The sequence below is a fragment of the Eucyclogobius newberryi genome, unplaced genomic scaffold (genome assembly GCF_026437365.1).
Source record: "Eucyclogobius newberryi isolate DKJ021-1_F unplaced genomic scaffold, fEucNew1.0.hap1 SCAF_11, whole genome shotgun sequence".
Classification (NCBI taxonomy): domain Eukaryota; kingdom Metazoa; phylum Chordata; class Actinopteri; order Gobiiformes; family Gobiidae; genus Eucyclogobius; species Eucyclogobius newberryi.
Genome location: NW_027315735.1, coordinates 412,502 through 484,590, shown reverse-complemented (window position 1 = coordinate 484,590; position 72,089 = coordinate 412,502). Strand labels below are relative to the sequence as shown.

Genomic DNA, 72,089 nt, shown 5'->3' with positions numbered 1-72,089 from the left:
AAATGTTCCACAGTCCGGCATTTATTTGAATGATCTTACATTTATAAGTTTAAGTACACATTACATTACAATCAACTTAAGCTCATTAAAATGCATGAGATGGTTTCCTAAATTTCCAAACTGAGTTGATACAAACTGTGAAAAAATAATGATGTAATGTGAAGATTACAAGCACAATTTAGCTCGATTGAGGTTGACACAGTTGATGATATAAGCTAAAGCTGCTTTTTCAAGTTTCACAGAACATGATTAAAGTCTACAGATGATTTCAGGCTGAGTGGAAGTTGATTCACTTTGATTGTAATTTGATTGAGCAGTTTCTTTTAGCTTGCTCTAAAAATAACGGGCTCAACACACAAGAACCTTCTCCGTTCATTCCCGATGGAACCACACAAAAATCGCCAGTTTCCTTCAAGTCAGAGAAAAGTTAACCTAGTGTTCATGAAAACCTGGCGCTCGTGCATATTGACTGGCTCCAGAAGTGATCCTGAAAGTTGCTTTCACCCACACAACAGCCAATCAGAGAGAGTTTCCTTGACAGGGCGACGAGCTGACAGTCAGTTTTCTTGTCAGTTTTCAAATTGACCAAACTACTATTGGGCTATGCCTTTGATTTTTGAGTGCGTATCTTATTCTTCTTCTGCCGTTCTTTCCCCATTGTGAGACGATGGCTCTCTTATCTGTTTTCAGCCTATTGTGCGTGCTGTTTGTGGTTTTGACCCACAGGAAACCCATCCAAACACCGATAGAACATACAAACTTCATTTAGGCCTCACGGGACTCAAACTATGGGACTTTCTAGCTAATGTTTTTATGTCAAACGCTAGACATACAAAGATGGTTATATCCCCATAATCCCGCCATGTGACCCCTCCTACCTGGCCCTCCCCTGCCTCTGTATAAGCTGTCAGACCACACACAGTTTTGTCACGTCCATGTCAGACAAAAGCAGCCGCCCGCCCTGTTCTGACCTGTCGTGTTGAAGTTCTGCTCTCCTTCTCTGAGTAAACATCTCATTAATCCTCCGGGATCTCTCCAGCTGTCCTCAGGCATTCTAATAAATCTCCCAGATCACATCATTTTACTCTTTGAAAACTTAAATTGTTCTTTGAGTTCATATAAATTCATTCTGAAGCGGAGTCAGTTCGTGGAATAGGTTTAAACGCATTTGCTTGAACGCTTAATGCTATTACCTCTTTCTCTTTTTTTACTTGACTTTGTTTTATTTAGTTTATATGGTCAAGATTGTTTTTGCAAAATCTGTCAGGTTAACTATATTTTATCATTTTATTTGGTGATTTGTCATTATTCTGGTTGCGTTCACACTTCAAAATTATATATCTTTAGGGATTATACCAGAACTAGAATAGGATCAAACCAAGTCTACATCAGCACTAAATGTGGAACAGTTTTGGAACAGTTTTGATTCCTAAAGTAGATTTGGTTTGGTCCTCTTCTAGTCCTGGTTTAGTTTTGGGTTTAGATCCAGTTTAGTCCCAGTTTTGATGATTGTGTAAGTGTGAACAAACACTTAGTTTGCAATAAAACCAAAACACATCATTGAAACCAATCACATAGAAAGAAGAAAAGTCTAAGGAAACAAACTCAATATTTTTTACTTTATTTGACCAAAATTAAGTTAAAGTGTTCTTCACATTATTGTAACAGAATAAGTTGGGTGTAATGATTAATTTTGATAAATGTACCTGCTTCAGCCCTAAAATATATCTAATGTTCTGAATACTTTTCATTTGAACTCATCTAGAGCAGTATTTTAGCGGTGTAAGTTTGGTGCTGGGCCGCCTCACAGACTGGAGCATTTCCATTCCAAACACTGGAGCGTGTGTTGAGTGACCACACCGTTAACTGTAGCCTGCTCCTAATGAGTGACCACACCGTTAACTGTAGCCTGCTCCTAATGAGTGACCACACCGTTAACTGTATCCTGTTCCTAATGAGTGACCACACCGTTAACTGTAGCCTGCTCCTTATGAGTGACCACACCGTTAACTGTAGCCTGCTCCTAATGAGTGACCACACCGTTAACTGTAGCCTGCTCCTAATGAGTGACCACACCGTTAACTGTAGCCTGCTCCTTATGAGTGACCACACCGTTAACTGTAACCTGCTCCTTATGAGTGACCACACCGTTAACTGTAGCCTGCTCCTAATGAGTGACCACACCGTTAACTGTAGCCTGCTCCTAATGAGTGACCACACCGTTAACTGTAGCCTGCTCCTAATGAGTGACCACACCGTTAACTGTATCCTGCTCCTAATGAGTGACCACACCGTTAACTGTTGCCTGCTCCTAATGAGTGACCACACCGTTAACTGTAGCCTGCTCCTAATGAGTGACCACACCGTTAACTGTAGCCTGCTCCTAATGAATGACCACACCGTTAACTGTAGCCTGCTCCTAATGAGTGACCACACCGTTAACTGTAGCCTGCTCCTAATGAGTGACCACACCGTTAACTGTAGCCTGCTCCTAATGAGTGACCACACCGTTAACTGTAGCCTGCTCCTAATGAGTGACCACACCGTTAACTGTAACCTGCTCCTCATGAGTGACCACACCGTTAACTGTTGCCTGCTCCTAATGAGTGACCACACCGTTAACTGTAGCCTGCTCCTAATGAGTGACCACACCGTTAACAGTAGCCTGCTCCTCATGAGTGACCCCACCGTTAACTGTTGCCTGCTCCTAATGAGTGACCACACCGTTAACTGTAGCCTGCTCCTAATGAGTGACCACACCGTTAACTGTAGCCTGCTCCTAATGAGTGACCACACCGTTAACTGTAGCCTGCTCCTCATGAGTGACCACACCGTTAACTGTAACCTGCTCCTAATGAGTGACCACACCGTTAACTGTAGCCTGCTCCTAATGAGTGACCACACCGTTAACTGTAGCCTGCTCCTAATGAGTGACCACACCGTTAACTGTAGCCTGCTCCTAATGAGTGACCACACCGTTAACTGTAACCTGCTCCTAATGAGTGACCACACCGTTAACTGTAGCCTGCTCCTAATGAGTGACCACACCGTTAACTGTAGCCTGCTCCTAATGAGTGACCACACCGTTAACTGTAGCCTGCTCCTAATGAGTGACCACACCGTTAACTGTAGCCTGCTCCTAATGAGTGACCACACCGTTAACTGTAGCCTGCTCCTAATGAGTGACCACACCGTTAACTGTTGCCTGCTCCTAATGAGTGACCACACCGTTAACTGTAACCTGCTCCTAATGAGTGACCACACCGTTAACTGTAGCCTGCTCCTAATGAGTGACCACACCGTTAACTGTAACCTGCTCCTAATGAGTGACCATACCGTTAACTGTAACCTGCTCCTAATGAGTGACCACACCGTTAACTGTAGCCTGCTCCTAATGAGTGACCACACCGTTAACTGTAGCCTGCTCCTAATGAGTGACCACACCGTTAACTGTAGCCTGTTCCTAATGAGTGACCACACCGTTAACTGTTGCCTGCTCCTAATGAGTGACCACACCGTTAAGTGTTGCCTGCTCCTAATGAGTGACCACACCGTTAACTGTAGCCTGCTCCTAATGAGTGACCACACCGTTAACTGTAGCCTGCTCCTAATGAGTGACCACACCGTTAACTGTTGCCTGCTCTTAATGAGTGACCACACCGTTAACTGTATCCTGCTCCTAATGAGTGACCACACCGTTATCTGTTGCCTGCTCCTAATGAGTGACCACACCGTTAACTGTAGCCTGCTCCTAATGAGTGACCACACCGTTAACTGTAGCCTGCTCCTAATGAGTGACCACACCGTTAACTGTAGCCTGCTCCTAATGAGTGACCACACCGTTAACTGTAGCCTGCTCCTAATGAGTGACCACACCGTTAACTGTAGCCTGCTCCTAATGAGTTACCACACCGTTAACTGTAGCCTGCTCCTAATGAGTGACCACACCGTTAACTGTTGCCTGCTCCTAATGAGTGACCACACCGTTAACTGTAACCTGCTCCTAATGAGTGACCACACCGTTAACTGTAGCCTGCTCCTAATGAGTGACCATACCGTTAACTGTAACCTGCTCCTAATGAGTGACCACACCGTTAACTGTAGCCTGCTCCTAATGAGTGACCACACCGTTAACTGTTGCCTGCTCCTAATGAGTGACCACACCGTTAACTGTAACCTGCTCCTAATGAGTGACCACACCGTTAACTGTTGCCTGCCCTTAATGAGTGACCACACCGTTAACTGTAGCCTGCTCCTAATGAGTGACCACACCGTTAACTGTTGCCTGCTCTTAATGAGTGACCACACCGTTAACTGTAGCCTGCTCCTAATGAGTGACCACACCGTTATCTGTTGCCTGCTCCTAATGAGTGACCACACCGTTAACTGTAGCCTGCTCCTAATGAGTGACCACACCGTTAACTGTTGCCTGCTCCTAATGAGTGACCACACCGTTAACTGTAGCCTGCTCCTAATGAGTGACCACACCGTTAACTGTAGCCTGCTCCTAATGAGTTACCACACCGTTAAGTGTAGCCTGCTCCTAATGAGTAACCACACCGTTAACTGTAGCCTGCTCCTCATGAGTGACCACACCGTTAACTGTAGCCTGCTCCTAATGAGTGACCACACCGTTAACTGTAGCCTGCTCCTAATGAGTAACCACACCGTTAACTGTAGCCTGCTCCTAATGAGTGACCACACCGTTAACTGTAGCCTGCTCCTAATGAGTGACCACACCGTTAACTGTTGCCTGCTCCTTATGAGTGACCACACCGTTAACTGTAGCCTGCTCCTAATGAGTGACCACACCGTTAACTGTTGCCTGCTCCTAATGAGTGACCACACCGTTAACTGTAGCCTGCTCCTAATGAGTGACCACACCGTTAAGTGTAGCCTGCTCCTAATGAGTAACCACACCGTTAACTGTAGCCTGCTCCTCATGAGTGACCACACCGTTAACTGTAGCCTGCTCCTAATGAGTGACCACACCGTTAACTGTAGCCTGCTCCTAATGAGTGACCACACCGTTAACTGTAGCCTGCTCCTAATGAGTGACCACACCGTTAACTGTAGCCTGCTCCTAATGAGTGACCACACCGTTAACTGTTGCCTGCTCCTAATGAGTGACCACACCGTTAAGTGTAGCCTGCTCCTAATGAGTGACCACACCGTTAAGTGTAGCCTGCTCCTAATGAGTAACCACACCGTTAACTGTAGCCTGTTCCTAATGAGTGACCACACCGTTAACTGTAGCCTGCTCCTAATGAGTGACCACACCGTTAACTGTAGCCTGCTACTAATGAGTGACCACACCGTTAACTGTAGCCTGCTTCTAATGAGTGACCACACCGTTAACTGTAGCCTGCTCCTAATGAGTGACCACACCGTTAACTGTAGCCTGTTCCTAATGAGTGACCACACCGTTAACTGTTGCCTGCTCCTAATGAGTGACCACACCGTTAACTGTAGCCTGCTCCTAATGAGTGACCACACCGTTAACTGTTGCCTGCTCCTAATGAGTGACCACACCGTTAACTGTTGCCTGCTCCTAATGAGTGACCACACCGTTAACTGTAACCTGCTCCTAATGAGTGACCACACGTTATCTGTTGCCTGCTCCTAATGAGTGACCACACCGTTAACTGTTGCCTGCTCCTAATGAGTGACCACACCGTTAACTGTAACCTGCTCCTAATGAGTGACCACACCGTTAACTGTAACCTGCTCCTAATGAGTGACCACACCGTTAACTGTAACCTGCTCCTAATGAGTGACCACACCGTTAACTGTAACCTGCTCCTAATGAGTGACCACACCGTTAACTGTAGCCTGCTCCTAATGAGTGACCACACCGTTAACTGTAACCTGCTCCTAATGAGTGACCACACCGTTAACTGTAACCTGCTCCTAATGAGTTACCACACCGTTAAGTGTAGCCTGCTCCTAATGAGTAACCACACCGTTAACTGTAGCCTGCTCCTCATGAGTGACCACACCGTTAACTGTAGCCTGCTCCTAATGAGTGACCACACCGTTAACTGTAGCCTGCTCCTAATGAGTAACCACACCGTTAACTGTAGCCTGCTCCTAATGAGTGACCACACCGTTAACTGTAGCCTGCTCCTAATGAGTGACCACACCGTTAACTGTTGCCTGCTCCTTATGAGTGACCACACCGTTAACTGTAGCCTGCTCCTAATGAGTGACCACACCGTTAACTGTTGCCTGCTCCTAATGAGTGACCACACCGTTAACTGTAGCCTGCTCCTAATGAGTGACCACACCGTTAAGTGTAGCCTGCTCCTAATGAGTAACCACACCGTTAACTGTAGCCTGCTCCTCATGAGTGACCACACCGTTAACTGTAGCCTGCTCCTAATGAGTGACCACACCGTTAACTGTAGCCTGCTCCTAATGAGTGACCACACCGTTAACTGTAGCCTGCTCCTAATGAGTGACCACACCGTTAACTGTAGCCTGCTCCTAATGAGTGACCACACCGTTAACTGTTGCCTGCTCCTAATGAGTGACCACACCGTTAAGTGTAGCCTGCTCCTAATGAGTGACCACACCGTTAAGTGTAGCCTGCTCCTAATGAGTAACCACACCGTTAACTGTAGCCTGTTCCTAATGAGTGACCACACCGTTAACTGTAGCCTGCTCCTAATGAGTGACCACACCGTTAACTGTAGCCTGCTACTAATGAGTGACCACACCGTTAACTGTAGCCTGCTTCTAATGAGTGACCACACCGTTAACTGTAGCCTGCTCCTAATGAGTGACCACACCGTTAACTATAGCCTGTTCCTAATGAGTGACCACACCGTTAACTGTTGCCTGCTCCTAATGAGTGACCACACCGTTAACTGTAGCCTGCTCCTAATGAGTGACCACACCGTTAACTGTTGCCTGCTCCTAATGAGTGACCACACCGTTAACTGTTGCCTGCTCCTAATGAGTGACCACACCGTTAACTGTAACCTGCTCCTAATGAGTGACCACACGTTATCTGTTGCCTGCTCCTAATGAGTGACCACACCGTTAACTGTTGCCTGCTCCTAATGAGTGACCACACCGTTAACTGTAACCTGCTCCTAATGAGTGACCACACCGTTAACTGTAACCTGCTCCTAATGAGTGACCACACCGTTAACTGTAACCTGCTCCTAATGAGTGACCACACCGTTAACTGTAACCTGCTCCTAATGAGTGACCACACCGTTAACTGTAGCCTGCTCCTAATGAGTGACCACACCGTTAACTGTAACCTGCTCCTAATGAGTGACCACACCGTTAACTGTAACCTGCTCCTAATGAGTTACCACACCGTTAAGTGTAGCCTGCTCCTAATGAGTAACCACACCGTTAACTGTAGCCTGCTCCTCATGAGTGACCACACCGTTAACTGTAGCCTGCTCCTAATGAGTGACCACACCGTTAACTGTAGCCTGCTCCTAATGAGTAACCACACCGTTAACTGTAGCCTGCTCCTAATGAGTGACCACACCGTTAACTGTAGCCTGCTCCTAATGAGTGACCACACCGTTAACTGTTGCCTGCTCCTTATGAGTGACCACACCGTTAACTGTAGCCTGCTCCTAATGAGTGACCACACCGTTAACTGTTGCCTGCTCCTAATGAGTGACCACACCGTTAACTGTAGCCTGCTCCTAATGAGTGACCACACCGTTAAGTGTAGCCTGCTCCTAATGAGTAACCACACCGTTAACTGTAGCCTGCTCCTCATGAGTGACCACACCGTTAACTGTAGCCTGCTCCTAATGAGTGACCACACCGTTAACTGTAGCCTGCTCCTAATGAGTGACCACACCGTTAACTGTAGCCTGCTCCTAATGAGTGACCACACCGTTAACTGTAGCCTGCTCCTAATGAGTGACCACACCGTTAACTGTTGCCTGCTCCTAATGAGTGACCACACCGTTAACTGTAGCCTGCTCCTAATGAGTGACCACACCGTTAAGTGTAGCCTGCTCCTAATGAGTAACCACACCGTTAACTGTAGCCTGTTCCTAATGAGTGACCACACCGTTAACTGTAGCCTGCTCCTAATGAGTGACCACACCGTTAACTGTAGCCTGCTCCTAATGAGTGACCACACCGTTAACTGTTGCCTGCTCCTAATGAGTGACCACACCGTTAACTGTAGCCTGCTCCTAATGAGTGACCACACCGTTAACTGTTGCCTGCTCCTAATGAGTGACCACACCGTTAACTGTTGCCTGCTCCTAATGAGTGACCACACCGTTAACTGTAACCTGCTCCTAATGAGTGACCACACGTTATCTGTTGCCTGCTCCTAATGAGTGACCACACCGTTAACTGTTGCCTGCTCCTAATGAGTGACCACACCGTTAACTGTAACCTGCTCCTAATGAGTGACCACACCGTTAACTGTAACCTGCTCCTAATGAGTGACCACACCGTTAACTGTAACCTGCTCCTAATGAGTGACCACACCGTTAACTGTAACCTGCTCCTAATGAGTGACCACACCGTTAACTGTAGCCTGCTCCTAATGAGTGACCACACCGTTAACTGTAACCTGCTCCTAATGAGTGACCACACCGTTAACTGTAACCTGCTCCTAATGAGTGACCACACCGTTAACTGTAACCTGCTCCTAATGAGTGACCACACCGTTAACTGTAGCCTGCTCCTAATGAGTGACCACACCGTTAACTGTAGCCTGCTCCTAATGAGTGACCACACCGTTAACTGTAGCCTGCTCCTAATGAGTGACCACACCGTTAACTGTAACCTGCTCCTAATGAGTGACCACACCGTTAACTGTAACCTGCTCCTAATGAGTGACCACACCGTTAACTGTAACCTGCTCCTAATGAGTGACCACACCGTTAACTGTAGCCTGCTCCTAATGAGTGACCACACCGTTAACTGTAGCCTGCTCCTAATGAGTGACCACACCGTTAACTGTAACCTGCTCCTAATGAGTGACCACACCGTTAACTGTAGCCTGCTCCTAATGAGTGACCACACCGTTAACTGTAGTCTGCTCCTAATGAGTGACCACACCGTTAACTGTAGTCTGCTCCTAATGAGTGACCACACCGTTAACTGTAGTCTGCTCCTAATGAGTGACCACACCGTTAACTGTTGCCTGCTCCTAATGTGGGCTCATTTGACTGCCTCAGAAGCTCTTTCATTTGGACTGTTCTCCCTTCATTTGCTCCACTGATGAACAAAACTGTTTTTTCCTGCTCCTTCACCAAAGGGCCCGAGACAGGAAAAGCGCTGCTATGATTGATCATGTAATTATTGCTGTAAGTGAAGTTAAATGTGAGTTGCAATGGCAACACTTTGTTTGGGGCTAAACTCTGACGACCACAATACTGCAAACTCTTACCAAAATACAGAGACTAAAGACATAAAACAGACATCTGAATATAAATATAAACATGTGTATAATTAAATTACATCCAGATATATAAGTTTATTATGAATGATTCAGGCTTAGTAATTCAATTAAGGGTTAAGGTATTAATCGGTTACTATACCTGAATCATTCTTAATACACTTATTATGAATTTAGTCTTTGTTCATGCTTTATTGAGCCCAATTAAAATGTAGTTATTATAAAATGGTAGAAAAAAAAACAAAAAACTAAAACTTGTAAACCTAGTAGACCTAGACCAGGTCTTGATTTAGGTTTTAAATGTACGATATTCTGCATCTGTCGTGTGTCATATTTTGTACATATTTGCAGCATAAATCTTGCTCCCAAAAAGGAACAGCTTTATAACTGTTCATTTAGTCTGTCTCTCTGCAGTGGTTATTTTAAGATGTTCTGGCCCACAGGCTTTATTAGTCAGGACAGCTGTATCATGAAATTGGTTGCGAGAGGGTAGAGACATTAGACAAACAATAGAGGCCGGGAAGAAGGTAGTAACAACCATGGACATTCATAGATATTCATAAACGTATCTGCCTAATAGTCAGATTGAATCACTTTGCTAGCAAATGCTAACCAGACTTACGTTCAAATCGCTCATTTACAAAGAAATGACTGGTGAAGCCAATCCCCACAATAAAAATATGACTGTCTCTAGATGATCGTAAATGAGTTCTGTTGTTACTAGATTTATAAGCAATAAGCTCACAAGATCAGAAATCTCAACTTAGCCTGTTGCTAACCAGTTTTGCCAGTTTTACACCATAATTATCATCCAAAATAAAACAGCCAAAGGTTTACACACTCAACAATGACTTTAGACAAGGCATTGACCTCACTTAAATGTGGTTGTCGCTTGATTATTCAGAACTTGCGTGTTTGTGCGTGCTAATGCTAACGGCTAAAGTGAAAACACACAAGACCGGCTCTGAAGTCCTTCAAATCTTATCAGACTAGTTGCGTTGCTAAGTAGCATGAGCATCGTGGCCACTTTTACTTCTTTATGTCTATGTTAACAACCACACATGTGCAGAACCTTAAACCACTACACCACTGGTAAGCGCGCATTATCTTTCTTTTTTTTTTAAATATGAATGTTTATATTTTGGTAACGTTGACAATTTACAAAAGTTATAAATGTTTTGTTTTATACAAACATTTATTCACAAAGATGTTTCAAAGATTTACATTTTTCTGATCGATTTATGTCAAGTTTTGTATTTATTTATAAGCTCTAAATATCAATACATTTCTCTATATATTTTATTTCGTTTTTTACCTAATCCAACACCACCTTTGCTAATTGTCCAATTCTGGTTTAGCTTAACCACTGTTTATTTCCAAAATCTATAGGTTATGTAACTTTAGACTGATATAATAATATATAATTACGATTAAAGCATGATACTTAAAATAAGGACCACTACTGTATTTTCCACATCATACGTTACTCTTCAAACATGGGGCCCCTGAAGAGAGCATCAACGTGGTTTACATTTCCATTTGACAGTTTTAACAAGTTCTTCGGGTTCAGGCGGAATCAAACGCCCCATTGAGGTGGAGATGTTTCCAGTTTGTGCTCCACACTGAGGAGGCACGAGGTGAGGAGAGCGCGGGGAGAAAAGGAAGCTCTGGCCCCTGTTCCCTTTGAAGACGAGGGCCCCGTGTTTCCTCTGCGGTCAAAGTAGCCGCTCTGCCGGAACTCTGGGCCGCGCGGGGGCCAGCACTCAGGCTTATATTTAAACAAGCAATACGGCCTCCATGACACTTCCACTCCGGGGTTATGGGGAGGAGACGAGGGCTCTGTGGTTCTGAGGAAGAGCAGGGCAAATACAACATGCTGCATTGTCTTTTCTGATCCTTTAGTGATTATTCTTTAGGAAATGTATGTTTTATTTGCTCTATCAGCGATTAAAACAACTTTAAAGGACACATATTATGCATTCATTGTATGTATTTACCAGTAAAGTAGAATGAAGTATGCAGAAGTGTTTTTATTGTTAAAATACTGTTGTAACCGTTTATGTTCTTTATTGAAATCATAAATATGTTGGTCGAATAAAAGCCTACCATTGCTATTCTCCTTTAAACATGTGCACAACCTGCCCCACATGTGCACAACCTGACTCACATGTGCACAACCTGACTCACATGTGCACAACCTTCCACACATGTGCACAACCTGCCCCACATGTGCACAACCTACCACACATGTGCACAACCTTCCACACATGTGCACAACCTGCCCCACATGAGCACAACCTGCCACACATGTGCACAACCTTCCACACATGTGCACAACCCGCCCCACATGTGCACAACCTGCCTCACATGTGCACAACCTTCCACACATGTGCACAACCTGCCCCACATATGCACAACCTTCCCCAATTGTGCACAACCTGCCCCACATGTGCACAACCTGCCCCAATTGTGCACAACCTGCCACACATGTGTACAACCTGCCCCACATGTGCACAACCTTCCACACATGTGCACAACCTTCCCCAATTGTGCACAACCTGCCCCACATATGCACAACCTTCCCCAATTGTGCACAACCTGCCCCACATGCGCACAACCTTCCAAAAATGTGCACAACCTGCCACACATGTGCACAACCTGCCCCCACATGTGCACAACCTGCCCCCACATGTGCACAACCTGCACCCACATGTAACCTTCCCCACATGTAGCCTTCCCCGCTTGTACACAACCTGCCCCCACATGTGCACAACCTGCACCCACATGTAACCTTCCCCACATGTAGCCTTCCCCGCTTGTACACAACCTGCCCCGCATGTGCACAACCTTTTTTATTTGTATTTATTCATTTTCCCATGCCATTACCATTCACGCATCACTCAGAGAACAGCAACAACAACAACAAAATTCGACAGAAAGAAAACATTCATCATCATCATCATCATCATCATCATCATCACTGGCATGTACAAAAGGAAAAGGAAGAAGATAAGTCCTGCTTCTTTCACAGATCATTAAAATGGAATAAAATAAAATGCCCCACATGTGCACAACCCTCTGTGTTCACGGCAGGAGGATGTGAGTGACAGGTGAGTATGAGCTGGGCTGAATACCTCGGAATGCCCAGGGAAAAGAAAATGTGATAGAATCTCTGTGCTTTAGAAACACAGGTATGACATCATCACATTTACAGCTTAATACTGGATGAATAATTCATCATCTTTTTCCACGTTAAAGTCAGTGTTATTTTCTACACTTATTTCCGTTTTGCCTTTTATAACATTGTTATTTCTGTAATTAATCACTGGAGATGGTGCTAAATTTTTTTATCATCAGTAATTATAATCAATTTATTATTAAATTAATTAATTAAATTAATTATAATCAGACTTTGACCTGCTTCCTGTGTGTCATTTGTCCCATTATCGATCTCACAGAGGAGTTTGTGTTGATCCTGAGCCTCACGAGTGTCTCAGCCTGGCTCACTTCATGGTCTCTTCCTGGTTTTGCTCCGCTCTCACGTTCATTTGGATTCACAATTCAGACAAATTGGGAAAGAGTTCGGACTGAGAACGTCCTCTTTAACTGGACCAGAGCTCTCTTCTTTGGTCCACATCAGAGTTCGATAGCGCGTTCACAATTACGGTACCCAGACAGGTTTCGTGAACGCACCCTGCCAAAGTTTGTTGTGGCAAGTTGTCGCTGCTTTTAAGTGTCAGTGACTCGCCGCTGTAGTTAAATATCAAAGTCCTCTTGAAGTAACAATCCTTTTCATGTTCATTTTCTGTGCTGTTTTCCATGACTATCTAACACTGGAGAGGCAACAGCATGAGGAGACGCCTTCAACATGGCAAAAACAACATATAAGTCACGTGAAACCCATTGACAGTGATGGAGACAGATGCCAGTTTAAGTGTGAACAGAGCAAACCCAGCAATGTTCTTGGACTGAACCCTGGTGTGTGAACGGGGGTCACTGCTGATTCTCCTGGCAATCTGGACACGGCAATTTACTGGGAATTATGTGTGAATGTGGCTCAATTAAGTCATATTCTGGTCACTGGTCGACCCTGGAACTCTGTTGTAACACAAATTCTGTTCTTCTCCTGCCCTTATTCAAACCAATGGGCCTGTTATTGTGAGTCAAAGCTGCTTCTTTCCTTTTCTTAGGAAGTGGTTAGTGACTGTTTAAATAAGACTCATTGTTTTGCTGCACGCTGGCTGTTTTGCTGGATGCTATTCTGGTCCTGTCTGCTCGGCACAGTCAGCTCAACCTGTCATTTGTGCTCCCAGGAATACGACTGTGGTGGAGCTGCCGTGTTCGAACAAAGAGAGCAGAGACCAGCTAATCACTGCTGAAAACTTGAAACCATTTTTACTTCTCGCCCAAAAAAACACTTTTTGAGTAGTTTGTTCCACAGAAAGAGATATATGAAAAGCATTAGTCAGTTTACCATGTTGTTCCCTCCCATATTTTATTCAACATGCTTGTTGTTGTTGCGCAAAGTCTCACAGTATTTAGTTTGTATTTTCTTGGACAGCTGCGCAGCATGTGGCACCTACACATTCTGGTGAATGGAGAGTTAAACCGGGACAACTCTCTTGAACTACTACTGGCTTGGGGGCTGCAGACACATGTGTGGTCCTTGCCCCAGTCTCATTTCCCAGAATTCAAATGGGTGTGATTGGCAGGTGGTTTAGCCAATCAGAGAAAGGCATGATCCAGCCGTTGCGACAAAAAAATATATTTTCAGTCAAAGGAATACTTGCCATTTCAACTTTGCATTTCCTCCTCCTTGGATGCAAGTTGGATATGTCAACCATAATGTAGTGTTAATGTCATGTTCTGTAAAAGAAAAATAATACTGCGCTTGCAAGTCCCATATTCTTGCAGAATTGACCTGTAGTGCATTGCATTGAGTATTTCATCAGAATCGCATTTTCCTTTTGAGTGCATAAAAATGTCTATAGTGTTTGTGTCTCGTGCTTGAATGATGTGTCTGACTCCCCCTGCTGCCGATTGTGGGAAGTGAAGCATTTTGGAAAGACACATTAGCAGCATTCCTACTGTTATTAGACTACACACTTCACTGTGATGTTGTGAACCTGAATATATTTAAGATTTTACAAACAAAATGTGCCCACTTGTGTATTCTCCAGTATAATTATACTTCCTGGCAGCAGATGTGAGGAAGGGCAATGCCACAGATTTTTTATTCGAAACCATAATCAAGTTATACTATGGGAAACATCGCAATATCGATCCGATACAGATACCAATGAATGTTGTACTAAAATACATTGAAACTTCTTGAAACTATGAACAATTTTACATTGGTCATCATTATTTTCTTTATTTCTTTATTTTCTACAATTTCTTAATTCACTTTGAAATCGATACCTTTCAATACATCTGTCAGTATATTTTGATATTTGGTATCGATCTGCCCATCACTAGTAGGCATATAGTAAACATTGGCCAAAATGGATGTAGATTACACAATAGTTATGATTTGACAATAAAGTTTACCTGCAATGAAGCCCTTCGTCCTGAAATGTTCAACTTTCATTGTTGATTCTGTCCTTACAAACTACAACTGATGCAACACTATGATAAATATGTACCACAGGACCTGCCAAACAAACATGAGAAGCTGCCATGTGCACTTTAACTTGACTCTATGTAGCACTTTCAGGTTTCAGAATGTTTGTTGTGGTGGCACGGTGGCAGAGCAGCTAGCACTTTTGCCTCACAGTGAGAAGGTTCTGGGTTCGTCTGGGCCATTTTGCGCTTGCTTAAGTTTGCTTGTTTCTCCTTGTGTCCGGGTGAGTTTCTTCCTGGCTTTCCATGTTCCTTCATCGACCCAAAACATGCATCACAGGTAAAATCCTCCAAAAAAGACCTGACCAAGACTAGTGACCGCTGCTCCTGACAGGTTTCCCCAGTGGCAATGAACGATGTGACAAAAGAAGAGAATGGGGACAATAAAATGTAGCTTAACCTTAAAAAATCCCCTCACGTCTGTGTTAATAAAAAAATATTGCTCTCCATGTGACACCTCCAGTAAATTTGATGCTGGGGGTCCATTTAATTGCAATGCTCTGTCCTTTTGAACAGAAGCTGGCAGTTGTAGTTTATGTGTCTCGGCGGGGTTTGCTTGGCTTCTCCTGCTAAAGCTAATTGAGTGTTGCGCTATCGTCCCTCACAAGCTGTTAATAGTTTTCAGTTGTGCCAAGTCTCACTAATCAGAGCCACGCTTTCTCCTGTTGTCTAAGAATATATCATTCAGCCTGCGGTGGGGAGGTAGTGCTCACGTGGTCCTTTACAAAGCCACAAGATCGGATCGGGCCTTGTTTTTGCGTCAGCTAACAGTGGAGTGTTGTTTTTCCTGCAGCCTTCAGATGCTGAATTTGTAATACCGAACACATCCATTGAATTGTTGTCAGTGGATTGTCAATTTCATGCATGTTTGCAACAGTTTCAGGTTATTTTATAGTCCTGAAAGTCCTCCACCTTTACAAATGCTTTCATAGCACTCTGGATTCGCTGTTAAAACCAATATGGCACTGATCTTGTCTTTTGCCATCAGTGAAGCTTTACTGTGTGTTCTATGCTTATCACTTTATTATAAACATCGTGATGTAGATGTAAATTTAGAGTAAAGTATGGGTGTTGGCACATTGTTGTTGTGGTGTTCTCTAATGAGTGGGAGGGTGATGAGCTTGGAATAGAGCCATTGCTCCTCTTTTTGAGGTAACTTGAGCATCTTGTTCTAATGACTCTGATAATCCTCCCTGGAGAGTCATCCAGCCTGTCCCAATTTCTTAATGAATAAAATCCTAATTGTATTTGAATTATACTCATGAGGCCGATTCCAAGTTTGAGGCGCTGTGAGACGTGACTAAACGTAAAATAAACAAGATACTTACTTCGGTTTATCCTCATCTTTTTCTTATTTTTGTTCACTTCTCTGCATCGCTCCACCACATTTCAACATGTCTTTGGGAAATGCATTGGGTTTTCCTGATGGTGGATGTAAATGCACTGGAAATATCATATTTAACATGAGTGCCGTAATATTTGCTCTCTTGTCCAATCATCTCTCTTTGATGCTTTGCATTGTGTCCTTGGGCAACACACTTCACCCACCTATGTGTGAATGTGGTGTGTGAGTGACTGGTGGGAGTCATTCCCTCAGTCCAGGGCAGATGTGAGAAGAGTGCAGATACAATCTCTTCAGGCTTACGCACAGCTAAACAGAATTGTTTTAGTTAGATTCAAACCGATTTGAGTAGAACCTGTCTCACATCATCAGGAAGACTGTTCCAGCTGCAAAAAACTGCAACGCAGATTCCCCATGTTTAGTCCTGACTCTGGCACCAGCAGGAGGCCGGTCCATGTTTAGTCCTGACTCTGGCACCAGCAGGAGGCCGGTCCATGTTTAGTCCTGACTCTGGCACCAGCAGGAGGCCGGTCCATGTTTAGTCCTGACTCTGGCACCAGCAGGAGGCCGGTCCATGTTTAGTCCTGACTTTGGCACCAGCAGGAGGCCGGTCCATGTTTAGTCTTGACTCTGGCACCAGCAGGAGGCCGGTCCATGTTTAGTCCTGACTCTGGCACCAGCAGGAGGCCGGTCCATGTTTAGTCCTGACTCTGGCACCAGCAGGAGGCCGGTCCATGTTTAGTCCTGACTCTGGCACCAGCAGGAGGCCGGTCCATGTTTAGTCCTGACTCTGGCACCAGCAGGAGGCCGGTCCATGTTTAGTCCTGACTCTGGCACCAGCAGGAGGCCGGTCCATGTTTAGTCCTGACTTTGGCACCAGCAGGAGGCCGGTCCATGTTTAGTCCTGACTCTTGCACCAGCAGGAGGCCAGTCCATGTTTAGTCCTGACACTGGGCACCAGCAGGAGGCCGGTCCATGTTTAGTCCTGACTCTGGCACCAGCAGGAGACCGGTTCATGTTTAGTCCTGACACTGGGCACCAGCAGGAGGCCGGTCCATGTTTAGTCCTGACTCTGGCACCAGCAGGAGGCCAGTCCATGTTTAGTCCTGACACTGGAGGCCGGTCCCTGAGGTCCTTAGAGTCCGAAATGGTTCATATGACACTAACATGTCCGAGGTGTACTTTGGTGCTAGGCCATGGAGAGACTTGGACACAAGCAGAGCTGCTTTAAAGTCTCTTCTCCGAGCCACAGGGAAATGTGGAGTGAATGTGTCATGGAATCAGACAATACACCAATGCTATTCCTTAACACACAGAGAACACAATTCAACTTAGAATATGAAACGACACAGAAACATCAGACTTTTGTGTAGCATGCATGGGAGAAAACGCCGGGCCGGGTCACCCGGCTGTTGTAAGCAGCCTGCGTGACCCTCCTGCGTCTCACACCGTTTTTTCTCATGCAGGTTGGTTTTATTAGATATTCTGGAATAGGCGGGTCACATTTCTCATTGGTCAGCTTCACATCAAGGCACTTGTCTTTTACAAACAGTTGGTATTTTCCGTTAGAGATAAGCCTTAGTGAATGTTTTACCCATTCTCCCCTGGGGTGTTACCCCCCTGGGGCAAACATTCGTTGGCCCATCTTTATGATACCTTCACAAACAAATGCAGTTTGTCACACATGCTGTTTTTCTCTTAGACTAATGATGCAGATAATATACAAATATAGTCATATCACTATTATGCAGATCAAATACATCACAGAAATATAATCATATATTTACATTTTATCACAGAATGACACATACTGGTTGGTAATTTTCTGTTGTCCATGGGCTTTGCCTGGATTCAGTTCTGTTAAACATAATGGATCCTCTGGCCCTGGCCTCATGTCAGAATATGCTGCATTATCTGGAAGCATGATTTACTGTTACAGCCTGCATTTCAAAAATATAAACATCTCCATGGGAATTTATCCAGAAATCTTGCAACACAAATTGAATTCAGGATGTGATTAAAATCTTACCCTGTCCTTTCCTTGACCAGTTACAAAAGGTCTTTATTCCAAATCTCATCTCTCCCTGGATTCCTCCCTGATGCTGCCTTATAAGTCATCAGAGCTAAGAAAGACATTCCTGGAGCCATTTCCCCTTCCAAACATTTCCAAAGCTTTAGAACCAGCTGCCAACCATCGTGTGTGCGTCTGTGTGTGCGTCCGTGTGTGTGTCTGTGTGCATCTGTGTGTGCGTCTGTGTGTGCGTCTGTGTGTGCGTCCGTGTGTGTGTCTGTGTGTGTGTCTGTGTGCATCTGTGTGTGCGTCTGTGTGTGCGTCTGTGTGTGCGTCTGTGAGCGTCTGTGTGTGCGTCTGTGTGTACGTCTGTGTGTGAGGACTGTGTGTGCGTCTGTGTGTGCGTCTGTGTGTGAGGACTGTGTGTGCGTCTGTGTGTGCGTCCGTGTGTGCGTCCGTGTGTGAGGACTGTGTGTGCGTCTGTGTGTGCGTCTGTGTGTGCGTCCGTGTGTGTGTCTGTGTGCATCTGTGTGTGCGTCTGTGTGTGCGTCTGTGTGTGCGTCCGTGTGTGTGTCTGTGTGTGTGTCTGTGTGCATCTGTGTGTGCGTCTGTGTGTGCGTCCGTGTGTGTGTCTGTGTGTACGTCTGTGAGCGTCTGTGTGTGCGTCTGTGTGTACGTCTGTGTGTGAGGACTGTGTGTGCGTCTGTGTGTGCGTCTGTGTGTGAGGACTGTGTGTGCGTCTGTGTGTGCGTCCGTGTGTGCGTCCGTGTGTGAGGACTGTGTGTGCGTCTGTGTGTGCGTGTGTGTGTGTCTGTGTGTGTCTGTGTGCGTCTGTGAGCGTCTGTGTGTGAAGCATTCTTTGTCCGTGTCACAATGTGGGCTTGCACCTGTCAGTCATGAGGAGATTAGAGAGGTTCAGGCCGACATGTCGGACAAACTCAGCGCCACAGAACGCTCACAGCTCCACAGGATTAAGCTCCCGCTCTGGAGGGCCAGAGCAGGTATCAAACTACAGTCAGGCTGAGGGGGGCACCACAAGACAAAATAACACACCAGGTTCAAACAGGATTTAAGTGCAATATTATAAACTTGGTTCTGGATTTTAGTGTATTTTGTGAAGGGAAATTGGAACTGAAATATATAAGATGTAAGATGTAACTTCCGCCACCTGCTTGTCTCCATGGAGATGTTTTTGTCTTCCCTGGAATGTTCTACAGAATTGCATGAAATGTGTCTCTATATTCAATGTATTCAATGGCAGCTGCTTCGATTGCTCTAAAAACCTGCATTCTTCCAGTGAGGGGGGTCATCTCTCCACAGAACTGACCTGCAATGTGGCCAAATGTCTCCATGGAGATAAGTTGAATACCATTGTACATTGTAGCAAAGCATGAAGACAAGCACGTGGCAGGCTCAGAATTGTCGTATGGTGCATTTTTACATCATAATATTGAATGACATTTTAGACGTTGTTTTGCGCTTGATAATTGGCAAGTGTCTTGTCAATATAATCAAGGTAAAACTTAGAATTTAAGCAATTTTGACATTTTGAGTTGAGTGTTTATCCACCAGAGGTTTAGTGTTAAATAGTATACTCCAGAGGGACTGTGATGTGTCATTCCAAGTGATACAGGTTTAGCAACAGGGATATGATTAGGGTCACGGAAGTCCTTAAGATTAGAGCGTTACATAGTGAGACTAAACAGCAACTGCACAAGAGGCTTTATCTGCACAGAAGACACTGGAGTTCAGGACCACAGAGCGCCGTGCATCTCCATCTTAAAGCTTCTAACCACTCGTTTGAAGACAGTGAGGTGAAGATTGTAAGCAGGAGAAGAGATGGTTTTGAAAGATGAGTTAAGGAAGCAATCTTTGTTCAAAAAATTAAAACTTTAAACCGAAATTGAGGTTTAAGATTAAATTACCAACTTCAATTTACAGCATTTTGAGGCCCTGGTCAGCCAATATGGGCCAATCAGATGCTAATCAGGTACTCATCAGTGGTGAGGGAGCTGCAGCCAACAAACATAGGGATTGCAGATTGAGAATAACTTTCGGATAAAAATCAAAACACCCTTTTCTATGATGGAACACTCCTGGGCAAATGAAGGATTACACCGACTTGTTTGCTTTCAGAGGTCAACATTTTTACCAACACTATAATGCTAATCCCTTAGAGATAAGGTGAGGAGCTCGGCCACACGGGGGGAGCTCGGAGTAGAGCCGCTGCTCCTCCAGCTGAGGTGGCTCGGGCATCTGTTCCGGGGCCTCCTGGGCGTCTCCCTCGGGAGGTGTTTCAGGCATGTCCCACCGGGAAGAGGCCCCGGGGAAGACCCAGGACACGCTGGAGAGACTATGTCTCTCGGCTGGCCTGGGAACGCCTCGGGATCCCCCCGGAGGAGTTAGAGGAAGTGTCTGGGGAGAGGGAAGTCTGGGAGTCCCTGCTCAGACTGCTGCCCCCGCGACCCGGCCCCGGATAAACCGGCAGAAGATGGATGGATGGATGGATGGATAATGCTAACAAACAGTAGCATGCTAACGTATATAATTAGATGCAGACAGCACAGTGGTCTTATTTTCATCCTAAGAGCTGCTTTTACAATATATCTGTACTAGGCTGAGCATATTTTGATACATGAACATTTTGAACAGGTTGTTGTTGTTGTTGTTGTTGTTGTTGTTGTTGTTGTTGTTGTTGTTGTTGTTGTTGGTGGTGGTGGTGGTGGTGGTGGTGTTGTTGTTGTAGTTGTGTCCCTGGGCAAGACACTTTCATAATAACTATGGGGATGGATGTTACAAGAAGAGCATTAATAAAATTGGTGTATGACTCTGTTTTTTTCTTTCTTTTAATGTTGTTTCTTCTCTTTCTTCTGTCTTAGAACAAACGTTCTTTTTCCTTTCTTTCTGTCAAAACAAGCAAAAAAAGTAAGCTTGAAGTTTCCCAACACAACAATGATGAACAATGATGAAATTTAAAAGACTCTTCATAAGAAACGGTTTGTTTTCCTCCTCAGAGCGACTCATCACCAGACTCCTCCGCTGTGGCCCCGCCCTCGCAGCAGGGCGTGGAGGATCTGACCGATGCTGTGGCAGGTCTCCGCACGGTGGAGGAGGTGCTCAAGTACCTGGAGCCGGAGCGGTGGCAGCTGGACATGGAGGAGCTCTACAGGCCCAGCTGGCACGTGCTGGGAAAGTCCTTCATCCACAACAAGAAGGCCAGAGGTGGGTCACTATCACCCGGGCAGTTACTATGAGCGGTGTGACCAAATCCACGTGGTATTATCACCAAAAATGCTATTCTTTTTTAAATAAATTAAATAAGAAATGTAAGACATATAACCTAATTTGAAAAGTTAAGTGCAGACAAAAGAGGATATTGAATAAAATGCTACTGGTATAATTTCTTATGTTAATATATTTATCATTTCCATACTTTTCGTGCTATACAGAGCTCCGGAATAAAAGCCACGGCAACTAAATTTACAAAGAAAAAATATATTGTCCATATACAGGCCGCAGGTGTTGTAACATGAGATATTTACACATAAATAAAGTGTACTATAGTGTACTATATGTACGCCAGTTGTCTTTTGAACAGGGGGTCTCAGCGCACCCCGGTCCACTGCGCAGCAGATCTAATTAGATTAATTTCTCCCTCTCTCTGTCCTTGATGACTCTGTGTGAGCTGATTTACCTGTGTCTTCACATCTGGTTCATCTGCTCCTGAGCTCGTGCTTAGTGAGTGTCACGTTATAACATGAGATATTTACACAGAAGGATTGTTCCATGGTCGTGATGCACATGTTGTCTTTGAGTCAGTTCTGGCCAAGAAAGTCTCATTTCAATGCAGCGGATTGTAAACTCCAGACCGCCGTATATTGCATGTCCGCGCTTCACGTGTGTCTTTATGTTTCGCCGTGTATAGATTCACTTCCTCAATCGACAAATTTCTCCCTGAACATGAGTCTGATTGTAATAAAACACTTAATATAATACTAAATATACGTGTCCCCTGGACAGTGACCACTTTCGTCTTCTTCTACAGTCTGTCAAACGCTTGCACCTCCTGCTAGAGTGCCCCCGGTGGCTTTTAGCTAGTCAAAATCTATAAATAAAGAAATGCACCGTTGTATTGGCCGCCGGGCTCAAAGCGTGAGTATTCATGCCATTACATTTGTGATTGACAGTTAAAAAGTAGGAGTCTGCACATTATAAAAGCCAGAAGCTTTGACATTTGAGAGAAGACTATAATGGACCAGTTCATATTTCAGAGTTTTAAACTTTATACAACACAATTTTTCTAATTTTGTAATTGTACCAACTAAAAAATCTCAATTTAGAATCAATTGCAAAATATTGTGCAGCCTTAATTAAAATAACTTATTCAAAAACATGTTTATGCTTACATTTGTGTTTTAATTGGTTCTTAAGTTGATTATCCAATCAGAAATCAGAATGTGCTCCTCAAAAGGGCTCTCTGGGACTTGTTTCCCGTGGATGACACCTGATGCCATTCCAGATTCAGTTCTTATTGTCCTGCACTTTTAAAACACGACACTACAGACAAAATAGAAAAAAAAGATTTGGTCAGTTTGCGCACTCATATGCGTTTTCACCTGGCAGCAACAAATCTGTCCAACCTGCACCTAAAGATGTTTTATAAGTTAATTTCCCCCTCTTGCATCCATAAAAGTGTAACGTTATAATTTCACAGGCAGTTTTCTCAAAATGTTTGAAAAAAATCACCTAACTTTACCATTTTGTATTTTTATGGATCGTACTGAAGTATCTGTGGGTTTTTTTTACTAAAAAAAAACATTTGACAACATTAGAAATAGATTAGAAAGAAATAAGCCCAAAGTCCCCTCTGTAACTTGTTAGTATCTAATTAGCCAAAAAATAATTAGACAACACATTTAAACATTGCTCTATGCTTTTTCCTTTATGTTCCAAATATGTGCAATTTTGGCCATAATTTTTCATATCAAAATAAGAATGTTATATGAAAAAACCTTGTAATACATTTTTCTCTTACATTTATTTGAGTAAACTACAGATACCAGCAGTGTCTCGCCTTAATTTTTTTTGGCAGAGCTGGTGAATTCCAATGAAGTTCTTAGTGTTCCCTTAATTGTTCCTGCAGGAGCTGACCTGAACCTGTTGCGGGAGGAGGTGCGTCTCTACAGCTGCACTCCCAGGAACTTCTCTGTGTCTCTGCGCGAGGAGCTGAGGAGGACCGACGTGATCTTCTGGCCCAGCTGCCTCCTGGTGAAGCGCTGCGGGGGGAACTGTGCCTGCTGCCCCCATAGAGGCTACGACTGCCAGTGTGTGCCCGCCAAGGTCACCAAGAAGTACCATGAGGTAGAGTATATCTGTTATAGTGTAGTGTGTGCCCGCCAAGGTCACCAAGAAGTACCATGAGGTAGAGTATATCTGTTATACTGTAGTGTGTGCCCGCCAAGGTCACCAAGAAGTACCACGAGGTAGAGTATATCTGTTATATTGTAGTGTGTGTCCGCCAAGGTCACCGAATCATCATTTCTCCACGGCGCCTTCTGCTTATTTTTAACCATTTTAGCCTTTATAGGGGCGATGGTGTCCAGAACATTCAAAACACTAGATGTAACAGAGTTCAACAAATCATTTACATTAGAACATGAGACATTTTCAAAGTTTATCATTTCCATAAACAGTGCACCTGTGCCATCACTTATGTGTCTCCTCTGAACAACTGCAGGACCAACCGGAGGTTGGGGAGAAACAGACAGGTCAAAGAAGACACAGAAATGATCAGACAGAGCAACATCGATCACATTAACATTTGAAATATTTACCCCCTTTGTAATTATGAGATCTAGAGTGTGTCCTTTGCTGTGGGTGGGGCCTCTCACATGCTGAGTAAGACTGAAGGTTTCAAGGACAGCATCAAGCTCTTTAGCGTTTCTGTCACAAATATTATCAACATGTACATTGAAATCACCTGTAATGACCAAACCATTAAAGTCTGTGCATATGACTGAAAGCATCTCAGTAAAATCATCAATAAAACTTTGGCAGTGCTGGAGAGGCTTGTATAAAACAATGAAGAGAATGGATGGAGACCGTTTTAGCTCCATTTTAAAGGATACATACTCAAATGATGAAAACACCCCAAAAAACAACCTGCGGGTAATTATTTCATCTCTAAAGACAGCACAGACTCCACCCCCTTTTTTGTTTTCTCGTGTTTCAGATTCAAACTTAAAGTTGGGTGGAGCAGATTCTATCAGAACTACATTTCCTGTGTTTTTGTCAAGCCATGTTTCAGTTAAAAACATAAAATCAAGATTATAAGAAGAAATAAAATTATTAATTAAGAGAGATTTGTTACATAAGGATCTGACATTTAGCACAGCAAGTTTCAGACTAGTTTCAGTGGGACTGGGCTTTATCTTTTCACAGGGAATATGAATCACATTTCTCAGATTGGGCCTGACTCGCATTTTGTTTTTCCATCTCTGTGATGATGTGACTACAGAAATAGCACTAGGGGGGGCTCTTTTTACATAGGGCCCCGGGTTGGTTTGATTTTTAATGTGACAATAAGTCCCGGCAACGCTGAGACCCAGTGCATCCTAGCTATGGGAGATACCAGGTAAAAGGCGAGGTTGGATGGGTGGTGGGGCTTTTGTAGCCAAGGAGAGTTTGGGACCAGGTGAGAGGCGAGGGGGGATGGGTGGTGGGGCTTTTGTTGGTGTAGTCGGCATAGCCCTTGCTATATTGGGCGTGAGTGGAGCCATCTTAATGCCTGATTTGATCAGACTTTCAAAATGGCTGGGAAGGCCCATGGGTGAGAGTGGAGATGAGAAGGAGAATGATGAATCTTTAGTGGGAGTATAGTAGAAAAAGCTTCAGTTGTAGTCATCTGGACTCAGTTTGAAAAAGTAGACGTTTCGACTCTCATCCAAGAGTCATTGTCAATAACAGAATTTAGGTCGAGAACTCCGATATTAATACTGTTCTGTGGTAAGACCCGCCCATTGGGAGGAGCCTTCCTGAAGTAGAAAGAGTTGTTGGTTTCAACAGAAACTCCCCCCTTGTATCTACCGAGCCTATTCAGAATCTTAATGGGCTGTTAAAACCTCTTTGTCTTAGTGAGACCCTGGCTCAACCACCCTGAGTCCCTGATTAGCATTTGAATGCCCTGGTCCTTTACCTTTCCAGGGGTTCAGTAACCCATTATAGATAACAGGAAGATTAAACCTGTTCAGGTGTCAGTTTGGTCCTTTCCTGTAGGGTGGTGTCTTCCTGCAGTCTGGTCCTCACCGCTGCTACTGCATCAGAGGTCGGGATGCAGGTGAACAGGGACACCACATCATATGAAACCATGAGGTCATCTGGGTCCAGTTGGAGATGTTTCACTTTATCCACAAAGTTGTGCGTGTTATCCACATGATGTACCGAATTCCCCACAAGCGGAGCCAATATAGTTGTTAAATGCTTGGCCACATTGTAAGTGATGGAATCTGTGCTGCACACTATGGGTCTGAGTGGAACCTCCTTTTTGTGTATTTTTGGAAGGCCATAAATGCAAGGCATGGCTTCACCAGGATACAGTCTGTAATACAGAGGCCGGTCTATCGCTTCCTCTTTGTCGATGATACTTTTGTAACAATCAAGAAACAAGAGCTGGAAACCTTCTCTGATCACATCAATGCTGTGGACCCACATATCAGGTTTACAAGAGAAGACGCTAAGGAGAATCGCTTGGCCTTTCTTGATTGTTCCACGATCAGAGGACGGGAAACTCCAAATAGAAGTATATAGGAAACCTACACACACGGACCAGTATCTGCTCTTTGGTTCCAACCACCCACTACAGCACAAGCTGGGTGTGATCAGAACCTTACAACACAGAGCTCAAGGTGTGCCCACCAGCTCAGAGGGCAAGAAGAAAGAGGAAAAACATGTCCGAAATGCCCTCTCAGCCTGTGGTTACCCCGCTTGGGCTCTCAACAGAGTGAAGAGAACCAAGAAGCAGGACAAAAGGGAAACTGAACAGAGAAGGAAGGGTGTTTCTATCCCTTATGTGTCTGGCCTGTCGGAAAAACTGCAGAGAATTTTTAGACAACACGAAGTCCCTGTTTATTTTAAACCAGGCAACACTTTAAGACAAAAACTGGTTCACCCAAAGGACAAATTGCCGACTCAAAAACAGAGCAATGTAGTTTATTCGATCCAATGCAGTGAAGAAAGCTGTAAAGAACGTTACATAGGTGAGACGAAACAGCCTCTACACAAGAGGCTTTATCAGCACAGAAGAAATACTAGTTCAGGTCCACAGAGTGCCGTACATCTCCATCTTGAAGCCTCTAATCACTCGTTTGAAGACGGTGAGGTGAAGGTTTTAAGCAGGGAGAAAAGATGGTTTGAAAGAGGAGTCAAGGAAGCTATTTTTGTTAAAAAAGAAAGACCTTCTTTAAACAGAAATGGAGGGCTTGGGTTTAATCTTCCTGTTATCTATAATGGGTTACTGAACCCCTGGAAAGGTAAAGGACCAGGGCATTCAAATGCTAATCAGGTACTCAGGGTGGTTGAGCCAGGGTCTCACTAAGACAAAGAGGTTTTAACAGCCCATTAAGATTCTGAATAGGCTAGCTCGGTAGATACAAGGGGGGAGTTTCTGTTGAAACCAACAACTCTTTCTACTTCAGGAAGGCTCCTCCCAATGGGCGGGTCTTACCACAGAACAGTATTAATATCGGAGTTCTCGACCTAAATTCTGTTGTTGACAATGACTCTTGGATGAGAGTCGAAACGTCTACTTTTTCAAACTGAGTCCAGATGACTACAACTGAAGCTTTTTCTACTATGGAACACGCCTGGACGAATGAGGGATTACACCGACATATTTAGTGGGAGTAGATGTTGCAGGGGGAACCCAGGGCTGGTGTGAAGGCAGGGGCGATGACAGGGATGTTGTTGGGCTTGTCACAGATGGGTCCAAGGCCTTTGAAGATTGTTCCTTTGCTGGAGGCGGTGGAGGTGAATGTGGAGCAGCTGGAGCTGAATCCTTTGCTGGTGGTGGTGGAGCAGCTGCTGATGAATCCTTTGGTGGAGGCTGAGGTTGTGGTGCTTTTGATGTTGAAACATTGGCTCGGTCTCTGGCTGAGGGAGCAGGAATTCTTCTCTCATTCCTCTCTTCTCTAACTATCTGCTCAGGACCCTGTCCAGGCCCAGTCCAATGCCTCAGAGCGTGGAGCAGGTTCTCTGTCAGCACCCTCACTCCACCTCTGCATAGGTGGGGGCCATTTCTCTTAAACAGGTCCTCTCGTTTCCAGAATAGATAGAAGTTCTCAATGTAGTGTAGTCCTCTAGGGGGACACTCTTTGGACAGCCATGTGTTCAGCTGAAGAAGCCGGCTAAACTTGTTTATCCTCCTGTCGATGTTTGGAAGAGGTCCACTTATGAATGTTTTGATTTCCATTTTATCAAGCACGTCGAATAACTTCAAGAAGTCTTTTTTCAAAACTTCAGTCTGTTCCCGCCGCATGTCCACTGCACCCACGTGCACAATCAGCTGTTTAGCTCCTCCATGCTTAGCCATAATATTTGGAAGGAGTGACGTTATCTCAGAAACAGTGGCGCTTGGAAAAGAATGTGTGTTTATCTTTTCATGCGTCACGTGACTTATCGCCCCGTCTCCTATCAAAACAATCCGTGTGACCTTGGCTTTTGGCACAGTTCCTCCTCGCTGTATTTTGGCCACGTCATCGTTCCTTTTTTCATTTAATTCCATCTCTGAAAGTGGTAAAAATCTGTTTGTGAGCTGTATTTTAGGTGACTTCACGTTATCTTTGTATCGTTTAGGCTTTGCTCCAAGTTTGTTCCAAGAAACAGCCTGGTCTTTCTGGTTTTTAGACAGTTTTGGAAACGACACAGAGTCACTGCGGTTTAGGTTGAAAGTAGCAGTTTTTCTTGTAAAAAGTGTGCTCTTCTTACCGTCGGTTGACACAGGAATGGTATCGTGAAGAACTTTTTCAGATTCCAAAACAAATATCCGTGTTTTCAGCTCATTCATTTCTTGTTGATATTTCCGACAGCGTTCACAGTCTTTCTCACTTCTTCTCCCGGACATGTCGCTGGCGTCAGATATGTCGTTAAAACTGGAAAAATGTTCTTAAAATCCTTGGTTTACTTGAAAAAGTCTAAAGCAAAAATGTTTGGAAGACAAAAACTGATTAAAAAGCAAAATAAATAAGGAAAGCAGCGATAGCAAGCGGAGCGAGCAAAAAAGCGTGTGCACTCTTCGGAAGCAGGTATTAGGTATTATAGTGTAGTGTGTGCCCGCCAAGGTCACCAAGAAGTACCATGAGGTAGAGTATATCTGTTGGACTGTAGTGTGTGCCCGCCAAGGTCACCAAGAAGTACCATGAGGTAGAGTATATCTGTTATACTGTAGTGTGTGCCCGCCAAGGTCACCAAGAAGTACCATGAGGTAGAGTATATCTGTTATACTGTAGTGTGTGCCCGCCAAGGTCACCAAGAAATACCATGAGGTAGAGTATATCTGTTATACTGTAGTGTGTGCCCGCCAAGGTCACCAAGAAATACCATGAGGTAGAGTATATCTGTTATACTGTAGTGTGTGCCCGCCAAGGTCACCAAGAAGTACCACGAGGTGAAGGACCTTTTCATGTTGTGATGTTGAACTATCACTATGTGAAATTAGTACAGTTGCCATAGCGATTTACAAAAGAGTACAAAGGAACACAAGGACACACAATGAGGCCAAATGTTGCTGCAATTATGATGAATGGTATTACTTTTCTGATAAACAGTATTCGGAAGAATACTTTTTTTAAGAAGTTGCATTATTATGATTATGATATTATTATAGTGTAAAAAACACGATTTAGGATTAAACCAGTGTTATGTATGACTAGAACATAGCAAACTGCAAGTAACCAAATTATTATACTAAATAGCTTCACTCCGTCCAATTTCTTTCTCAATTATTCTTTCTATTTTAAAAGATGATTTTATCAAGTAAAAAAGTCTTATAGATGTAGAGTTTCAGTAAAAGTCCAGGATTGAGCTGAAATAAAAATCAATTGGTTTTAGTGTAGCGTGACCAGCACTGGCCTTTGCTTTAATAGAGAAGCCAATTCCACACACCCCTCCAGCACTTTCAGAAACATTTAGAAACACATCATATATAATATATAACAGGAGAACAGAAAGTTTGACCACCAAGGGCAAGAATTACAGTCGAAACCTCTGTGATTATTGTCCGACAGCTTCATAGGATTATTAGTACTGTAAAGGAAACATTCGAGAAATAATGTCACAATTTCAGATGGAGGGAAGAGGCCAACAGAAAATACACACAATGTTGAACTTTACCATATGGTGCTGGACCCAGTTTATTTCAAACAGAACTAAACAACAGTCTACATTTATTTTTCACTAATACCAAATACACTCTGAGCATCCTATTATTCTCTGTGAGGAGATAAGTGCTTTCAACAATGTTCAGGGGCCAGAATACAGGTTGTTTCCATGGAGATGTAATGGTTTTACCTTGAATGTTCCACAGTTTGGAAAGTATTATTCACTGTATTGAATTTATAAACACTTTCAGAGCTAACAAATATTAGCTTGCTAACAGCTCACGTCCTGCTTTGTGGAGAATGAAATACTCGAATAAGATTAAGACAGCGCACAGCCATTTCATTTTCACAAGTTACATCAACAGCTTCTTTTACAATCATGTGCAATACACAAGACACAAAAACAAATCCTCTCAATCAGCAAAGTTTGAATAATATTACATTGTAAAATTGACAACAAAAACGATTCATTCAATCCATTTGCGCCAACAGAAATGACATCAAACTTTGTGAATTGGCCCGGTAATTTAAAACTCTGTAATTTAAAGGAGCACTATGTAGCTTTTCTGGTGAAGGGTCCGCCACCTGCTTGTGTTCATGGCGATGTAACTGCTTCACCTATGGGGGGAGGGTAAAGCCTTGTATGGAGGTAGTTTTGATTATTCACTGCGTTTAGTTCATAAGCCCTTTTCAATACTTTCAGAGCCCAGAGCAAAGCTAACAAACATTAGCATGCTAGCTTTGCATAGACTAAACACTATATATTTAGACGCAGACAACACACAGCAATCTCATTTTGACCCCGAGATCTGTATCAAAACAGATTTTACTTTACTACTTCATGGAAATAAAACGGGTACAGCGCCTTTAATATGAATGTGTCCTCTTCAGAACGCTAACCCAGCGTATTGTGTATTGATTCGTACAGAAATGTCTCAAATCCTTCCTCTTCCTCTTCCTCTTCCTCAGGTTCTCTTGCTGAAACACCGCAGTGGGGTCCGGGGTCTTCAGAAGTCCATGACAGACGTAGCGCTGGAGCATCACGAGGAGTGTGTGTGCGAGTGTACGGACGACTCGGACTGACCCCCGCCTCCTCCAGCCTCCTCCAGCCTCCTCCAGCCTCCTCCAGCCTCCCCCCGCCTCCCCCAGCCTCCTCCAGCCTCCTCCAGCCTCCTCCAGCCTCCCCCCGCCTCCCCCAGCCTCCTCCAGCCTCCTCCAGCCTCCTCCAACCTCCCCCAGCCTCCCCCAGCCTCCCCCAGCCTCCTCCAGCCTCCTCCAGCCTCCCCCAGCCTCCTCCAGCCTCCTCCAGCCTCCTCCAGCCTCCCCCCGCCTCCTCCAGCCTCCCCCAGCCTCCTCCAGCCTCCCCCAGCCTCCTCCAGCCTCCTCCAGCCTCCTCCAGCCTCCCCCCGCCTCCTCCAGCCTCCTCCAGCCTCCCCCCGCCTCCTCCAGCAGCCGGATAACAAGACTCTCCCCTCCGGCCTCTTCTCCGCTCTCTAATTGGATGAAGAAACAGAACACGGCACAATCTAATAAATCGTTGGGATTGACTTGACTGCTGTGGAATATCAATATTGAGACGAGCTGTACATAGACTTTGAATTTCACTGGAGGAGAAGTGCTCTGAGGACTGTTTTATCTGTATTGTCATGTGACCAGTGTGGGGGAATGGGACTTTTTTTTATACATTTTGTTCTGAAATGAGTTGCGTTTGGCCTTTACTCCTCTGGTATTATCTTCACAACATAAAGGTGATGTTTTTTTCCATTCAGCAGTCTTCAACAGTATCGTGGCCAGCAATCACAAGAAGATTTTTTTTTTTTTTTAAAGACTAAAAAAACATTGAAAACGAACTAACAATACAAATAACACAATACCACAAAAACAAAACTAAAATCATTTTTTTTAATACTCTTTTTTGCTTTATTTTGGCAAATTCTCAAGTGATTGGTTGATCAAATTGACAAATTGAAGTTTCAAGATGTTTTTGTTTTTTTAATCAAAAACTGATCAAAAAAATCTCAAGCCATTAGGCCAAAAGCTGAAAAAATACAAACATTACAGGAAAACAAATAGAGGTGCAAAAACAAAAAAAAAACAAATTGCACAAATTTGTTTTCTACATTTTGATTTGTGTGTGTGCTTGTCATTTTTGTGTAATTTGTTATTTTTGAGTTTGTTTTATTGCATTGTTTTATATTTATGTTATTTGTTGCACTTATATTCAGCTGCATTTTTTTTTGCCTTTGTTTTTCACAGACCGGTGAGTCGTATTGTAAAAAGTTCATTTTCTCTACTTTTCTACGTTTATTGTTACCTTTTCTACCAAAGACTCCAAGGACATTTTGACTTAAATCTCCTGAAGCCTGTCATCAAATGAACTGTTTTAGGAGTGTTAAGCTCCAAGCTCTTTGTTAGATTGCTATTGTTCATATGAATATTTATTTTGCCTAAGAAAAGTGAAACCTGGTGTTTGTTCTGTGTCATTGTACAGTAGGATTAGCTGCATTTTGTGTGTTGTAATGTCATGAGTCAAGGATGTTTCATTTTGGTAAGTTTGTACATTTCTTTTAATAAATATAAAACAACTTGTCTCCATCTGTTTTACTGTAACAAGAGCATACAATAATATAGCTACAATAATGAGCATATTTTAGAGCAAATAATAATGTCAAATTCTCTTTGTGTCTGCTTTTCTATGACAAGAGGTGGAAACATAACGTTTTCTAGCCTCAAAATTGGTTTCAACATCACATAAAGTGTAATATGAGGTTTGTAATAGGTCGCTAAAATGAAAAACTATTAAGGGATCAACATAATTTGTATTTGTCCTCGAAGACCTAAACATTTTTGATTTTGCCTTCATTCTAAATGCTACGTGTTGATCATAACCTTATATTAATTAAACAAAATATATGTAAAATTCAATAATGAATGTCTTAACCCTAACCCTAACCCTTAATTTGAAACTATCCAATTCCTACTTTGCCGTGATCATTTCTCTTTGAGATTAGTTCCTTCCTTGCTTTCCTCTAACTTGTGTCATGCACAGAAAGGTTTTTCTTTTTTAAAGAGCTAGTCTTTAGAACAGCTCTTTGAAATGAACAGATCCAAAATGCAATTACCATCACAAAACTTGCTTAATGACTGCTTTACTTCCACTGGAATAAAATGAATGTAATGTAATCCCAGAAGCTCAGTACAGAACAGGAGCGTGGACATGTAGGTTTGTGTTTGTGGAAGCTGGAGGGAGCTCACAGCCTGTGGGTTCAAGGAGAGGTCAGAACTCTGGTCTGGACAGGAGCACAGATGGAGAGCAAAGGTCAAACAGCATTATTCTCTGGCTTTAGTGTGTGTGCTATAGTATAGTCTGTTACTAATGCCCTGCTTATATTCAATGGTGAATAATCAGAGTACACTACCTTATACAATATATTGTGGGGAGTACTTATACTACTACTATGTATCATAAGGTATACCGGCACTAAAATATTACCAGTCAAAGGTTTTTGAAATGGAATGTATCCTGTCTTATAACTGTTTGCTCTTTGTTATAATGTGATAACTTAAGGCTTTTTGTTCCAGCAGAAATCTGCAGTACCAACCTTCACCTGGATGAGACCGAACGGTTCTAATTTAGTTCTAATACACTTTTTGTCTTGTCTTGTTTCTTAAATCCAGGTTTTGTCAAGTTTGTGTCTAAATTTACTTCTTTAACTTTCTTGAAATCATTTCTGGAACTTAAAAAAGCATTTTTAGTGTCAATTTTTGAATACATTTTTGGACATTAATTCTAGCGGAGTGGAGTTATTTCAAGTAGACTGGACTATTGTCATGGCCTGTTCACGGATTCCTAAGTCAGGCAGCTACAAATACTACTAAAGGCCGCAGCTAAACACCAAAACAAAAGACCGCACATTACCCCAGTAACGAATATTACACTGGCTTTCAGTCAGTTTCATTTCCAAATTATTTTATTGGTCCACAAATTGCTAAATGTTAGAGGTCCAAAGTATCTGACGGACCTTTGACTCCTCATAAGCTCTGTAGACCATCAGAAGGTACCGCTCTAGTGGGGCCGAAAGTCCAGACTACATATTGTTGCGTGGCTATGCTAATAAACGTTAGCCTACTTGCTGACAGTTTTAACGAGCCTAAATAAATATGTCACATGACTGAAACCCATGAATATTTCCACATTAAAGGCGGTATGGACGATTTTTCGGCGATTTGAGAACGCAGGCGGAAGTGCGCATGCCACTCCCCGTGTGGACCGATACAACACACACGTGCGTTTGTTTATTAGCGCAACGGATCGCATCACATCGCCCGTCTCCCGTAGATTTCTGTCCACTTCTGCGTCAGCTCCAACTGTCTTTCTCCGTCTTCATTTTGCCCCGTACACTGAGGGAACTATATTATGATAGATCCATGCGCTTAGGCACGCGGAAACGTGGGGACGAGCCTGACGCGGCTGCAGGTGAGCGACAGGTGCGTTTTATGATTGATACGTGGCAGGACAAATGATTTATCCACGCCACGAGGAAATATGATATAAAAATTGCTGAAAAAAATCGTCCATACCACCTTTAATCATACATTTAAACTTTACATTTGTGTTAATAATAATCAGTGTTTCTCAGTTCCCCTGTCACTGCTCTGCTGAGTTTATATTGATAAGAAGCCTACATCCCTAAGGGTTCGTTAAGGGTGTTTATGGCCTCCTCGCTGCACACAGTGAGCAGGAGTGGGCCATCAGGTGACCCAGGAGGAGGTCCTCATTTGTCCCTCTCACGCTGCTGTGTGGACCGTTCATTCTGGTCTGATACGTGCGCTGTCAGGTATCGACGGTGAGGCCAGATGCTCCGCCCGCTCCTGTGGAGGCTTTTTACAATATTACAGCCAGGCCCTTCTCACTCGTGCTGGGAAAGTCTTTTCAAAAGAATAGAAAAGGTCTCAGGATAATGCCAGACCTGGTTTTGTCTTTCCATTTGTTTTAAGTGTGTTGAGATGTCCAACCACAATTCAGCACCACTATGTAAAATATTATTGAAGTTAAATTAATTAAAATCACTGAAATCTACGGCCTAAATGTTTGGATATTTTTCTAGATATTTCTGATTGTAATTTTAGCTCAACTATCTATTAGGTGGACATTTCTCACCTCGCTAAGAAGTTATTCAGAAGAAAACAAAAGTGAAGCTGTGATTTTACATTATGTTCAACGCAAACTTCAATCTGAGCTAAAATGGCCGTGATATTGAAGTGGCTATGTTTGCATGCCCAAAAATATGACCATTGTCCGATTTCTGGATTTATCAGATTATAGTTATTGTGTTCCACAGTTCCATTTGATGTGAGTACTCGCATGTCTTTCTGAGTTTTCACACCTGTGCAGCTTTTGACAAATAAAAGGATGCAAAACAAATGTGACAAAGACAAAAATCAGGGAGAAAATTGAACTCATATAATGAATTCTTATGGTTCTAAACTCACTTTTGGCCACCATGGAAGTGGTATTTCATGTTTTTCCAACTTAAAATAATGTCTACATTTGGAAAACACACTTTACAAACTACTGCTACAAACTAGTTAGGTGTTGGAGCGCCCCCTGCTGTCATGTGTGAGGCTCAGAGAAGACAACCTTGTAAACAGAACAAATGTGTGTGAATGAAACAAAACACAACTTAATCAGAGTATATAACAATTTAACATGGTTGAACGAAAGGAAAGGGAGTTTGAATTTTCCAAAAGAACCAGCGAAAGGACAAAACTGTGGACGAAGATGGGTGATAGGTGCAATTAGGAATTTTCAAGCCTCCGATTTAAGATCATATAGGATTAGCCAAACACACATCAATACAACTGTGTAAACTACTATTTAAGAGGAAACCCATGAGAAGGTAAATGTTCCCCCGGTACGGTTCCTCTCACCGGATGTACTGTGCAGCTCATTGGCTTCACTGTTAGGAAATAAAGTTGAGACTAGACCTCTACATGTTTTTGCTATTAAGATATGATTAATTTACAGTGTGGAAACACATTCTTACAGACTGCCAAGTAGTCTACAGAACAAGCTAGAATAATAGGTTATGAAAGCTTAGATGTTGAGGTTTGTTGGATTTGGTGAACATAGGTGTCAGTGAGATCCAAATTGCAGGTTTGCAAATATTTTATGCATAATAATCACTTTGCATATACAGTATATATATGTCAGAAAATATGCTTACAAATGTGCTGCCAACAAGAGGCATTATTCCGTGTTATTATTCCGTGTTATGTTATGTCAAACTACCAAAAACAGGAAATACTTGACATTATAGTAGTTATAAATGAGGAAGAAGAAGTGTCTGGGGAGAGGGAAGAACAGTGATTTCAGCTTGCCTGGATTTAGAACAACAATGGGTGGATCAGCAGTGTTTATATACAGATATTTGAAAACAGATCTGTTTTTAAAGGGTTTTATGCAAGTGATTTTTCAAACTTTTTTGTAAAATCACAGAATATTTGGTTGTTGGTTTTTTTTGGCCCAGCCTCAAATACCAACCAACCATGTTCCTGCTGATGACAGAAACAACAGCCTTCATCTTGTGCTCAGGGATTTCTCACAGAACTTGTCAATGATGTGGATGGAAATGAACTTTGGCCAACTTGGTTAAATGTAGATTATTGTCTAATCTTTTAATGGATTTAAAGACTTTTCTTCCACAAAGTGCCCCTTAAATATCATGGCAAACTCACAAGTCCAGCTCAATCCTCCCTCATCATTTGTCCCCTAGAGGGATCCATACAAAGACTCTCCGTATTTAATACATTATTATTAGTATACCACGATATCATCGATTCCACTGCTGCTGATCTCGGCCTTTTCTTTTGCAACTCTGATGTCCCTTTTATTGGACAATGGGAGTTTCTTGTCTTTTATATTTTACAGATTTGTTTAAATTTGAATTTTGACCAGGTGCTGTGACAAAAATAGGCATCACAATTTTCTTTTTCCTTATATTGAACGATCCTAATTTCCAACCCAATTTTATTTGGTCTTATAAATATCAAATAAAAATGACTTTTAAAGGTGGTATGGACGATTTTTTTCAGCAAATTTTGTATCTGTCATGGAATGAGACATTACACCGATGCTATTCCGAAACACATCGAGAACACAATTCAACTTAGAATATGAAACACAGAAATATCAGACATTTGTGTGGCAAGCTTGGGAGAAAACGCGGGGCTGCGTCAGCCAGGCCGTTGTAAGCAGCCTGCGTGATCCTCCTGCGTCTCACACCGTTTTTTCCCATGCTGGTTGGTTTTATTAGATATTCTGGAATAGGCGGGTCACATTTCTCATTGGTCAGCTTCACATCAAGGCACTTGTTTTACAGCTGGTATTTTTCCTAGAGATCAAGCCTTGGGTAAACATTACCCAAACTCCTCTGGGCTGTCACCCCCCCTCCTGGGGCAACATTCTTTGGCCCATCTTTATGATACCTTCACAAATGCAGTTTGTCACACACCCATTCTTCTCTTAGACTAATGATGCAGATAAAATATCACTATTATGCAGATAAAATACATCCCAGAAATATAATCATATATTCACATTTTATCACATTTACCTCCTGTTTATCAAAGCATTAGTCTACTGTCTTATATGCCAAACATATTACGCTTTTCAGTTTTCAACATGTCTTTCATATAGGTGTTAAAATGACACTTTTACACACAAAAAGTTTATGCACAGTTCTCAACATTGAACACACTCCTTTTCTCTCGGCCCACAACATGTCTACATGTCTATATTACTGTCCTAAATTTTGAGTCAGATTGGTCAATCTCTGTAATTTGACAAACAGACAATTTATTCAGTCCATAATTTTGTGCAGTGTGATGGGAAATATAGAAGTACAAGCGGAAAGCCCTTAAAACCCACTGCTCTCTGGTCAGTCAGTTTGACTCGTCAGGGACCTCTGAACACCCCAATAGAATCAAATACGTAGTATCAGGTGCTACTGGGATCAGATTGTCCACTAACCTCTCGACCTTGACCCTGCGGTATGGTTCTGGGTGATGTTGGTCACAAAAGAGATACATAGGCACAACGTCCTAGTCCCTTTGTTTCCAAGCCCTCAGCACTATGTCCCCACACCACCATACGTCCTTGCGCTTGGTTCCTTAAGAGACCTTCTTCCGCTGCTCGCTTCGGTCACACCTATGACACATATGAACTGGTACATTTCCCATCTCAATTCATAATCACATTGACATTGCATGAAGTTATGTTGTAGCAGATAAAAAAAACTCTCTTAGTTAGTGTAAACAACAGTGGCAACAATATGCCATTGCGTTTCTTCAGCTACTGTCATGTATACATTATACATTTCACATTACACATTTCATAACCTTTCATGTTGATCACTTATTTTCTTCCCTCTATTTCCATGTCTGTGTATGTTTCATTTACCGGTATACACAGTTGTGTATGTTGATCAATTGTCCCGATTGTCCCGATTGCATAATACAGGTGTTCAGCACCCATATTACCGTCATCGCTGTGATGATGATAACTCGTTGATTCTTTTACTCTGCGCACCGTAGCCTCTGGCTCTCGTTCATCGTAGCAGAGTATAGCACTTTACGCACTGTGGTCTCTGTGTCCGTTCATCGTAGCAGAGTATCGTACTCTACCGTAGACTCTGGACAAAACTCATTCAAACGAAGTCCTGCGTCTTGTAGATTGCTTATGGATCTGGTGCTGTGTTGTCCGCTGCACCCATGATCTTGTCCTCCCCTGATGAGGACGACACGGTGTGGCTCCGTCCACTTTGCTCGTCCACTTGGCTCGTCTCTGTAAACACCACATCTCCAACACATTCTTGCTGCGGTGATAAACAAAGTATTTTCGACAGTTCAGTGTATTTCAAACAGTTTTCTTGTTTACAATTTTTTTTTAGTAATTATTGATTCGGAATATTTGTTTACTAGTCCATATCCCTCCATTCGATAAATTGCCCATTTCTCAAACTTCTACATTTAAACAAAATTCAATAATCCAGATAGTTTACAACATTCACTAATCCAGGATGTAATCAAGGAAGAGATGGAATTGCGTCTGTCACTCCAACTCCGCAATGTCACCTCTTGACCTTTCACACTTCAGTGCTCACATCCCTGGCTGAACCCCCCTCAAAAGGCGCCGGGCCCATGTGTCTGTGTCTGTAATCTTACACTGCCAAACCTATCTGTTTTACCACCATTTGTCTGGTGTCCGTGTGTGTGTGTGTGTGTGTGTGTGATTCAAATACATCAAAAAATAATAATTATCTCAATAATTCCCCCATTGAGCTGGCCATAAGGGTCAGTTCACAACTTAGAATTCTTCACATAATTAACAATTTCACATCTCCTCTGTGGGTGTGGCCTGAATAAAGTCACACATCTAATGTAATATGTGCTAATCTTTTATATGTGCTTCAGGTGAGTTTCAAACTCAATCTCTCACACCTGCTCATGTGGTGCTTTACAAACATTGTGTATTAGTTTGTTCTAACAAGTCTATATGTGTATTAAAAATCAAAATGATTCTAAACCTTCCCCTTGGTTATAAGGTACGTCTCTTTATCAACCTGTTTTCCCTTTGTTCCCTAATTTCTTGTCTTTTCTTTGTAACATCACATCTTCCTCTCTGTCTTCCCCTCTGTTTCCCTCTGTCTTCCTCTCTGTCTTGATCTCTGTCTTCCTCTCGTAACGGAGGAAACACCCATTTCCAAATTTCTAAACCTGCTCTTTCTTTCTCTCTTTTCACTTACTCTTTACCTTCACTTGTAACCTGCTTTTACTTTCTCATTGCTGCTGATATAACTATCAGACGCTGCATCCCCTGGGATTCCACTGTTCTTCACTCCTCCTGTTTAGTTCCCGTTATCACTGGTTTCATAACTTCTATAACGTCTAAATTTAGATGATATTGTCTTATTTAAATCTATTCAATTCTTGATTGAATCTCAACAATCCTTCAGGTATTTACTTTAGAATGTCAAATTCTTTCCCTGTTAATGTTAACTTCTTCCTATTACTCATCAGTCAACCCCCCCTGAGGTGTTGCCGTTGGTGTCCCTGTGATCCGTAAAGATAACAACATCTGCTCCATCCTGAGTCCTCTCCCCAAATTATTTCCCAGTCAATAGCCCCTGTTATCTCTGAGTATCTTTTATGACTTGGTGTCCTGTTGTCACCCTGTTAGTTAATAAACACAAGTATGTCCCATGTCCCCCCACTTCTGCGTCAATTGCCCTAGTTAATGACACACAGTCATGTCTTGGGACGGCATTAGCACATCACTATTTAACTTATTCCCTCACTTACGTCTACATCGCAATACGAGGTTTCCTCATGATAATACAAATAAATAAGTTACTGATATAACTTTTACTATCACTTTACTTACTGCCCGTTCTACTCCTATGTCCAAAAACTTCAGTAATCAGTCATTTCCCCATATTATCACTTCCAGGCCTGTGCCTGTATTTGATTCTAAATTTAAAAACACTTCTGTCTTTTTGTCCTGTACTTTCATCTAGTCATGCATTAAAGGCGGTATGGACGATTTTTCGGCTATTTGAGAACTCAGGTGGAAGTGCTCATGCCACTCCCCCGTGCGGACTGATACAACACACGCGTGCGTTTGTTTATTAGCGCAACGGAGCGCATCGCATCGCTCGTCTCCCGTAGATTTCTGTCCACTTCTGCGTCAGCTCGAACTGTCTTTCTCCGTCTTCATTTTGCCCCGTACACTGAGGGAACTATATTATGATAGATCCATGCGCTTAGACATGCGGAAACGTGGGGACGAGCCTGACGCGGCTGCAGGTGAGCGATAGGTGCGTTTTATGATTGATACGTGGCAGGACAAATGATTTATCCACGCCACGAGGAAATATGCTAAAAAAAATTGCTGAAAAAAATCGTCCATACCACATTTAAGTCCAAAAAGATAATTTTCGTCAAGTCCAAAAATAAAACAAAACAAAACAAAACATAGCTTTGTTCTGTGCACTCAAAAAACACGATACCGTAAAAACACAACTTTTGTCTTCTATGTCGGGGACAGGAAGTGTCCTGTCTCGTGATCACATTCCCCAAAAAAATTGCCATCTATAAAAATTTGAATTAATCTTCATCTCTTATCAAGTTTATTAAATCTTTATAATTGATTGTTGTCAATCAAAACAAAACCCTTAAAATGTGTTCTACAGAGCTCTCAATACCAAAATTTAAAACCAGCTGGGTTTAGTTCCTAATTCATTCCTTCAGAGCGTCCTCTGAACTGCTTTCTCCCATTCTCCTGCCTTGTTGACCCCCCTTATCTCCCCCTCTCTGCCACGTCATCTGAGCACGCTGGAAGTCTCCCTCCAAAATCCTCTTATGACTTTTCCTTTGTCTTTTTACAGTTTGGGGTGATAATTCTGGCATTATGTGGTATCGGTCGTCTGAGAGAAATGCTACTTGCTTTACAGACAAATTCACCCTCGTCTGCAAATTTTAGATCTCTCAGAATAACGCCTTGTGACCCTTGTATGATTAATTGTGATTCTCACACTCGTTAGTGAATCACTTATTAATCCTCATTCACACATTCACACTTCTCTCTTACTTACTTCGCTTGTGCACAGCGCTTACATTCACTCATCTTTATGTCAGTAACAACTCGTACATAAGGCCTCATTACTTTCTTTTGGTGAGAAACTTAACTCGTGGTGAGCAATTTAACTCCTTTATGTGAGAAACTTATCTACATAAAGCCAACCAATATTTTTCAGAAATATTAAACTAATTGCTTAAAGCCAACCAATATTTTTCAGAAATATTAAACTAACGCTCAAAAGCTAACAATATTTTTCAGAAATATCAAAAACTGATGCTCCAACGCCAACAATATTTTTCAGAAATATCAAAAACTAATGCTCCAAAGCCAATAATATTTTTCAGTAATTTCAAAAACTAATGCTCCAATGCTAACAATATTTTTCAGAAATATCAAAAACTGATGCTCAAAAGCTAACAATATTTTTCAGAAATATCAAACTAATGCATAAAACGTTTTATGGCTAACTCTTTTTCACACACAATGTTTTTGTCTGACCTTCTTTGTCGCCTGTGTTCCCCTGCTGCTTCGAAACGACGCGCTCTCCTCGCGGAGAATGAGGTGCGATGGGCGGCCACGGGAAAAGTGGACTTCTTTCTGCTGTGCACAGACTTTCACCGATTCACCCATCAATCTCCGCGAAGGGCAGCTGGTCGTCCGGCTCAATAGGACCAGAAAATGTCATGGAATGAGACATTACACCGATGCTATTCCGTAACACATCGAGAACACAATTCAACTTAGAATATGAAACGACACAGAAATATCAGACATTTGTATGGCAAGCTTGGGAGAAAACGCGGGCCTGCGTCAGCCAGGCTGTTGTAAGCAGCCTGGCTGACCCTTCTGCGTCTCACCCCGTTTTTTCCCATGCTGGTTGGTTTTATTAGATATTCTGGAATAGGCGGTTCACATTTCTCATTGGTCAGCTTCACATCAAGGCACTTGTTTTACAGCTGGTATTTTTCCTAGTGATCAAGCCTTGGGTAAACATTACCCAAACTCCTCTGGGCTGTCACACCCCCTCCTGGGGCAACATTCTTTGGCCCATCTTTACGACCCCTTCACAAATGCAGTTTGTCACACACCCGTTCTTCTCTTAGACTAATGATGCAGATAAAATATCACTATTATGCAGATAAAGTACATCACAGAAATATAATCATATACTCACATTTGATCACATTATCATATTTCCTCGTGGCGTGGATAAATCATTAGTCCTGCCACGTATCAATCATAAAATGCACCTACCGCTCACCTGCAGCCGCGTCAGGCTCGTCCCCACGTTTCCGCGTGCCTAAGCGCATGGATCTATCATAATATAGTTCCCTCAGTGTACGGGGCAAAATGAAGACGGAGAAAGACAGTTCGAGCTGACGCAGAAGTGGACAGAAATCTACGGGAGACGAGCGATGCGATGCGATGCGCTCCGTTGCGCTAATAAACAAACGCACGTGTGTGTTGTATCAGTCCGCACGGGGGAGGGCGCATGCGCACTTCCGCCTGCGTTCTCAAATCGCCGAAAAATCGCCCATACCGCCTTTAATATAATAATGAATAATTACTATTTAACTTGACTTAGATTGGAAGTAGAACTCTCGATTTAAATTTGATTAACGTATTTTCCGGACTATACGTTTCACTGAGTATAAGTCGCATTTTTGGGGGGAAATGTATTTGATAAAATCCCAGACCAAGAACAGACATTTCATCTTGAAATGCAATTTAAAATAATAACAGATGAGAGAACATGGTTTACGTATGCTAACGCTAACACCTTCAGCTACATGACGTATGCTAACGCTAACACCTTCAGCTACATGACGCACAGACAGAACTGTCGTAAGTGTCTGGTATGTTAACGTAACATATTAACAGTTATTCAGATAACTACAGCATAAAGAACATGCTAACAAGCTAACATGCTAACAAGTTTACCAAAGCATCAGTTTTACCCCAAATCACTAAATCCACTGAATTCTTCTTCCTCTGTGTCACTTCTAAACAACTCCACAACCTCCGGAGGAAGAGGAAGAGCAGATTCTTCTTCTGCGTCGCTTAGAGCCTAGAGCGCCCTCTTGTGGTTGTCAGTGTGCAAATAATCAACATGTAAAATGCGGTCGCCAGTGTGAAAACAATGAATAATATCACATATAAGTCGAACCCCGGCCAAAACGATGAAAAAACGGTAATTGCACAGCCTTTTCTTTAAATTGATCGCGTCACTCCTGAAAAGGCAGGCAGTCTTTTCAGTCTTTTCTGTCTGTGAATAAACTTCCTCTACATGCTGTGAACGATGGGAAAGCAGCCGTGCACCCGTCCCGCTGACATGCTGTTGTGTTTGGGTAATGACAGAGTAGCATGGGGCCAGTTCTGGTGGGGCCACTGTTGCTCTTTGGCTGCAGCATTCATCACGGTTGAGGAAACGTCCCGGAACCTCGGCGGATCCCTGTAAGTACACTGAAGACTTAAACGCTCTGACAGATGTGTCCCATTTCCACCGTACAGCCTCGGCTACCACCGCTGCTCTCGTCCCCTCGTTACGTCCGACACAGACCGCCGCAGCAGACCGCACCAGGCCGCAGCGACATGAAAGGGCCCGTCTGCTGCCTCCTGGTATGAATCACACGCTGTACGGTACATATACAACAGGGACAAGCTGGACGTTTAGGCCTGAGAAAACATTGGCCGCTACCAGGGGTTTTTTGAGTCCTCAGAAGTGGGTGGGTTCATTGCACAAGGAAGCGGGACGTGGATTTGAGTCTGCGCATGTCTCCAGTGTGTGTCCTCAAAAGAACAGGCAAGAACAGGTCCAACACTGCAGTCTAAAATCGCCATGACTCTTATTTGGATTTAGAGTAGTATTTTTCATCCTTGTTTGATTGACAGCACACTTTTTGTTGTCGAAAATATGCCATGGCAAGCTATAAACGAAGGGGCTGTACTGTTACTTCAGAAATTCCCCATAAAAGCACACGAATTACAGCTAACGCAAGACGGGTTCGGCGCATATGTTGTGAGGGTTAAATGCAGACGGCCTGTTCCACAAACTCATTTACTGTTACATTGACTTCTTATGCATGCTCCTTACGCTCCTTAGTATACAGGTCATGTAATCTCCCAGGGGACTGTGGGTAATCATTCATGGAAGTCACTCAACCAGGATCTCCCTTTTCCTCTCGAGACGACGATGTAAACACTTCACTCTGCTCAAGATATACAATTACTGATAACAAACATTCATTTCACATTGTACCTTATTGCGCTGAGGTTGTTGCGCTCAATCGTTGTCAAGTGGCTGTAGCATCAAGATATTCAGATGTTCAGAAGGTTCTTGTCTGGTCCAAAGTACCAATTTGCATGTGAGATGGGTTTTTTACGAGGGATGACCTCTTGTGCTCATTGGCAGTGGCATAACTTAAAATGGCCTTTAATCACATTTTGTTATGTTACAACCTTATTCCAAAAATGATTAAATGTATTATTTGCCTCAAAATGCTACAAACAATCAAACCATAATGACAACGTGAAACAAGGTTGTTCGATTTTTTTGCAAATATATTCAAAAACAATATAAGCACTTGTACATGAGAGTTCACAGTGTTTGTCATGACACTTGAGATGTTTCTGCAGCTTGATTGGAGTCCACACGTGGTACATTCAGTTGGTTGGACATGATTTGGATGAGCACACACCTATATAAGGTCCCACAGTTAACAGTCATGTCAGAGCACAAGGAATATGAATACTTTCCACGTGCACTGTATGTATAATTAAATTAACTTAACTAATTAACTAACTAAATTAAATTTGTTTTGCTATAATTTTACCAAATATTCCTCCAAGTCGATTGTGGATTCCTTCTCAGCAACTATGGGCATGTGGTGGGTCACGGTCCAAAACATGCTTCAGTCTGCAACAGGAAGCATATTATTGTTGCACAAGACACTGTTACAATTGTCACAACTTATGTCAAAACGGTGTTAAACCTGTGTAAGCTGCGATGCTGATAAACCTGGGCTCTGTTGACATTATTCAATAGTGTTTGCTGAGGAAGTTAAACATTTATTCCCTGGTTAAGGTTGTATTTCAAGCAGTACAGACTATGAGCATGCAGCAGGCATCAGCGCAGTGAAGAGAGAGAGAGAAATACACAACATAGAAGGACTTTGGGCGAAAGCACCCACATTTATGGAGAGATTGGTGAAGACAACTGTGTCCCATAAATAACTACAACTTAAAACAAGGGTACCCAACTCAAAAAGTTATTTCGAAGATGTAAAATGACTTGCCAATATGTTTGTTTATACATTCAGTTTTACTTGACCGTCCCGTGTACTTCTGTAAAACACCAATGAGACTTCTAACTGTTCGCGTTGAAGCAGTTGAAATGATCCAATTCGGTCCTGGACGTCCCATTGAGTTTGAAGCGACCACATGTGCAGGATACAGGGTTCGCACTGAAAGCCCCATTTACACAGGGAAACACCAGGCTGGACCTCCTCTGCTCTGATGTGGGCCCAACATGAGGTCAGCGTACGCTTCAGTAGTGCAGGTGAATATACTGAGGAAGTCCAGAGTCCACAATGAAAATGTTTGGAACCAGGTCGTTTTTGGGTCAGTGGTAATGAGCCTCAAATGTGCAAAAACAGAGATAATCTAATGAAATACTTATTTATTAAGAGAATACCATGGGGACAAGGGGACATATTATATCAAATTAACCTCATTAGTTTACGCAGATAACTATTTTGATTGATTGGTTGATTGATTGATTGATTGATTGATTGATTCATGCACGTTTGAGCAATCCTGTGCTCATAAAATGTCTGGTTTCACCTTCAACCTATCCCCACCTACAGTTCTTTACATGGTCGAACATGAAGGGTTTTAAATGGGGGCGTAGCCATTTTGCAACAATAAAAACATGTAGATGGAAATGTGCTGCTTTCTAAGTTGTAAAGACACCGTGACATGCTCACTTTTGCTTTAGATAAATATTTGCAATTTACAATTAACACATGTAAAATAGGAATATACATTTAATACTACATTAAATTCAATTAAATCACATTTTAATACCAATAAAACATGATATGACTTATTTTAAGGTTTTATGTTATGCAAAGTGTAACAGGGTTGATCCCATACATTCACCCTCTGGACGAGCTTACCGTTTCTTCTAATTATGGGAGAGAGCCACCATCAGAGCTGCAGTGGGCGCTGAGAGCCATGGGCACTATGGGCGGCTAATCCAAAACACATGCTTCTCTGTGAGTAAAGCACAATCAGAGAGCCATTTAAAGGCAGCCCTTCCATATGCTCTTTTATTTAAGTCGTCTAAATGAGAGCTCTGTGAGTCACCCAGCTTCTGCTACAGCGGATGTTAATCATACTGGCAAAACATACACACAGCAGTGTAAGCCTGGGAGAGATTTGAACTGGCTACCCTTTGGTTGTTGGGTGAACACTCATGGAAGAAAACCTCTCTTTCTCTGTGGTTGCTGAGGGAGTTCATTACTGCGGCAGGGCTCATGTCTGCTGTGTCCATGATGTGCAGCAAACAGAATGGAAAAGAATGTCATAAACTAACTCAAGAAACCCTTGAGATTTGGCCTCCAGCCAAATCTCCATTGAGAAAGAAACGGTGAAGAAGGAGCTACATAAAAGGACTGAGCATTATTAGGGCTAAACACGTCATTTTAAAAAGCAGATTGACGACCAGCAGCAGCTCATCACAGTTCTTGAAGCTAAACTTTCAGTTTTTGGTCTATCGCCTGCAGGAGGAACAAAATGCGAGCCTTGCAAACATGCCTATGACAGAACTAGTGTCTATAATAAATTACAGTACCAGGACAATGTCGGTGTAATCCCTCATTCATCCCTCATTCATCCCTCATTGACAGATTGAGAATGACTCTTGGATGGGAGTGGAAGTCCAGATGACTACAACTGAATCTTCTTCTACAGTACCAGGACAATGCAGTCAACTGTCGAAATATGCTAGATACATTCAAAAAACACATAAGAACATTCGTATGACTTGTGTCAATGAAGTGCATTTATTTCCTCAGAGTTTTTCCGTGTTTTACTGAAACTCCTCCCACTCCTTGTTCTGAAGTGTTCGTCTGAATTGACTTCATATGAAGGAGTGTAGAGCCCTTTCCTTCACCCCTAACCCTCACCGCTAAAGAGAATTGAGATACCCTTTTGTCCCTGGTGAATATGCAAAATGAAGGGTAGGGCTCAGGTGAAGGGCTAAGGGATAGAATTGGGATTGGGCCAAAATCTTTGACCAGAAGACAAAAGAAATGATACATTAAATGATCAATGTTCTCTATGCCCATCCAGTGTACGGACTGGACAGTGTAGGCCGAGCGACCCTTCTCCTCCTCTTCCTCTGCCGCACTAAGAACCCTGGTAGCATCATTATTCCACGGCCCACCATCGCCTCCCTGGCCTCGCTAGGAGGATAGCGAAAACAACTCCCTGAACAAGGCTCTGGACCAGCACGTGGCTCTGACCGGCGGAGGAGCTACCCCTGTCTTTTGTACTCTTCAATCCCCTCCCACTCACCACCGCCGCTGTCCTCACTTTCGCAGTAGAGCGTGCAGCAGCCACCGTGGGGCCCCGAGCTGAGCAACGCTGTGGACGTGGGGGCAGATGTAGTGTCCCTCAAAGCAGTGACAACAGCTAGTCAAGTGTAGCATGCACAAGCTGACAGGACGACCACTCTGAAGAATCACTCAGGTGGGGCCTGCACTTGAATGCATTTATTTCATATTGAATTGAAATGTGCCCTTTTGGTTATCTTTGAAAATATTTTACTCATTTTTAATACGACATCATTGGCATATCTGAGCAAATCAATTGAATATGTATTAATTTCCACTTGTAGTCCCAAGCTTCATAAAATCATAAAATTAGACTTAAATGGCACTACAATGACTAGCCCATTATAAAAGTTCTGTAACATCTTTCACATCCAATTCTCTCAGCAACATAAAATCATTTTTTCATGAAATAATTTACTCTTTTCCACTCAAAGACATTTTAGATATGTTTTCCATAACGGTAAAATAATAATCAACATTATTGTTATAGTTTATCCTAAGAAAGAATTCTGTTCAAAGGGAGCGGTACGTTCATAAACCAACAAAACTGTAAATGTTGGAATATCTTCTTCTATTCTTCTATTGTGGATATACATAAGAAGGTTGAAATAATAATAATAACTTCTGGCCCAGATAAGGGGCCCCTCCAAGCACCATTTGCATAGGCCCTTGACAGATCTAGAAACGGCCCTGGCAATAACTATGGCAAAGTTTATACAGACATTAGCTCTGCTTCTTGCATGTTTGGCACTTTTTCCCATTCACATTCAAGCGAACCACAGCAGATTACTCACATCCTAGTTCATTTAACTCCACCAAACTTAGCAAGTGTGAACACACCCTAAAGCTCCTGTACTGGTCCCAATCATGACCCAAACCACTGAACTCCTTTTGAGAATATTTGGACCATAATCGAAAGCAGTCTTTACTTTGAAGACGTCCCAAATGCAACAGCAGATGTCAAACGTTTCCCTTTGCTGGCCAATTCACAAACCACCGTTGCTTTTGGTTGTTTTTGTTCCACGTTCAGTCCCTTCGCCTTGTTTGCAGTAATTCCTCTTCAGATCATGTTGTCGGGAGCAGGTTTCGCCACGAATGGGACCAGAAGGAGTAGCTTGTCTTTGATCGCACAAGGCAGCCATCTGGGGACTGCTGCAGGTGTTCTGAGCCGCAGCCAGTCCTAATATTTAGGATCTGAGGTTGTAGCAGGCAACCCCCTTCATCTGTGGGAATGAGGAGGAATACGCACCAAAACTGACACAAGAGCCTTTGAAATTTGACGTGTAGTGAACCACAGATGTGTGTAGTGATTCCCCATGTACATGTGGTGTTCTTATTTGACTTTTCTGTGAAGTCTTGGCTTGTATTAGCTACTACCCAGACTTATGGACTCAAGTCAGACTTTAGGTGCTATTTTGATTACTTGAGACTTCCCTGGATAAAATAAACTTCGACTTAGGACTCCACTTGGAATTGAACACCAGTGACTGATTTGGAGCCCTGTGACTTGAGACCAATTGATGCTTCTCCTCCCCAAAAAATAAAAACACTCTTTTTTTGTACTGTTGATTAGATTAGATTAGTTTTTACTGACCCTGTAAGGAAATGTGTCCTCTGCATCCAGGACAAATCTTCTGCATGCTGCTGGGGTAAACTGTCAGAAAGCTCCCAGATCTTTGTCTAGTCTTGGTCAGGACGGTGGAGGAGTCTGTGGTGCGAGTTTTGAGTTTATGGCAGAAACCTGAGGAAACTCACCCAGACACGGGGAGAATCAAACTACACACAGAAAGGCCCAGCCCGGGAGTCAAACCTACAACTTTCCTGCTGTGAGGCGAGAGTTCAAGCCACTCTGCCACCGCGTCCAACTCAATTGCTTAATTTTACTGGAACAAACTGGAGCATGTCCTGCCTCCGTCTCAATTTTGACCAGAACTTTTTGAAGTAAGTAATAGAAAAGTGGTCATTTTGTATGTAAGACTTAACAGGACTTGAATCTCAAAGCACTTGTGGGCCACTGACTTGGGCTTGAGGCCAAAGATGTAACTTGACATACTTGAGACTAGCAAAACGGGGGTTTGGCCAAACCACATTTAACAAATATATTTCAGGTTTAATGGTTGTGTACCAGATTTTTTGCCATTTTGCAACAGTTATAACAATGCATACATAACATTTTAAGCATTATTCATCGCTTCACTCACTCCACACTTAACATCATAGCCACAGCTGCCTTGGGGCGGAACACCACCACCAATCACCCAAATTCACACAGTGTCTTTGTGTAAGATTTGAGATGGCACTTGTGAGACTTGAAGCGTGAGCTCGTCAATATTCACAGTATTTGACACCCCAAGCAGCAGGCTTGATACAGGCAAGTTTACAGTAGCAGAAAATGTATTAAATATTAACAGCAATTTATAGATAGGTGTGCACATTCATTAGTAACAAGTGTAGTAAAAAAAAAAAAAAAAAAAAGGAAAAATTCTTCAGCAGTTAATGCAAATGAACATATGTAAATTATTCAATGATATGTGTCCAATGAAATACTATATCTCACTTTATGCTCATTAACACAGCAATGGAAGGCACCAGTTTGAGAAAGGATTAAACCGGCAATTTCCAGGCTGTGAGAGAGAGCGCTCCCCACTTTTACCACTGCCGTCTCCAGAGAAAGAGACAAAGTTTCAAATGTTAACCTCAGTTCAAACTCATTCCTCAATTTCCAAACTTCATTCTTGTGTTGTGTGTCTCTAGCATCTTTTAGCCAGCTCCTGAAGATAAGTTATCTTTTTGAGACCAATCAAAGTCCACAATCTCTCTATCGTAGCAGCAGAACCATCAGTCTCCTCAAACTCTCCAAAAAACTCCCACACTTTTCATCACAATCCACTTATTTCTCGTTTTAGTCTTTTTAATACCGCGCTTTACAAATTGTATCGTATTCGACCTTGTTTCTATGTAACTTTCAAATATCCACAGCTCATTCTCTATTCGAGTGATTATAAAATTCTGCTGTAGTTGCCTTTTTTGATGAAGAATGACTAAACACATTTCTCTCCCTCTCCAATCCGTCACCCATTACTGTGCGACTTATCAGCCGTATAAAACACGCTGCCTTTTATTCGCCGATCTTTGAAGTGAGGTTGAGATTAGATCAAACATTGTATTATAAAAACCCTCAAAGAAATGTACAAGTGATCAAAATATGGCTTTCTCCCTGCAGGCCGGACAGCTTCAAAAGGTTCTGCTGTGAGGAGGGAGTGGGGAGGTTAAGGGAGCGTGATGTATCTAAGCCTTTGTGTTTTTAAAGCAATGTTTGATGACAGCCATTGGGTAAGCTTCTAACAGAAACTTTGCACATGTAGAACATGTAGTCATGTCTGAACTATGGCCAGGGAGAAAAATGCGTCCCTTGCCTGGAGAATTGACCCAAATGATTAAGCTGATGATGATTAAGGGTGTATAATCGATGCAAAAATGTGACACATCACAAAATTGAGAATTGTAGCGTGGATAGAATGGTAACACAAGCAGGACAAAGGCACATGAGGCCAGGACTTGAACTTGGTAATGCATTTGAAATCATGGCATTAAGACAGCAAGAATTTGTCTTACAGCATGTTCTGCTATGCTACCTACAATTTTTATGACAAAAAATAAATAAAACTGTGCAAAATATGCAAACGTGTGGGTACAGCAAGAATTCAACTCCCTGAATAATCAAAAATGAATAATCAAAATCAGCACAGGTGCCAATTTTGTAAGATGTATAATTCAGCGGTATACTTTTCCCCATACACTTGTATGCAGTAGTGTGCTGGCTAACCACTCTGAAGTCTCCTTTCATCCACAGCCTGTCGACTGTAGCTGAGAGTTCTGCGCTCATGGCTTATGCTCTGATCTGGGTGATGGTCGTGTTTACAGAGGTGGTGAGCAAGGAGTTCTTTTTCTCACCTTCATTTACTTGCAACCATTTGAAGAAGCTGAATAAGACTAGCTTGTGCACCCAATGCGTTATTATCTTTTCACATTATTAGGTAAAAGGAACAACTTCAAAGGCAAAGGAAATGAGTCACCCTGGCTCCTCTGTCACCAAACCCAATCACTGAATACAGCAAATACTCTATTTGCTGAATAAAATAAATTGTGCATACCGTACTTTCCTCCATAATTTGAACCCTGCGGTCATTATAACGATGCATCTAATTTATAGTTTTGTACTGGCAAACGGCCACTGAGGGCAATCTAGCTGGAAGTGCAAGTCTTTGACACGCTGTAGAAGAAGACGTACATTGTGTTTTCTGTGTGTTTAATTACAAGCAGTCTCATATTAACGGAGAAGTTAGTCTAATGAGAAAGTCTAGACGTGGCAGAATACAAAGACACGCAGAGTGGGGAGGTTAAGTGTGATGTATCTAACCTTTGTGGTTTTATGTGGCGATCTGAATCAGGGTTTATCGTAAATGAACAGAATTCACAAACATAGGATATCGTCTTGGTGATTCGGTGCAACATGAAACAATGAACAATGAATAAGTCAAAAGAGGAACAATTGAAATCTGCTATGGGATAAAAATAACAATAAGCTTTACGATGGAAAATGAGAATAGAGATAAAAAATGGGCTTCTCCTCTGTCCTTGATGACTCTGTGTGAGCTGATTTACCTGTGTCTTCACATCTGGTTCATCTGCTCCTGAGCTTGTGCTTAAGAGATGTTTACATAGAAATATGTTCTACGGTAGTGATGCACATGTTGTCTTTTGACCCTCTGTGTGTCATTCTGCCACATCTAGACTTCCTCATTAGACTAATTTCTCTGTTAAAATGATTGTAATAAAACACACTATAAATGAACGGCACCGTTGTAATGACCGCAGGGTTCCCGTGGGGGAAAAGTAGCGTCTTAAAGTCTGAAAAGTACATTTGAACTTGTTGTTTGATGGTTGTTTGTTGAACGAGGTCCGTCAGGCTGACCACGCCTCAGGGAGAAACACGTGTGTGTAAGTGACACTCACAACAAAGACTCGTGACAGTCCTGAAGATGGCACACAGACAGCAGCCGAAACACGTCTACAAGGTAAATACACCTCAAACACCTAATCCATGCATGAAGGGACAGACAGTTCCCCTGTCAAGGTCACTGAATGACATTAACCATGAAGTAATTATGCTGCATATGGACCTGTCATCTTGTGATTGGTCTGTGCTGCTTTGCAGAGTGGCACAAATAGAGCAAGTAATCTGGCTGTCATGCTGAGACGTTTGAGAGTCAGAGTTTATTTCCAACTGTTTTTAATCATAGGATCTGGCAACCCAAAGTCAGGAGCTCATTCTGCTTTCTGATTTGATTATCGCCTTGGGAACCAAAACACAAAATGAAAACATTGTATACACCAATAAATCAACTCCACAATTGTATCTGTAAACTCAATACTTCATTTGAATTAAGTTTGTATGGGGACATAGATTAGAGATGGTGAATTAGGTAATACTGCTAAATAAAGTAGCGTCTTAATTTAGCAATATTACCTAATACCTTTAAAGTTGTGGTATCTGATGTTCATGCAGCAAAAGGGGGAAGTATGTAACTCGTCCAGAACTCTGAAAAGCTCTTTAGCACATTGTTAATATGTGAATATTATTCACATGGACAGCTTTAGCTTTTTTCAGACAGCAAAGAGAAGCTGTGGCGGACGCTCAAGCGCAGCAAATCCATACTTCCCAACCCTCCCGATTTAGTCAGGAGTCTCCCAATGTGGATCGTGTCTCCGGATCCTAAATCTCCAGATTTGAAGATATTTCAATTGGAAAATCAAAAATCGACCTTTTCTATGCCGTTATCCTTAATTTTGGTGGCGAAGGCGAGCGGGGGGGAACAGCTGACATGTTTGTTGTGATTACGCATGTTTCTGTCCCAGAATGCAAATCGCAAAGTGAAAGTGCACAGGTGATATTTAATATGAAATCAACGACGTGAGTGGTGCCGAAACTAGTGGCGAACGAACAATGACAAACCAACGAAAAAAAAGAAATACAGGTTCAACACTGCAGGTTCCTTTTGTTTTTTGGATCTCTTAATTCTGATGAAAGTTGAAATCTCTCTCATAGGAGGGCAATCTCCCGCTTTTATGTGTTATCTCCCCCTGGGAGGATAGATAAGTTGGGACTTATGCAAATCAGAGGGCTGATTTTGGCTCATACTTCCTGGTTGACAAGAACAAGGACAAGACAGCGCATAGTGGTATCATTTTGCCACAAAGGGCTGATTTTATAATACATTATTTGAGGTAAAACTTAAAATAAATGTATCAACAACAACAAAAGAAAGAAAGGGACCCAGAGCTGTATTATTGACTTTTGATTTCATTGTGTAATTTTGCTGTTAAACTCAATACTAACTCAAATTCCACCACTTTCACTTGAGTCATTCATTTTGAGCCATAATATTTAGAGTCCTTCTTTGGGACCCACAGCAGTGAAACGCCTCTCGCCTCAACATGAAAACGGTTTTGTGTCTGTGTGTTTTACATTTTCTTTTGTTGTTTTATGTTAAGAAATAGTAAAACATAAAGTGTTTTTAACCCGCACACACATCTTTGAGGGTAGCACAGTAGCAAGTTAAGTAATGCTAATCTAACTTGACTACAGTTTTTGTCTAGACCACCACCTCTGCGTGTGTAACTCTGAGCCAACATGGCCGACAGCAGCCCCGTCGATGACTGTATAATTACGGCCGCCACAAAGCATTCATTTACAGCTGTGTGATTGATTAAAGCTTACCTTAGCGCTCTCCCAAACACTTCATGATGAATTACTGCTGATATCTCACGCTACTGTAAACCGCACCGACAGGACTTTTATTTAAGGCTGTAGTCGGGGCCTGCTAGCTCAGCTAGCTGAGCTAGCTGAGCCAGCTCAGCTAGCTGAGCTAGCTCATTTAGCACTCGTGTGGCTTGTACAGTTTCTCTGTTTATACAGACAAAACTCACATCGTCATAGTCGTATGTGTCAAGGGACTTTGCATTAGACATTGGCATTCATGGTGAGTACAGTAGAAAAAAAACACTTCAAACCAGTGCCGGAACTAATGTGGGGGCTAATGTGGGGCCCCCATACAGTAAGTAGATAATAAGAAGAAGAAGGAGAAGGGGATATAATTCTGGACCTCTAAAATATCAAACAGGCAGTTGGAACTGAGTAGAAATCTGGAGGTAATTTTCAATCTGAAGGTAGTGGACTTAGAAGCTAGTACCTTTAGATTAAAAAATACTTCTGGATGGCCATCGGAATGCTAAATACAGTGTCCATATAACTGCCATTGAAACTTGTTGTACCATGGACCACTCCTGGGTGGATGGGGATTACACTGACTAGTTTAAAATTGCTTTATTTTTCAAGCATTGGTTTTTTTTATATATTAAATTGAGGACAATCTAAAGGTGACGTTTCAGTAAATTAACAACAGGAGAAACAGAGGTTAACTTTCACGCTTATGTAAGCAGGAAGTGATTTGAGCCCGAAAAGCTCAGAACGAGTCTGGTGATGATTTTTTGACTTTAAAGATCTCGGGGCTTGACCAACAAATTCAGAACTTTGTATTTGGGCCTCAAAACTCCTGCCATGGACACAATTAGCGGATATCTTCAAAGCATACTCTCAGCGGCGGGGAAAATGCCCTCAGGAACAAATGGATGACTCAAAATGTACACACGATTAAGGGCTGGACCGAAATGAAGATGGACTCAGTTTTATAACGGACAAGTTTGAAAGACTTTGGACTTATTGGGACAGATCTGCCAGTATAAGACTATTTGGATGGATGTTTTATGTAAATTGTATGATCCCTCCGTACTATTCGAGTAAATGTGTAGCCACCACTGATCTCCCGCTCCCTCCCAGAGCAGAGGGGCCCCAAGTGGCTCTGCTTTTCCCATGCCCCCGCCATGCCCGCAGGCTGAAAGCCCCGTCCTCAGGCTCTGTCAGGCTCTGGAGCTGAAGGTGAGCTGATGATGATCAACACTGACTTCATCTCAAATCTGGGGGAAATGGGACCGTAAAGGCCTCCGGGGCATGGACACAAGCAGAATGTACACACTGGCTAATGCATGTGTTACTTTCCACCCCAGATAGTACTTCGTGGATTTGTCCCCATCTGTTTGGTCTGTGTTAAGTTGTATTTCCACGCAGCAGTAACAACAGACTTTAGAACTGTCAAATCATTCTTACTAAATGTGGCATGTCACGGTGTGTTAGCTTTAGCTGTAGCTGTTAAAACTAAATCGGAGGACCAACAACGCCACCTGGGCATTAATCGGCCCAGGACCATATTGCAAACATTAAAAGAAAGGCTCACAGGCGTGCCGTGGGGCGTGCGTGGGGCGTGCCGTGGGGCATGGCGTGGGGCGTGGCGTGGCGCGTGCCGTGGGGCGTGAGCCTCGCCATGGCACTAAAGTAACATTAGAGCATACATTAGTGGCTGTGGAAATAAATGATTGAAGCAGAAAACGCAGAAACTACCTGAGGACAGGAGGACGGGGAGTCAACAACAGCTCAACTGGAGGCGGAAGTAGGAGTAGCAGAGAAACAAGAACTGGATCAGGGGGGTGTTCTTATACTGGAGCGACACCTGCTGGCCAATTTGATTCAAAACTATCCACATCGTCACATAAATATCAAGAAATTCAGATATATGTAGTTTAGCTTAGTGAGGAATAATATTCAGTTCTGAAGTTGCCAATAGTGCCATAGAACACTCACATGTGTCAGCACATGTCTTTAAACTTGTAGAATGGTTATCGGAGATGACAATAAAACACAATCTAAGTTAACCACACATTTCCTAAAGGCATTTCACATTTCCTCCACACTCTCTTTATATTCCTTGTCACCAGATGTGTTTTTTACACAAAATACCCTTAATTAAGGTTCTTTATAATACAAGATATTGCTTAGTGTCTGTGGCGATTTAAAACGTTTGATATTTAGTAAGAACATTGATTTTAGTTAGTAATAAAGCTTCTTCTCTGGATCTGTGTCCCTCTGTGGTTGAAATGGGATTCAGCCACAACAGTAACACAAAATGCACATGTTGAGCGCACGTGTGCTAAGGAAGTGATGAACTTTCTGTGCATCAATCAACACTTTTGGGAGGCAACTGCTGTTGTGATTTTAGGCGCCACAAAAATAAAATGAATACTACTATTAAAATAGGTAATAGCAAATATTAGTTTTCTGTAATATTACATCTATGACAGTTGAGGGAGGTTTGCCGATGTGCATTTTCCAAACTGTATGTTTGTGATGTCTTAATGTAAAAACAAAATTCACATTTTTTGAATGCAATATAGTTTTAGTAGCTGTAAAATAAATCAATAGTTAAGTTGGGTTAACCATTAATCAAAATGTATTCCATACAATTAGCTTTTGGCCAAAGTAATTTAAAGGCTTTGTTTTGATACAAAATAAAATATTGTAATTTTCTATCGCTTTGGATGAAAGCAACACTTTGTGCTAAACACATTCCCAACAGTATTTTCCATTTTCATAATTGACTTTATTTGAACTGTATCAACTTCACGTTTGTACTGTAAGTCAGAGTATCTTCGAGCACTTTGAGATATGTTCTACTTCCTCCATGAATCGTACTTGTTGTTTCTAATGCATTTCCCTGTGTTTTCATTTCGAACACATGCGCCTGGTAAAAGTGCGGTTGTCAGAGTGGATGTGGAAGGAAGTGTTCAGGCGCTGGTGGTTAGAGCTCTGGCACCAGTTCTTATCCATGTTTTGATCATGTTTCCGGTGGAGATGCCAGAAGAGCAGGTCAGCAGTGTTTACATGTGCCTGTGGTGACAGAAGCTCTTCTTATGTCTTTGCTTTTTAAAGTACCTGAGTTCCACCTGATTTTCTTAGAACATGTATAGATCACTTAGCTAAAGCCACCCTAGCATCCTAAATATTCCCTGCACTTAGTTTATCAGCCCTTTTCACAACTCTGAGGCCAAACATGATAAAGCTAGCACACATTAGCATGCTAATGAGACCCTTCCTGTTGAGAGAATAAAAATGAGAATAAAACACTATAATTAGAAACAGCTGTGGTCTCATTTTCACCCGAATAGATGCTTTAATAATACATCTGTATGAAACAGATTTTACTATATTACATAAAAACAATCTGGTACAGATCCTTTAAGAAAAAAATAAAAATACGTATTTAGGATTATCCTTATTCATACATGGCTTAGTCTGCAATACATACTGTAACTATTGAACTACTGCCTTCATCTAGTTCTTAAAGAGATTCATATTAATTATTGAGAAAAGTTATATTGAGATATACAGTTTTGTCTATGGGCCGTAGTGAAATACTAATAATCAATTTCAAAACCTCTTAATTATAAGAAATTGCACCTGCTTTTTACCAAAGTTCTTGGGGGAGGACCCATAGACCCCTCTTTAATAATACATACTCCTGCAGATGTTCCAAAACAATGTGTTGATTATTACATTCCCACAGTAACTTCAAACTGACCTTTGCACATTCAGAAGCTCAACTGTTCTTGGCGTTCTTCCTTCTGCCACCCAAAGAACAACATTTAATATATCAAGTGTGCTTTGGCCTGTGTGAGTATCTAATTCGAAACTGTTGAGAAACTGCAAAGCCAGTTTCCATACAGCACCAATAAATGTAAAAAATAAAATACCCCAAATATGTCCCGGTTAGATTTCCTCTCATTACATTTGAACTGAACAGACTATTCCCATTCCCAGCCCCTCTCCTTGACCAATCTGCATGTTTGGAGAGGATGCTGCCGCGGAGGGCTCTCGACTGTTGAAAGGCTGTGGAGACGTTGGGAGATAGGGTTGCCATGGAGACGCAGAGAGCGGAGCCTCGTTTCTCTTTCACTTCAGAGAACAGGAGCAGTGATGGGGTGGCTCGGCTGTCATACATGAGCGGATTATTGTCAACCTCTGCAAACATATGCTCTTTCATCTGGCACAACACACTGGCTTTACAGATAATGTACACGTGAAGGCTTTGGGAGGAGGAGACTTTGTAGCTTATACAAACCAAGTGACGCAGATATAGAAGAGCAAATCATTCCAGACAGTGGAAATGGACCGTGTGAACGTTTGCATTTTTTGAATACAGAATTCTTGGCAGCAGGTTGTGTTCACGCTTGAGGATTTGTTGATGTCATGATCTCAGATGGTGGGGAAGGGCATAATACTAACTCTACGGGAGATTCATGCAAAATAGAAATACACAAACTTGTCATATTAAGCTTTAAAGGGTTTAAAGCCCGTTCAGCTGTCGACAATCACGTCTTTGGAGTTGAATAATGGCACCACTTTCTGAGGCTGTTGTGAATAAATACATTTCACTTTTGTTTTTTTCCGCAGACAAAGAGGACGTTGAAGTTTGTGGCAAAGATATGAACCATAACCCGGGTCAACAAATCTGTAATCTGACAGTTACACAGTGAATTAAGCTCAATTTGGCATTCTAGAATCTTGTTTCTCTATTGCATAACTTAAAAGGAGTGTGTTTTTCTCTTCATAGTTTCAATTTATCAGAACTTCAGTGTTTACGTTTGAAAAATAATGGATTAGTTTAAGTCTATGCTGAATTATAAATAACATACATAAGCAGCTCACCTAATGCTTCAAAGCAACATACCTTGAACAACATAGTGTCGCATTTTCAATTCAATCCAATATTATTTATATAGGACATTTTATAAACAAGATAAAGGAGAGTTCCAAAGTGCTTAGAATACAGGCAATAGTCATTTAAAACACACATTTGCTCTAAAAGTCAGCAGAACAATAGCACTGGGAACAACAACTATCAGAGCAATAAAGTCAAATAAAAGCAATACATTAAACTAGATGAAATAAATATAAATATAAAAACTAAATAAAATGTATTTAAACAAATTAAAAAAAAAATCGAATTAGTATTTCCACGGCCTATTTATGATCCAAATGTTTTTGCCTAATCTGTCACCCACTGTCACACTAACACACAATGTAGCCTGGATAAAATATGGTGTTTAATGTTTGAGTTTTGGGGACTGTAAGACCCTAAGACCCACTCCTGAAGTTTACCAGCAGTGATTTGTGGAGACTCTTGGACCAACGCAAACATTGTCTAACAGGTCGACATGGTCCATCTGACTTCTCCACAACTCACAAAATGTAATTTAAAGTCACATTTCCCCATCATTTGGAAATTAAATATTCCGTAAAATACTCAAAATTTTGAACCATCTCTTTTTATTTCCATATTTTTCATCCAAATGAAATTATAACAGCTCAAGAGTATTATTAACAAAAGTTTGTGTGCATACAAAACTCTGGATCCATAAATCTACTTGTTTATTGCTCTATAGCTGACTTTCTGCACCCGTAAACAACAGCCAATTTATCTGCAGGCTTTGGAGACACTGCAGAGTTAATGTGTCACATCTGTGATTGCAACACAATTCCAGCCACTTTCCCTGAGTGACAGACAGTGCCGCACTTCCACCACTTATCAGCAGTCTACAGCTCCTCTTGAACTTCTCCTGAACTGCTGATGCTATCACTGCACGATGAGGAGCACTGGCAGTCATAAAGTCAAACAGATTAAGAGTTTGTAAGGTGATGAAATAATCGGAAACATTGTTGATGGAAAGCATAAATTTACTAGATATAAGAAGAAGAAGAATGAAGAGACTGAGAAATGAGTAAGAAACTGTTTGAATGGATGGTTTACTGGGCTGTAGAGTGTTATAAAATATTATTGTTGTTTATCAAGATCTTTTCTGTATATTTTACTAGCATATTTGATGGAGGACCAATGCCAATCTTCTGTGAGTAAATGTCCTGTTTTCCTTGTCTGTGGGTGTCTTAAATGCACGAGCAGGTGAGTTGCCGGTGTTATTCCTGTGAGAGACAGAGTTGCTCCATCTGTGTTGGTGAGAGCTGAGGTGGCTCAGGGAAAGCACCTGTGTATTCAGCCCATTACAGAGCTGTTAGCAAGCCATTTTCACTGAGCACGGGCCCCAAAGGGACCACACAGGGACCACACAGGGACCACGCAGGGACCACACAGGGACCACAAGGTAATTAGAGCAGCATTTACCTCACAGCTCCCTTAGGTTTGGTGATGCTGCCTGGGGTCCAGCTACAAGTGGAGATCTGGATGAAAACAGATGAAGGGATGATGGTCAGAAAGTAGCTTGTCTTTGTCACCACATGTTTACTCTGACTTATGACTGGAGACACCAGAGCGGCATAACACAGGACATACTGCATAATGGTGTAATGTTAATGGGGTTTTCCAAGGGTTTAGCTTGTTATATAGTGGCATTAGTGGCATTAGTGGCTGAACCACCCATTGAATTATAAAGCATAATATTGACCAAAAGAAAACCAACTGGAGCGGTGTCAGTAGGAGCTGAGGTTAGAGAACGAGAGAAGGGAAAGGAAGTGCTTTGACTTATTTTACATCTTTTCGAGGGTCAAAATGGTACAGCCATTTTGAAGTCACTGTGCCGTTTACCAACAAGTCTAAAACAAAAAGTATTATTCTTCTGTAACTTTCCCAAAGATCCAGTTTGTCATCAGTGATAGTGCGTTGCTGATCTGGACAGCAACTCTGAGTTTTGTTGGAGAGGTGTGTCACATTTAAAGAGCCCATGTCATAGTGCCCATTGTTCACTAGGAGGTGCTGTCCTGTGTTTTGGGACTGTCCTTCAGATGTAGGACTGTTTTTGACATGGCCATCCCATTCCATTTTGGAGCTATGTACTTGGGCCTCAAAACTCCTGACATGGACACGGTGGACGGAAGCCTTTGGAATGTACTCATGGCGGCAGGAAGGGGGGCCATGGCGAGGGGGTGGATGACATGGGGACAGACATCAGACAAATGGCAAGAATGACATTCAGACTTGATTTGGAAAAATACACATTTTACTGACTTTGTACTCAATGAGACATTCATTTCAATTTAAATGTGCCATGATTTTGTTTCTTTTGATGCTTAGTTTGTCCTTTTTTTTAATGAAAAGTTAAATATTGTTTATCATCATAAGCAACCAATGGACTACAACAGTGACGTCCTCAAAATGACGACGACAAAAACATGACGACGACATCACTGAAACCCATGAATACAATAGAAATACTGCCCCTTTTGTGAGATACTAAATATTAATTATCATAAAATCATCATTGTTCAGCATGTAATTATTTTCATTAATTCCAGAGGCAAATTATAAGCACATTATTTGCTTTTATATATTGCCAGACAAGCCTCTATATTCTAGTATTTTTTTAAGTTTTGAGATTACAACGGTTAAATTGGACAATTCCTTTAAAAATGAAATAGAAGAATAAACACATTACAGTGGCAGCCCCAGCTGGAATAACCGCCGTGTCTCACAATAATAAGTGAATTGTGTTTCTGTGTGATAGCAGGCTTAGTGTTTGGACGCAGACGGAAATAGCAACAGGCTGAGAGCTTCTGCAGCGTCAGGGCAGCGCCTTCATGTGCCTCTCATTTTAAACAGAATTTGAACGACTGCAAACAAAAGTGAGGCGTCCCCATGTTCCCTCAGTGAGGACCTCTTCCTACATCTTAATGAGTGACTGCTGTGGCTGTAGGAGCCAGCAGAATGCATGAGTAATTATGGAGGATGGATGATGTTTGGCTTGTTATTTTCAATCAGGATCAGTGATTTTACACATTTTACCTTCCAGACAAATTATTCTGATTGCATGAAGTGGGATATGTGAGTGAAGTATATTAAAAAAAAAACAGGAAAATGTGTGTACTGTTGTGAACCAGTTACAACTAGTTCAAAACGTATTACATCTATCTTGGCACTCATTATATTAATAAAAATATAGCCCACAATGTATTTCAACTCATGTATGCCTATCCCAGTAAAGGCATTACTTGTTTTGGCCCAATCATTTATCATGTTTTCCCAAATATCTGTGGTATAATCAAGCATATGAACACTTTTCAGTCAAAAACGTCCTTGTTTTCTTCTCTATGGCACAAGGTCATCGTGCCGTGAAGATTCCATACAGTCCCATCCCGAGTTACAACACACTACGCCTCTTATTTTTGACACTGTATGATTCATTTTTACTTTTAACAACGTTCCTTCCTCCAAAACATGGATCGTTTATTTTGCTCCTTTCACACTTTTTTCTATGATCCTGTTTACGAGGTCCTCTCTGTCTGTGCCTCACAAAACAGTCCATGCAATGTGATGTCAGAGAGCTTTTTATTCTATTTTTGTATTATTTTTTGGACATGTTATTTATCGCTAACCCAGTTGTAAGCGGTAAAGCGTCTGTGAGAAGTTATTCGTTCATGGTTTCAAAATAGTGCAACGTATGTCATATGTCTTTTGTCTTTCCTTAACTGGAAAATGTACAGTAATATCAATTTCTAAAAAAATTATATTTCAACCTCAATAATAAATCAATTCAGTCAGAAATAGGAATTCATTCAAGTCAAATTGAATTAAGGTTGAATACAATGTCATGTTATCGCTCATAACTTATTACAAGTTTGTTTTCCCTCTGTATCCAACAATAACAAATGGGATCGTCTTCGGCTCTTTCTGCGCTCTCACTACGTGACACTCTTACAGATTTCACCGCTCAAACATCCCCCTCCAGCACAACCAAATTCAATCAGCTTCAAAGTCCTATCAGATTTTATGCAAAGAGCAGGAGCACGACCAGGTCTATCAGGGAGTGCGATCACATCAGAAAACGTACACTGAATTTTAATCAAATCAGGAGACATTTCTATTGCATTATTTTCAGCAGGTGCAACAATATTTGGGCTTAACAGGAGATTAATGTTGGAATTATTGGTCTGTAATTGTCCAGATGGAGTTCATGTATGAGTTCAGTAACTCTTTCAAAGAGAGTAGTGAAATATTATGTCATTACATTTTTCCAAATCATTGCAATTGCGGTGATATTTGCACTTAGAAGGATTCTGATCAAAAAGCACAGTTTAAACTGAGACTGAACTTTTAAATCCTGTTTGTGGAGGTCTACACTAACCTACCTTATGTTTTAACATAATAAGGGTAATTTACTGTTTGCTGAGGAAGTGATGGCATTCATTTAGATGTTCAATTTGGAGCAGTTCAAACTGGTATTTTTGTATTATTATTACATTATATAAAATAAACCAAAAACAAGACTCACAGGTATATTATAGGGTTAGGGTTATATATATATATATATATTTATATTGACCCATTTGGACCACAGTTTGTTAAATATTTGCAAAGGTGATTTCTTGCCCAGTTCTCGATGGTTCATTCTGTATCATCTTTCTTTTGGACAGCCTTTCAGCCAAAAGCACACGCAAAGGTATCCATCTATTGTTTCCATTGCAAGAGTTTTATGTCCCAAATACATTCTTTTAAAGTTAATTGGGATTTTAATGTTGAAAACATTTGCTTTCTTAATCTCAGTCCAGTATTTATGAAGAGTCAGACAATCCCAAAAGATGATGGTCTATACCTGGCAGCCATAAAATGCTATTTCGATAAAATTGTGATATGTTTTGCGGCCCTATGTAGCAAGTACATATCTAATCAAGCAAAGAACCCCGAAGTCTAAAGAATAAAGTAGATGGCAGTAAATACACCTTTGCAGTTGGCTGCCGGACGCCAATAAAACCCCTAAACTTATGCTTTCGTGGTTACCTTTTTCTTCTGCATTTGACCCCAGCTTGGGGTGAACTGGTTGTTTTCATTAGACTCATCGTTCGAACACGTGACCTTTTCTTTGTCCTTCGCTTGTAATAAAATCATTCCTGCTAACAGCAAATGAGTGTGAGACAAATATTCTTTGCAAAAGGTCCTCATGTCTGTGGTTTGTCTTAAAATTGGAGACGATTTTTAAATTCTCTCATGGCCCAGTGGAGTAGGATAAATATCTGAATTATCATACAAGGTCGGCAGCTTGAGAATGTCTATTGGGTGAAAGTCGAAAGGTCTCCAGATGACTACACTCGAACACTCATGGACGAATGAGGGATTACACCAACCTTTATCTTCAATGTTCCACAGCATGGCATTAAACGTATCTATCTTGCATTTAGGTATTTACATTGCGAAAAATAAAATACAGACATTTGGAAAAAAACATGTATTCTTACTGAGAGTAGGGTTGTCTTTCTTCAAATCTGATCTATGTGGAAATAAATGTTCAGTGCGTACTGTGGAACATTCCAGGTAAAGAAATAACAAGGATACAAGCAGGTGGCAGGTGTACCCTTGTTTTTTAAAGTAGAGAGTAAGTAAGTACTCGAGACTGAACCCTCCGGCTTGTAGTATCAACTTTAGCTCCAACACATACAGTAACAAGATAAATCTATTGAAATCCTATGTAATTGCACCACCTATTAAAGGCTTATTTATATTTTATTCCTATTCATCTGCTTAATTGTTTGGTCAATAAAGCTTCTTAAACCATAGTTGGTAAATTATTCAGTTATTTCCAAAAACATTCTCACAAACCTTCAGATTAAGTATTAATTATTGACAAATAATATATATATATATATATATATATATATATATATATATATATATATATATATATATATATATATATAATTTGAAAATTAGTGATTGTCTAAAATTTTAGGTTGGTGCCCCACATAATTTATATGATATACAAAATAAACATACCCACACTCTCACCAAGAGCTGTGTGGCGTGTTCAAACATTTTAATCAAACTTTAGTCAAACTTTAGTCTACTGTCTTAGTAAGAGGGAGGACATGAATTACACTCCAGTATTTGGACTACACTATTGTGGGCTCGAACAAGTATTTGTCCGTTAAAGCTTAAAAATCAGGAGTTTCAGGTTCAGGTTTGTTTGTTTATCCTCTCCGTGTGGCGAGATTAGGACCGGAGCAGGGGTCAGTAGCATTAACATATGAACAAGAAGTCCAATAACATAACCAAGATGAACATAAACGCAAACAATGTACAAGTCCCTCTGGCCCGACATGCTGCACAGCTAGTCCATGTTGTTCATTAATTCAACAGACAGAAAAGGCCATTTATGATGAATTGCCTTCATCATAAATAATGTGTCTCATAATTAAACAGATTTTATATTATTTGTTTAATTAATACATTTTATTAATTAAACAAATAATATAAAATCTGTGGAGTGCTCTGACTTTTTCCTTCCGGCAAGCACAAAGTCAAGTTGTCACAATATTTTAAACTCGATTTCGATACTGAGGAAAATACTTGGTTCTCTGGATTTAAAATGCTATTTTTACGTGAACAACGAGCGACATATTACAGCTTTAGTGCTACGAGTAACTACAGAAAACAACATTTATGACAAGATACAATAACAGCGTATTCTTCAGACGGATGCACTCATAATCATGCCTCATTTGTCATCAAACTTTAAAAACATCCGTTACAGCCGAGATAAAACTTACCTGTCACTCCCAGATGCAAATCAAACCATGTTTTTCCTGAAGAGACATCTTGTATTTTCCTCAAGTGGAGTTAGTCCAAAACAGCCACCGATTCACTCACTCTTCATCAAATGTTGAGTTATTCCTTTGTCGCTGTTATTGCTTCATAAAATAGTCTTGTGTCAGACGAATGCTCCTCCGCTAACTAGAGCTGTCCTCCTGTCACTTCACTTCTCAGCCCAGGATCCTCCATTCCATGTGTAGGGTCTCAAACTACATGTGTTCAGTTTATGATTAAGGGAGATTTCTTTGCAGAAACGAGACAAGACGGGGCACCAGGGTAAAACCCAAAGAGCTAAGATACGGTCCTTAATCGCGCTCGTTAAAAAGGTCTGAAGGGTGTTTCACGATACAGGGACTTACACATAGTCTAATCAAACAAACAATAGTCAATAACTCTTTCGTGTAGTTTATTTATCAAAAGGGTTATCAAAAACACCGGAGCAGAAATGCGCACAGGTAAATCACAGGTGATGTTATATCAGATTTAACAGCAGATTTCATGCAGACAATGTTAAACCAGGGTTTTGCCTTTGATAATCAAACGTGTCTATGCTAATCTATATCAAAAAGAGGGAAAGTGAGAAGCTAAAGGGAGGAGGAACAGCTGAGCTCTACCCAAATCACGCCACTAAAGGGACCGCACACTGAACTCGGCTTACGGTTCTGTAGAGACTCGGTCCGACTGGTCCTTGTCCGCGGACGAGGTCCGTAGCGAGGCGTCGCGTGGAGAGGTGTGGCGGCGAAGGTTCGTGAAGCGGGCGGCGAAGGTGGAGCTGTGTGCTGGCCGTGGAGCGGTGTGCTGGCCGTGGAGCGGTGTGCTGGCCGTGGAGCGAGGAAGGCACCGGCGGCTGTGAGGTCCTTGGCAACGGAGGCGATGTCCGGTTGTTCCTCCTCACGCGGCCTTTACTCAGATGAGAACGTAGCGCTGATCCACCTAAACGGCGTAGATTACTTCAAAAAGAAAAGAAACGAAGTAGCAAAGAAAGTCTCTGTCCGGTTTAGCGCTTAAGCTTAGTTCCAGGTAGTTCCAGGTGGTTTCAGGTGGTTTCAGGTGGTTTCAGAGTCCAGGGCTGGCATGGCCTTGTCGACCACGTGACGGACGGATTTTGTTGAGACAAAGGAAAAGTGAAAGGCTCGTCCGTGGAGAGGGCTTCCAAGAGAAAAAGACAAAGGGGATGAGAAGAGAAGAGAGCGTTTCTAGCTTGGAGCGTCCTTTTGATACCTGGCATGCTGGGAGCGAAAGGGGCGGGCGCTACAGCGAAAACTTCCTGGCCGAGAAAATAACCCTAACCCTAACCCTAACCCTACACGTTAAACACTTTTGGCAGTTTGTGCACATTATTTCTTGAGGTAGACACATTTTACATCTTCTTTCACCTGTGATGGGCGCTCGAAAATCAAGCATTGGGAATATAAAACCTTAAACAGTGGAAAAATACGTAACACAAGGTGAAACATGCGGTGTAGGGAGTTGATTCGGACAAACATTCATGGCATAATCACATAAAACATAGTTTTCATCGGGGCGTCCTCCTGTAAGACTGTGGGGAGAAGATCTGTTATCAAAAAAAGTCACAGCGGCTCCCTGCGGTGAGGGAGAGAGGGAGAACGAAAACCCCCCAATGTTCAAAGAGAGATTTTCTGTTATCTGGCCATGGAATGTCCATCTCCATTCCCCTACACATGCAAATTAGCTCACATTAGAAACACAAGCATATCCTTAGCTACAAACGAAGACTTTGCCGCCTTCCTGCTGCAAATGTGCAGTTTGGGCACAGGATTAAAATCTGTGTACTTTTCTGGTGCCCGTGTGGTCCTCAGGGCACATGAGCAAACCTCTGAAAGAAGCTGCTGTCCGCTCTGCTTCTGAAGCTCATGTTAGAGAGCAGAACATGAACGGGCTCTGAACACAGTCACAGGCTGAGCCGCGGTGGAAGGAGGGAATCGAGCTTCCCACTTCCTGCAGTACTGCTCAGCGGCCTGTAGAGGCACAGCAGCAGAAGTGAGAGGGAAACTGGCTTATTTGGAGATATTTCAGGATAATTTAGATATAGTTGTGACACTGTTGTGTCATTTTAGATTGTATTGGTCAATCACTGACCTCGATTGCCCCGACACCACTGAGTAAAATACAATAATATGTGTCTTTTTAAACCAGACTCTGACATCAATCACATGTATTTGACTTTATGTGTCATATGTTGTGATCATCTGAGGTTAATTCCAGTTTCTAAATTGAAATCACATTATGGTCACTTCAAACTGAATATTGAGTATTACTCAATTAGTGATTCAAAACTACTCAGATAAGTAACTGAATGTGGATACCTCGGTTCCTTTCACAGCATAGTAACCATCAGTATCAGTATTCTCACAAGAAGAGCCTCACTCACAGCATCATAAGAATGTCTTTGGGATTGGAATCCACACCAGAATAAGAAGTTTCTTTGACCTTTTGAGTTCTGCATTGGGATGGCCTTGAGCAGACTAATACATACATAATAACATACATAATAACATACGTAATAACATACATGATAACATACATAATAACATACATAATAACATACGTAATAACATACATAATAACATACATGATAACATACATAATAACATACATAATAACATACGTAATAACATACATGATAACATACATAATAACATACATAATAACATACGTAATAACATACATAATAACATACATGATAACATACATAATAATAAATACATACATAATAACATACATGATAACATACATGATAACATACGTAATAACATACATAATAACATACATAATAACATACATAATAACATACATGATAACATACATAATAACATACATGATAACATACATAATAATAAATACATACATAATAACATGCATGATAACATACATAATAACATACATAATAATAAATACATACATGATAACATACATAATAACATACATAATAACATACATAATAACATACATAATAATAAATACATACATAATAACATACATGATAACATACATAATAACATACATGATAACATACATAATAATAAATACATACATAATAACATACATGATAACATACATAATAACATACATAATAACATACATGATAACATACATAATAACATACATAATAATAAATACATACATAATAACACACATAATAACATACATAATAACATACATAATAACATACATAATAACATATATAATGATAAATACATACATAATAACATACATGATAACATACATAATAACATACATGATAACATACGTGATAACATACGTGATAACATACGTAATAACATACATAATAACATACATGATAACATACATGATAACATACGTAATAACATACATGATAACATACATAATAACATACATAATAACATACATGATAACATATATGATAACATACATAATAACATACATAATAACATACGTGATAACATACATAATAACATACGTGATAACATACGTGATAACATACATGATAACATAAGTAATAACATACGTAATAACATGCATAATAACATACATGATAACATACGTAATAACATACATAATAACATATATGATAACATACGTGATAACATACATGATAACATAAGTAATAACATACGTAATAACATGCATAATAACATACATGATAACATACGTAATAACATACGTGATAACATACATGATAACATAAGTAATAACATACGTAATAACATGCATAATAACATACATGATAACATACGTAATAACATGCATAATAACATACATGATAACATACGTAATAACATACATAATAACATATATGATAACATGCATGATAACATACATGATAACATACGTAATAACATACATGATAACATACATGATAACATACATAATAACATACATGATAACATACATAATAACATATATGATAACATACATGATAACATACATGATAACATACGTAATAACATACATGATAACATACATAATAACATACATGATAACATACATAATAACATACATGATAACATACGTAATAACATATGTAATAACATACGTAATAACATACATGATAACATACATGATAACATACATGATAACATACATAATAACATACATGATAACATACATAATAACATACATGATAACATACGTAATAACATATGTAATAACATACGTAATAACATACATGATAACATACGTAATAACATACATAATAACATACGTAATAATAAATACATACATAAGGTCATGGTGCAAAAGAAGGTTCTTCCAAAATGTATGTACAAACCATTAAACAATGCACAAAATCAAGTAATTTTCTAATCATGGATCATAAAAATGAGTAAACGTAAATATATATACAACAGGGGACTATAATGTAATATTGTTTACATAAAGATGTTGTCACTTGTAGAGTTACTCAGAATGGGAAGAGGATCAACACTTTTACTCCAGAGGACTGTGGTCAATAGTGATTTTCGTCATGATGATAAATCATCAGAGGGTTAGTTTTGTGCTATGTAATCTAGTACTTCCCATGTTACTTTTTCAAATCAGTAACGCATTAGTTTTGGTTTGGTCATCATCTCTTTGCCGGTCTCATCTCCTCACCGGAATCCCAGAGCTCAGCGTGTTGTCCTCACCTCAAAGACAAATACACTTTCAGATGCACATTTTGAAAAGCTCCTTCTCCTTCATTATAACCACTATTTTGAGTAAATGTAGGGTGAGTTTGAGTAAATGTAGGGTGAGTTTGAGTAAATGTAGGGTGAGTTTGAGTAAATGTAGGGTGAGTTTGAGTAAATGTAGGGTGAGTTTGAGTAAATGTAGGGTGAGTTTGAGTAAATGTAGGGTGAGTTTGAGTAAATGTAGGGTGAGTTTGAGTAAATGTCGGGTGAGTTTGAGTAAATGTCGGGTGAGTTTGAGTAAATGAAGGGTGAGTTTGAGTAAATGTAGGGTGAGTTTGAGTAAATGTAGGGTGAGTTTGAGTAAATGTAGGGTGAGTTTGAGTAAATGTAGGGTGAGTTTGAGTAAATGTCGGGTGAGTTTGAGTAAATGTAGGGTGAGTTTGAGTAAATGTAGGGTGAGTTTGAGTAAATGTAGGGTGAGTTTGAGTAAATGTAGGGTGAGTTTGAGTAAATGTAGGGTGAGTTTGAGTAAATGTCGGGTGAGTTTGAGTAAATGTCGGGTGAGTTTGAGTAAATGTAGGGTGAGTTTGAGTAAATGTAGGGTGAGTTTGAGTAAATGTAGGGTGAGTTTGAGTAAATGTCGGGTGAGTTTGAGTAAATGTAGGGTGAGTTTGAGTAAATGTAGGGTGAGTTTGAGTAAATGTAGGGTGAGTTTGAGTAAATGTAGGGTGAGTTTGAGTAAATGTCGGGTGAGTTTGAGTAAATGTAGGGTGAGTTTGAGTAAATGTAGGGTGAGTTTGAGTAAATGTAGGGTGAGTTTGAGTAAATGTAGGGTGAGTTTGAGTAAATGTAGGGTGAGTTTGAGTAAATGTAGGGTGAGTTTGAGTAAATGTCGGGTGAGTTTGAGTAAATGTAGGGTGAGTTTGAGTAAA

At 41.4% G+C, this 72,089-nt stretch overlaps 2 protein-coding genes across 2 annotated transcripts in view; one reads left to right on the top strand and one right to left on the bottom strand.

Annotated features, from left to right (window-relative positions):
• The window catches only part of pdgfc (platelet derived growth factor c), a 155,508-nt gene extending 124,129 nt beyond the window's left edge, over positions 1-31,379 (top strand). Inside the window, exons 4-6 of the mRNA XM_072434637.1 lie at positions 21,387-21,594; positions 23,516-23,733; positions 30,714-31,379. Of these exons, the coding sequence (XP_072290738.1) occupies positions 21,387-21,594; positions 23,516-23,733; positions 30,714-30,827 (540 nt within the window). The 3' untranslated portion in view covers positions 30,828-31,379. The remainder of the gene's footprint in view (positions 1-21,386; positions 21,595-23,515; positions 23,734-30,713) is intronic.
• Positions 31,380-56,352: 24,973 nt separating this feature from the next.
• On the bottom strand, positions 56,353-70,141 carry LOC140348353 (uncharacterized). Its single transcript, XM_072434341.1, has 3 exons — positions 69,672-70,141; positions 58,788-58,943; positions 56,353-56,449 (listed from the first exon to the last, which is right to left on the bottom strand). The coding sequence occupies exons 1-3, from the start codon at positions 70,139-70,141 to the stop codon at positions 56,353-56,355; spliced, it is 723 nt and encodes a 240-aa protein (XP_072290442.1).
• Between the last annotated feature and the right edge of the window lie 1,948 nt (positions 70,142-72,089).

What these genes read in the sequence shown, in the direction of transcription:
- LOC140348353 (XM_072434341.1), bottom strand. Translation starts at nt 70,141, where the DNA reads ATGTATGTTATCACGTATGTTATCATATATGTTATTATGTATGTTATT. An exon ending in ATGTATGTATTTATTATTAT is followed by an intron (nt 58,944 to 69,671) that starts GTATGTTATTAT and finishes CATGTATGACAG; the next exon opens with CCGAGCCACCCCATCACTGC. An exon ending in CTCTCCAAACATGCAGATTG is followed by an intron (nt 56,450 to 58,787) that starts GTCAAGGAGAGG and finishes ATGTTACTTTAG; the next exon opens with TGCCATGGCGAGGCTCACGC.